Source organism: Eubalaena glacialis, chromosome 20 (assembly GCF_028564815.1).
Source record: "Eubalaena glacialis isolate mEubGla1 chromosome 20, mEubGla1.1.hap2.+ XY, whole genome shotgun sequence".
NCBI lineage: Eukaryota > Metazoa > Chordata > Mammalia > Artiodactyla > Balaenidae > Eubalaena > Eubalaena glacialis.
The window spans coordinates 6557495-6611935 of record NC_083735.1 but is presented as its reverse complement, the minus strand read 5'-3'; the positions used below and the strand labels follow the sequence as shown (position 1 = coordinate 6611935).

General features: G+C 47.1%; 4 protein-coding genes across 4 annotated transcripts; all 4 read right to left on the bottom strand.

Annotated features, from left to right (window-relative positions):
• Window positions 1–246: 246 nt before the first annotated feature.
• On the bottom strand, window positions 247–22570 carry XKR5 (XK related 5). Its single transcript, XM_061177405.1, has 7 exons — window positions 22513–22570; window positions 20330–20513; window positions 13028–13212; window positions 12164–12373; window positions 10450–10619; window positions 5757–5868; window positions 247–1687 (listed from the first exon to the last, which is right to left on the bottom strand). Exons 1-7 carry the CDS (start codon window positions 22568–22570, stop codon window positions 558–560), a joined length of 2049 nt encoding a protein of 682 aa, XP_061033388.1. The 3' UTR covers window positions 247–557.
• Window positions 22571–27274: 4704 nt separating this feature from the next.
• Window positions 27275–29996, bottom strand: LOC133081480 (putative zinc finger protein 56). Its single transcript, XM_061177616.1, has 2 exons — window positions 29859–29996; window positions 27275–27832 (listed from the first exon to the last, which is right to left on the bottom strand). The coding sequence occupies exons 1-2, from the start codon at window positions 29994–29996 to the stop codon at window positions 27275–27277; spliced, it is 696 nt and encodes a 231-aa protein (XP_061033599.1).
• An 8609-nt stretch (window positions 29997–38605) lies between these two features.
• LOC133081479 (protein FAM90A1-like) lies at window positions 38606–41201 on the bottom strand. Its single transcript, XM_061177615.1, has 4 exons — window positions 41082–41201; window positions 40456–40655; window positions 39913–40018; window positions 38606–39313 (listed from the first exon to the last, which is right to left on the bottom strand). Exons 1-4 carry the CDS (start codon window positions 41199–41201, stop codon window positions 38606–38608), a joined length of 1134 nt encoding a protein of 377 aa, XP_061033598.1.
• An 8130-nt stretch (window positions 41202–49331) lies between these two features.
• On the bottom strand, window positions 49332–53804 carry LOC133081478 (zinc finger protein 705A-like). Its single transcript, XM_061177614.1, has 5 exons — window positions 53793–53804; window positions 52011–52137; window positions 51194–51289; window positions 50587–50666; window positions 49332–49964 (listed from the first exon to the last, which is right to left on the bottom strand). Exons 1-5 carry the CDS (start codon window positions 53802–53804, stop codon window positions 49332–49334), a joined length of 948 nt encoding a protein of 315 aa, XP_061033597.1.
• Between the last annotated feature and the right edge of the window lie 637 nt (window positions 53805–54441).

Here is a 54441-nt window from a genome sequence, read left to right as displayed (position 1 = left end):
GCAATAGCTCCTGAATAAAATCTGTTTTCACCACTTTAACTCTGTCCAGCTCTGGTTTTTCTCTGACTCTCCTTCCACTGGGCAGAGGCCTGAGATGTCCTGAAGTTTACCAAGGAATTTCATAAAATAATGCAGTTAAAATACATTTTAAAAAACTTGATTAAAAACCAGTGTCAGGAGCTAGCTGTATCATGAAAACCCAGAACAAAATAGGACTCTGGGTTTTACCTTTGAGTTTCCCAGGAACCACAGTGGGGACAAAAAAGGATCATAGAGTTTGTAAATGGAAGCAGTCAATTTTGATTGGAAGCCTTATCTCTACCACCTTCTACACTGTGTTAGAGAATGACTCCTATGTATACGTGTGGCATGTGGTGTTTGCAGGGGATCTTATCTAATCTAATCTGGTTCTCTCATTCTCTAGCTGTGTGGACAGAGGTCCAGAGGGGATGTGATGTACGCAAGGGTGTAGGTGTCAGAAGTGGGATTCCTCCTATCCCGACACCGATGACCAGCTTGATTCATTGGCCTGTTGCTTTATCCCACAGTGACTGTGGTCAGATGAAGAAGCTTGTCTCAGTCTTCAGCCTTTCCCTCCAGCTGCTGTCCCTGTGGGTGGACTCAGACTTGGGGGTGGACGTGAGGCAGGGCTCAACAGCGGGCCTTGGGCTCACCTTCGGCCATGACGTCTGCGTGCCAGCAGTGGCAGGACGGTTCTGGTCCCTCGTGGACTCCTGCCGCTCCCCATGCCCTGAGCCACCCAGGGCTCTGCCACTAGGGTGGAAGCTTCTACCTGGGCCGGTGCCTAAGATCGGGCTGATGTTGGCCATGGTGGCGGGAAAGGGCTTGGTGGCCGGCAAAGGTGAGGCAGGCCGGGCAGGGCTGCCCTCCCCCAATCTCCTCCCAGAGAGGGACATCGTCAGTGTTGTCCTCCCACCTTCTTGGTGTGAGGACGTGGCCCCTTCAGTGGTGGCACTGAAGTAGAGTGTGGAGCTCTCCTGCCCTTCCCCTCCACCCAGCCACCCACCTGCACCCCTCCCCTGCACCCCAGAAGCAGCCCCGTCTCCTTCCTTTGGGCTGCCCTCCTGCTGCATAGCTGATGGCTTCTGGGCAGGAGTTTTGTCATGATTATCGCTGGCAAAAGAGACATAATTTGAAGTTTCGTCAGCCTCTGCTCTGGGGACCACTCGAAGCTCAGAGCCTTCCTCTGAGGTTAGGGAGTTGTGGGGTGACGATGGGGGCTCTTGCTGGGAGGATGGGAGCTTCCTCTCCTGGTTGCAGTGTTGACTCAACCCCCATGGAGGGGAACAAAAGAAGCCAGGATTGTCTTCTCCAAAGAGTGCGTTGATCTTCGACACATTTCCCGTTTTCAGGGCAAGCTTCACCAATAGCCAGTGGTGATGGCTGAGGAAAGAGGCCTCCCCAGACATCTGGATTTCCATCCCAGCCTCTGGGGGACCCCACTGTGGGCTGGGGGGCTTCCCCAGGCTTGTTAGCACATCACTTTCCTCTTGGCAGGTCCCCAGGCTCTCCGGCCCCTCCCCAGCTGGACCCGAGGCCCGGGGAGGAGAGTCTCCCTCTGCTTTATCACCCCCTGCAATGCCACAGGACTTCCTTACAAAGCCCTGCCAGATGTCTGTGGATTTAGGATGTAGCAGGCTGTAATAAATGACCAGCGAGACACTGCCTGAAAAAGAAGAAGAAAAAGAACACACGGTTATCTTCTTTGAAGTCCTGCGTCCTCGCTGTGGTTTGCAGAATTCCAGGTTGTGGAATTTTGAGTGGAGTAATGTAATTTGGGATCCAAAACAGGACTCGTTGCAGCATCAGAACTGGATATTTGGGGGGAGTTTAAGTCTTCTCCAGCTCCCATAAGCTGCAAATGTGTCTACACTTGAAAATCTAGGAACAAAGTTTAAGTCCTGTGGATTCTACGACTTCTTCCTTGAGGGATGCTCCAACTGAGTCCTCTAGATGTGTGTGTGTATGTGTGAGAGAGAGACAGAGAGAGGTTTGGTAGAAATGATCATTTTACTTTCAGAAAACTGGGTCAGATACTCAGAGTTCAACCATCTGCTCACTGGTTGATGGATTCCAAAGCGAGGGGAGGGGGAGGTAAGGAATCATTTCAAAAACAAGACCCAAGCAGAGGTTAAACATACGCATCAAAAACCTCGTATCAAGGAATTTCCATGAACAGCAACAATACTTCCTTTGTGCATAAACATCTTAATCACATTGTTGTCAGGTTCATTTATTTTGATCAGAAGTGTTGGCTACGGCAATAATTCATTTAACAGAGCTTTCCAGTAATCCTCCCACGTTATTTCCAGCTTCCTGTTGTACTGGACCAAGCGCCTGGTTGCAGGGCACTCGTTATAAACAGCATGAAACATGACATAGGCGGGGGAGGAGGGGGGAGAGCATCCGAGGGGTCAGGAAATCGCAGCAAGGATGGAGCTAGAAGGAACCTAACAGACGTCCCCTTGCATCCTCTCAGAGTATCTTTGGGGGAATGGAGACAGAATTCCTATGGGATGTGACCGAGTGTTGTTTCTGCAGGGCGCACGGCTCCGGCCATTTCTATACATCGTTCCAAGTTCTCACAGTCAGCGTGAGGGAGGTATTGTCACTCTCCTTCTACAGTGAGCCACCCGAGGCCAAGAAATGGGGGCTGACCCCCTTCCCCTCCATCCTGCAAGTCCCAGGTACATGTGTTCAGCGAAGGTAGACTTTCCTTGAGGCTGCGTGCTTCACTGGGTTCTTGGTTGCAGCCCCAGGCTGGCATGCAGTAGGTGCTCAATAAATGCTTGTCAAGGGAGCTCAAGATGGCAGCCAGAGCTGCTGCTTTAAAGCCTGTGCTCTGCTGACTATAATTCACGTCCCATGTTCCCACTGAGGACTCCCTCCAGCACCACAGGGGAATCAGGAGTTCAGGCTGCCCCAGGAAGCCGGGGAGAAGGACCAATAAGCCTGGCTCTGTCTGAGCCCCTCAGGCCTTCTGAGCCCTGGGTGCCGAGCCTTGGACCTGGCTCCCGGCTCCCTGGGCCCTGGCTCAACACCCAGAGAATGAAAACATCTTCTCCTTGGAGAAACACTGGGTGGGCACCCAGCATGGCAGCTCCCAGGAGCCCCACACATGTTAGGAATGGTGTCAGACATCTCTTTTCCAACTGGAGCGTCAAGCAGATTGTGCGGGGGGGGGGGACCTTTTTACTACCGACCCCGCTGTGCTCACAGGACTCAGTGAGAACTGGAAAATCCGAATGAGTGCTGGGTTGCCCAGCTTCACCATCCCTTCACCCCAAGTGTCATGGTGCCCACGCCCCCAGGAAGGATTGCTTGAGCAGCAGTGCCATGTGAGAGAGCCCAGCCGCTTCATGCCTGGGCACCCTGGGCACTTACCTGCACCCTAGCGCCTGGCATATATATTATTATTTTAAAAAGGACCAACCAGCTGTCCTACAACAGGCAAATGGTTGGCACACTGAGCCTCATCCAAACCACGGACCAGTCCTCAGCAACAAAGGAAGGGATATTGATACACACGAGGGCCCAGAAGAATTGCTAGGGAATGGTGCTCAGTGAACCAAACCAATGCCCAAAGCCACACACTGTACAATTCCAGTTGCATAACATCGTTGCAGTGACCAAATTATAGAAACAGAGGACAGGTTAGCGGTCGCCGGGGGTTACAGAGGAGGTGGAGATAAGAGGAAGTGGATATGGTTTTGAAAGAGTAACAGAAGGGTCCTTATGGCCTCGGAAAAGTTCTCTCTGCATCTTGAATGTGTCACGTCAACATCCGGGTTCTGATGTTCTGCTTGTAGTTTTGCGGGAAGCCACCACTGGGGGGACTGGGCAGGGGTGCAGGGATCTCTCTGCGTTCTTTCTTTCCCCTCCCTCCCTCCCTCCCTGCTATACCCTTCCTTTCTTCCTTCTTTCCTTCCTTCCTTCTATTCTTTACTCTCTCTTTCAAACTCTCTCTTTCATGCACAATTTTGAAAATTTTCCCTGTTCTTTACCATAATACCTTCCATCCATCCTCCTAGATCCGACTCTCAAGTTATCTTCTCGGTGAATTATTTTCATGCATCTCCAGTCACATTAGCCGTCCTTGCGTCATTTCTCACTTTACCCTCTTTAAAATGTTTTTTAAAAAACATTTATTGATGTGGAGATCTCTGTATTATTTCTGACAACTTCGATTATCTCAAAGGTAAAAGTTTAATTTGAAAAAGAAGGGCTGACTTGGCCACCGGAATCTCTAACGAGCCTTGGTTCCTGACAACGGAGGGGTCGAGCTTAAAGGTCACCGCTGGTTCGTGGCCCTCGAATACTTGTTTTACGGCCACGTTTATGAATCTGCTCCGTCCCTGTAAGAGTCTCTTCATGTCTCCAAACGCTGGAAGCTCTGGGGCGTTTCCTCTCCCTGGTCAGTGCTACCCTGACGGGCCAGTCCAAGCCCCGGCTGCTGGCCAGTAAAAGGACCCTACTCCCCGCCACCCATCCTCCTGCGTCAGGGGCCAGGGCTGCCCGGCGGTGCCTCGACTCCCACGCGCTCCCCCCGGGACGTGGGTGGCCAGAGACAAGGCCTTGGGGGGGCGCACGGGAGCTCAGCCCCGAGTTGTTGCGAACAGCGGGAGAAGCCTCTGCCCTGGACCATGTTTCAGAAGCGCAAGGCCCCGCGTGGAACATTCGGGTGCCGTCCTGGAAGCTCTGGCGAAGGCCGCAGAATGAGGGCACCGCCATCGCCGGGCCAGCGCGTGCTGGGGGAGGAGTGCGGGGAGGAGGCCGGCCGCAGGGCTGCGACTTCTTTTTTTTTTTTTTTTTAATTGAACCCAGTGTTTATATTTAATTAATTAATTTATTTTTATTTATGGCTGTGTTGGGTCTTCGTTTCTTTGCGAGGGCTTTCTCTAGTTGCGGCGAGCGGGGGCCACTCTTCATCGCGGTGCGCGGGCCTCTCACTATCGCAGCCTCTCTTGTTGCGGAGCACAGGCTCCAGACGCGCAGGCTCAGTAGTTGTGGCTCACGGGCCCAGTTGCTCCGCGGCATGTGGGATCCTCCCAGACCAGGGCTCGAACCCGCGTCCCCTGCATTGGCAGGCGGGTTCTCAACCACTGCGCCACCAGGGAAGCCCCGGGCTGCGACTTCTGTTATTTTCCAAGTGCAGGAGAGGAGCTCACACCCGATCCGCTAAGCCGGGGCAGCGCGGTGGGCACAGCGTGGACCTTGGAGCCGTTCCCTCATCACGAGACGTAACCGATCATCTTAAACCGCCAGGCCCTGTGGCTCTGCCCCTCCCAGACCGCCTGACCTCGCGGCATCGCTCGACCTCCCCGGTGCCTCACCGCAGGCTGGGGGGAGCTCAGCCGCTCTTGTCGCGATGCCGCACGTGTGGGGGGGTCAGGAAGGTCCCTGCTCTGCCCGCTCCGCACCCAGTGCCTCGATGCTGGGAAAAGAGCGGGAGCTTGCGTCCTTGACCCCTGCCAGCGCGCCAGAGAGGGTGCCACCCCCGAGGCAGCCCCTGCCTCACCAGCAGTTCCTCTGAGCGCAGCCAAGCAAGGCAGACGGAGGCTGATCCGGTTTCTCGTGCCCCATGGGAGCGGCCTTGCCGCCCGCAGGGCAGGGAGCTCCCCTGGTCTCCATCCAGCTGCTTCTGAGCGCCGTGTCCTACCCTTGGAGGGAGCTTACTGTAAAGAAGCAAGTTGGGGTAGGGAGGGGGGGGCTAGGAAGGAGACGCGGGGTCTTACCGATCAGAAATCCAGACAAGACTCCGGCTACAGCCCACAGGCTGGTCCACGACGCTCCCTGGAGAAAATCCGTGGCCAGCAGCACGAGGATGGTGTTCTCAAGCAGCATAACCTAGGGCACCAGAAGGAGAGTCAGCACGCTTGGCCGGGTGCAGGCGGCCTCGGGACGCCCCCGTCCTGCGATCTGCTGCAGCTCCCTTCAGGGCTGGGGGCTCTGTCCTCGTGCCCCCGGGGGCTCCCACTGCTGACCGGGCCCCCCTGGAAGCGGGCTCAGGGTCGAGTGAGCCTCTCTAGCAACGGGGGATTCTCCCTGTTCTCAGTGCCGCTCATTAAAATGTCTGCAGAATCATAAACGCACAGGAAATGTAAGGGCACAGCTCAGAAGGCTGGGGGGTTCCCTTTGGTGAGTCAGGTGGGGCTGACAGAGACTTTTATTTCCTACTTTATATGTTCCATATTCTCATGTTAACTGTATGCGCCTGTTAGCTTTACCATGCAATAATTAAAAGTATCTGCAGAGCTCACAGTGACACTGAATTCCAGTACGCCAGAGTCAACACACTTTTCATTAACAACTTCAGAATTTTTTTTTCAAATATTTACCTCTTTAAAGGTAAATCTGGCCCCTGGCCACCAGGTGGCAGCAGGGGAGGTACTCTTGCCGGCTGAACAGGGAGCCTTCCTCCCTGGCCTGAAATAAGGGCAGCTCTTACAGAAGGCTCTCCGTATCTCCCGTCCAGGCGGGCTTATTAGCTAAGGTTTCCAAAGCTAATAATTTAAAATATAAATATAAATTAATATAAAAATATTTTAATATAAAATATTTCAATATAATACAAAATATATTTCTTAAAATCAGTAAATAAACGGGATGTAATTCAAAGATGATGTATTTAAACACTGTGTAGGAGACATTTTTTAAAAACCCTGAATTGTAATACTATTATGCTAAAAGTCTTCCAAGGTTTGCCATAGCCATTCACTGGCATCATTTTAACTCTAGAAAGGTCAAATAAGGAGAGAATAAAAAATGATATTAGGGGCTGCTTAAAAATCCTAAGAATAGGGGCTTCCCTGGTGGCGCAGTGGTTGAGAATCTGCCTGCTAATGCAGGGGACACGGGTTCGAGCCCTGGTCTGGGAAGATCCCACATGCCGCGGAGCAACTAGGCCCGTGAGCCACAATTACTGAGCCTGCGCGTCTGGAGCCTGTGCTCCGCAACAAGAGAGGCCACGATAGTGAGAGGCCCGTGCACCGCGATGAAGAGTGGCCCCCGCTTGCCGCAGCTAGAGAAAGCCCTCGCACAGAAACGAAGACCCAACACAGCCAAAAATAAATAAATAAAAATAAATTAAAAAAAAAAAATCCTAAGAATACCCACCTCCCCGTGCCTTAGGCTCTGGACAGCTGTGTTTCAAGGGTCCAGCAGGTGTTATTTCGGTTCTAAATGGCACTGCCCAGCAGCCCAGCCTGCAAAACTTGGAGGTGCTCTCTCTCTACTCCTTAAATCAACCACATCTCATCAGCTGTCTGGCCCTCTTGACATATACAAACTCTTAAGTTTGTATATGTCAAAACAAAACAAAACAAAAAAACTGCTAGTGCAGACTGTGAAAAAAAAGAAAATCCATCCCCTTTTTCCTGTCCTTACTGCCATTTCACAGTTCTGAACTTGCTACTTCCTGTCAGGGCTCTACTGCAATCTCTCCTCCACATCATTGTCGGGGTGACCCGTTTCACCTGCAGATCAGGCCTTGGCATCCTCCCTAACACACCTGGAAACAGCCCCACCTCCACCCAGGGCCGAGTGTCCACTCCTTGACAACGCAGCGGTCCTCTTGACAGTGTGTCCTGACTCTCCGGTCCAGGGTCATCTTCCTACAGGCTGCCCCCTAAAGGGCTGTGACTACTGGTGTTATGTGTCTACTTGACTGGGTTAAGGGATGCTCAGATGCTGGTAACGCGTTACTTCTGGGTGTGTCCGTGAGGGTGTTTCGGGAAGAGATTAGCATTTGAATCAGTAGTCTGAGTAAAGATCACCTTCACCCATGCAGGTGGGCTCCATCCAATCTGTTGAAGGTCTGAATAGAACAAAAAAGAGGAAGAGAGAATTCTCTTTCTCTTCTTGAGCTGAGACATCCATCTTCTCCTGTCCTTGGACACCGACCTCCTGGTTCTTGGTCTTCTGGACTTGGACTAAATTACCACGGGCTTCCCTGGTTCTCCAGCTTTCGGATGGCAGACCGTGGGACTTCTCAGCTTCCATAATTGCATGAGCGAATTCCTATAATAAATCTGCTCTTACGCATCCATACATATCCCATTGGTTCTGTTTGTCTGGAGAACGCTGACAAACGCAATGACTTTCCACTGACGAAGACCCTCTTCTTGACCAAACGACTCAGACAGGCTCCCCTAAGCCCTCTTCTGGACGAGGCCTCAGCCTTGGCCTATAAAAACTGCAGACTCATAGCGGAAATGATTTTGCCCACCTCTGCACATTAAGAGACCCGAACCAACACTACCATAGTTTCTAACAGCTCAAGGCTGCACCCCTAGCATGATGACCCCAGCCACAGTTAAGTCCCTGCCTAAGAAAGCTCAGTGCTGCCAGGAGAATTTACTGTTCATTCCAGCCCAAATCTGGTGATAGGCAGATAGGCCCTGAACTTCCTCTTGGGGGGCGTTACCTTAGAAAGTCTGTGATTATAAATCCTTTCTCTGTCCCTTTGAAATGTACATCTTTTACCACCCAGAGCCGTCTTCTCCAGGACCTGAGGACCATCTCTCTGAAATACACACATCCCAGGAGACGACTCTCCCAGCCTGTGAGCTCCTTGCCCTAAGGTGTGTGAACACTGCCTCCTGTCGTGAAGAGACGGGAAGTGTGTTTCTCACCCCGAAAGTGCCCACTAACACCCCAGATGGTGAGGTCACATTGACCACACCCCTTCACTCCCCGACTCTAGTGGAGCCCACGCTGTCCCAGGCCATTCTCCCTTTAAAATATGCAGTCCCTCTGCACAAATTGAGGTCGGGGTCAGTCCACGCTGGACCCCTTTCCTTGTTGCAACTGACTTAATAGAATCTGTTTTCATCGCCGTCAACTGGCGTCCGGGTGTGTTTAACTCGGTACCGTCCACACTGGCTTTCCTACGGCCTCCCCCGCACCCCGTGGCCTTCACTGTGCTTCTGCATCTTTGCCCCTCCACGCTCGAAACTTCCGTAGCGTCTAAGTTCTGTCTTTTCCTATTCAATCACTCTGAACTCAGTGGTCCGGTGACTAAGACACCTGCAAAGAATTAAGCATTTGTTTCCCTTCCTTATGTAACAGCCCCTAGAACTCCTGGGACAAGGGTGTGAACGTGACAAAAACAAACAAAGAAAAGCAGCAACTGTGAAACGTCTCCTTACGTAGTCCTGCTTCTCAGGGCGCCCATGGGCATCGGCACGTGAACACGCTGCTCCGGCAAACGGACGACGCAAAAGTGACCCTCAGCTTTATTCACGGTGCGTGGGGGCGGGGCCCTGCCACACACTCAGCCCTCACCCCCCGCAGTGAGATGGGCCTTGTTACTCCTGGTTTCCAGATGTGGAAACTGAGGCTTGGCGGGGCTCTGTGACTCGTTCAGCATCACAGGTCCTCTTTGGTCTGTGGGACCCGTGGCCTATGGGGTCACCAAGCTCTACGGCGCTCTCCTAAAACCAGGGGGTGACCACGCCGCCCACCTGCTGCCGGACAGGAGCTGCACCTCCGGGCTCTTCTCTTTGTTCCCACCTCCATCCTGGAGCATCTGCACCCGTGAAAGTCTCTTCAAATTTTTGTATTAGTAATAGCCACTATTTGTTGGTTATTTCAGCCCAAGTTGTTTATTATTTAATCTTCCCAGGGACCCTGAAAAGCAGGTAGGTCTTACATCATTGTCACAGGGACACCGAGAGGTGGGTGGCTATGTCCTGATGTGCTGATGAAAAAATAGGTCCAGAGAGTTTAAATTCTTGGCCATGTCATTTGGTGACAGTTAATGGCAGAGCCAGGGTCCCACGTAAGCCCGTCTGATTCCAAAGCCCGTGCTCTCTGGCTGGTCCTCTCTCCTTTGCCGTTTGCAATGCAGTTCAACTTCCCCCTTCTCATCAAAAGTGTCCCTGGTCATCCCAGTGGGAAGTGACACTCCTGTGAGATTCAGACACTGCTTTCTCTGCCAGCATTTGTCCACATTCTGCCTCTTTTTAAAAACTGGATAGAAGCTTATCTCCTCCATGGGACCAGAAGCAGCCTGCAGACAGGCATTACGTCATCTTTGTGTTTTTCACGCTATCTAGGACCACAGCTGTAACTCAGTGATTGAGCTGATAACAAGGGCATCGCGTATATGACACAGAATAGAACTGTGATTATATTTATCAGATGGGCTGACATAGAGAGTGGCTGAAAAACATCGCCAAAGGCGCCACAATCCTTGCCACGGTAACTACGTGGAAACGACTGGACGTCAGGTTACTATTTTCAGAGCCCATCATCTCTGTTCAAGACTATACTTCCTTCTAGAATTTTTCCTAAAATTAAGCTATTCCTTCTTAATAGATACGTGTGCACAAGTGCACACATGCACACACACACACACGCATGCACGCACACGGTCTGCATATACAGTAAAAGCTGGGATTAAACAAAACCGTCATCACCACTTGCCGTGTAGAACGTGGCCATCCGGCTTCGGGAAGGGCTGTCCCAGACGTTGAGGTAGCAGAGGATGTACGTGGCACCCATGAGCAGGTTGAACAGCCTCCAGTGGCAGGTGCTGTCCACGATGTCACTCTGCTGAGCCACGAGCCAGAAAGTCATCACCAGCCAGTGGGCACCTGCAGAGAGCGGCCTCGGAAGTCAGGGTCCTCGGGGTGGGGGGTGGGGGGGCGCTGAGGGAGGAGACGGGGAGCGGGTAGGGCAGGAACTCGGAAACCAGGGCCTGTAGCCCTCCTCTCTGTTCTGACTGCATCTGACCCGGCATCCAAGAAAACAAATGAAAACCCAGAAGAGATTCAAGGGGCACAGAAAACCCACACTTTCTATTTTTGCAAGTATTATCTCACTTGATCCTCATAAAGGGTAGCTGACCTAATTTGGGGATAAGCAAACAAAAACTGGCTTCAGTAACACTCACCAAATATTGCCTACTTAGGCCTTTTTAGTTCCAGAAAGTGTTTAAAGAGCCAGTGACAAAACTGATTGCTCACTGTTTTTTAATCCCTGCTCGAAGGGCTTAAAAACCTCCACATCCAAAGGAAAGATCTGTACTCAGTCCAGCTGTAGTATTGGTTCCTATAGTTTAGGAGGAATAATGTCATACTGGAGTTTGAACTGAAATTTTTTTAAAAAACGAATTAAAAACAGCTAATGTCTCTCCAGGAACACAATTTCTTTCAAAGATGTCTGCTTTCTGCCAATAAATGTATCCACGCTTGTTCTAGGCTCAAGTGTAAATATCTCTCAGTGCTTCTTGTTCCTTCTTGTAGAGGGTGTTCCCTGATGACCGGAAGAGATTCCTCTCTGGGCAGGGACACACAGGCCCCCGGCAGGCATCCTGCATCGTCAGGCAGACCCCAATCTGGTGCGGCTAGACTGAGGGCTGAGGGGGGGCTTTGGATTCAGTGGAGATGTCCTGTTTGAAACAGAGAAGGTGGCTAAAACTCAGCATTTGAATAACAGGGAGGGCTTTTGGAGGCTAGGAGCCACAGCACAGTATGTACTGCGCATTTCTGTACTGCGTCAGGGCACGTGGGACCCTGTGCCTCCCTCCTGTTTAAGTGTCAGTTTTACCAGGGATTTTCAGCCCATGATATGGAATGTGGAGCCCTCACAGCAGCTAAAGCTGTGCTCTGGAGTTGGCTGGTCCTTTGAGGGCTGGGCTCTCTGAGCTGTGGGCGCGTTTCTCCAGAGAGACCCTCCATGCGTTCCTCCTCTCCCTGGACGCTCGTGGGCTGAGTCTATTCCTCCACATTCTTGAACTTGGGCTGGCCGAGACCGCTTTGCCAGGCAGAATACAGCAGAAGCCACGCTGATTCAGTTCCGGGCCAGTTTTAAGAGGACTGGCGGTTTCCACCCCCTTTCTCTTGGGATGTTCAGCTGACATGTCCGAATCCAGAGGACTTTGCTGAAGAGAAAGGGTGGAGGAGCCCTGGGTGCCAGACGTCTGTACAGCCAGCCCAGGGGAGCCTCCCTGTGAATCCAGACACCTGCTAACCTACTGCGATGGTGTGAGGACGCCCTGGCCCAGGCAAGAACCCCCAGCGGAGCCCAGTCAGCCCTCAGAACCGGGGCTGTTGATCATGAATGGTTCTTTTAAGGCATTAAGTTTGGGGTGGTGTGTCATGCAGCAACAGATAGTCGGAACGTATGCTCAACTCACCTGCAACAACCAGAACCCAGACGCGGTAAACTTGGAAGAACAGAACCAGACTGAGAACGCGGGCTCCCACCATGCCCATCCTCCAGAGCAGCTGGCAGCCGAGGGCCGTCCACGGCATGGAGAGGTGACCCGGCTTCATGGAGCCCATGGCACGAGCATAGCACACCAGGGCCCAGGACAGCATAGACCAGGAGCACAGAGCACTCATCCCTGGAAGCCAAGCGGACAGGACAACCTAGGGTTTACAGGACGTCTAACCTCCTAACAACACCTGACTTCTCCGAGGGCGTCGTCACCTCCGTGCAAACACGCACGTCCTTCTCCGCTCTGAAGAAATGAGGACGTGCAGGAGAGCTTTCCTCGGCTGAACACGTGGGTGCTTGCCCCTCAGGTGGGCTGGGCTCTCCGTGTGTTCACCCTTTAAGAAAAGCACCCAGTCACTGCTCCTCGAGCACCTCCGGTTTGTGACGAAGCAGATCCTAACGGCCCTGAACGTGGCATTTCATCCCAAATGCACTTTGCCCTTCAATCCACAGGAAGGAGGTTTAATCCGAGAAATAAGACCAGGACATCAAATGGCTCCAGGCCCGTAGGAGAGAGCCTGAGCACGTGGCACCTTCCCAAGGTGCTTTCAGGCTCATCTGACTCTCTGCAATTTCTGTCCCATGGACTGAGCGCCACGAGGGAAGCCAGCCCCCGGGAACTCATCGCCCCAAACAAAAGCCAGTATTAACCATTCCCTTGGGCTGCCCTAATTCTCCCAAACAGGAAATCTTAGGTTGCCGGGTTTTGCTAAATAAGGCGTTTCCTTCTGTCCCCCTTGAGAAGTCGGACGGTCTGAGGTCAGTGGTAGGAGACACTCACCCGGCACGACACCAGTGAAGTCCGAGGCGAGAAAGACGTATGTTTGAAGCAGCAGGTGGGGCCCGACCTGCAGCAGGGCTTCCAGGAGGCGCAGGGCCGACAGGTCAGCCTCCTGCATCCGCAGCGGGCCCCAGGGGGAGGCCTCCCCTTCCCTCCGGAGAACAGGGGCCACGGCGTCCCAGTGCCTGAGGAAGAGGAGAGCCCAGGACTCAGAACCACACCGTGATAGCTTACACAGGAACCCCCTTCTCTGGCTTATCGTGTAGAGGCCGATAGCTTTCCAGGGGTTAACCGATCGCATCTACACCCCAAGTGCCTGAGCTCTGACCCCAGAGTGAAGGTGGCACGTCTGACCCAAGCGCTGCAGCAGGTGACCTTGCCCAGCAAGGCCCGGCCCGCGGAACACACTCTGCCCACACGTGGAAGGGGTGGTAGGTCGTGGAGCCTGGACCACACAGGTTTGCTGCGGGCTCTCTCTGAGCCCTGCAAAGTTTGGAGCTAACCCTGAACTACCTCCCCGGCCCCAGGGCCTCTCGGGATGGGAATTAATCCGCTTCCGCTGGACAGCAGGAAGGGCAGGGCGCCATCGTGGGGTGTGCAAGGGCGGGCCGCCCTGGCTGCAGGGACACACATCCAGGAAAAGGAGTCAGTGCAACAGAAGAAAAAGGAGGAAACGTGCCTGTTTCATTCTGCTTCCCCCAAAACCCACCCTAGAAACCTTTCTGATGCTTCCATCTTATGAAAGCCGTCTGGAGGTGCCATGGGTCGCTGTTCCGCGCCCCCAGGAGGGTCGTGCACATATAAAAACGACACCGTTACCCAGGCACGTGTGGGCTCTGGGGACTTCAGGTTTTCACAGCGGTTTCCCACTCACGCGCCCAGAAGCAGGAACACCGTGATCCCTACACCTGCCTGCAGCAGGGGCAGGCGTGCCTGCCAAGTCCATGTGCAACTGCGAACTTCTGTCCTGTCCGAGTTCAGAAAAACTGGGAATCATTTTAATTTACCGACTCCTGAAAGAGAGCTGGGTGCGCCTTTCAAGTTACCCCGAACGCCCCCTCCCTCTGATCTCCGGCCAACATTTCTACGGCCAGAGCAGAAGGGGGTCCTCTTTGAAATGGCTTTGTTCAGGGTACAGAGGGCCCAGGAAAGACACTTAAGAAAGACAGCTTTCCTCTTTCATGATTTGGATCCTGGAGTGAACTGATTTCTTACTGAGTCTTTGAAGCCGTGATCTCTGACCCAAATATAATGTTAAGAAAAAGCATATGGGGCTTCCCTGGTGGTGCAGTGGTTAAGAATCCGCCTGCCAATGCAGGGGACACGGGTTCGAGCCCTGGTCCCGGAGGATCCCACATGCCGCGGAGCAGCTAAGCCCGTGCGTCACAACTACTGAGCCTGAGCTCTAGAGCCCGTGAGCCACAACTACTGAGCCCGCATGCCACAACTACTGAAGCCTGTGCTCTGCAACGAGAGAAGCCACGGCAATGAGAAGCCCGTGCACCGCAACGAAGAGTAGCCCCCACTCGCCGCAACTAGAGAAAGCCCGCGCGCAGCAACGAAGACCCAACGCAGCCAAAAATAAATAAATTTATTAAAAAAAAAAAAGCATATGCAGCTGAATATGGTAGCTTCCCTTTCAGTCCTGAATCCTCCATTGTGGGGACGTGCCAATCTCCCTTCCTACCCTCCCAGCCGCCTCCATTCATTCCACGTGCATCCTAACTGGGCTGCTCCCACCTGCTGGAGACTCAAAGGGTGCAAACGAAATTGAAGACCTTCTCCAGGAGCCCAAGATTCCGTTGTGGAAAGAAAGCCATACACACGCGAAAGGTTTTAAGCAGGAAGAAAGACGTGTGAAAATGAGAGGGGCAGAAGGGGTCCCGGGGAGAGAGGAAAACATGTTCAGGGAAAGGAGGCACGGGCATACTCAGGACAGGGACAAAGCCTGAGGGAGCACGGTGGCGTCAGGGGGGCGGGAGGAGGGCCACTGAAACGGCGGTCCGCCCTGGGGCTGGACAGCGGAGGCCTCTTCTGGCCCAGCTGAGGAGTTGGGTGTCCCTTCTGGACCAGTGGGAAATGGAGAACCAGTGCGAATGCGATTCACCTGGTTTTCTGAATCGCGCTTCTGGAACCTGCTGCGGGGGGAGGGACTCAGGCTGAGATCACTGGGTAGGGGGGTTCGGGGGGCCCAGGTGAAAGCGGAGGTACGGGGCGGGCAGTGGGGGGAGGAGGGCGGAGGTGGGAGTGGATGGTCTCCTTCCAGGTCCTCGCCAGCTCCTGCCCGGATTTCTGGCCGCCTGCCTGGCCCCTGGACTCCCCCTTCTCAGTTCCTTTCCTGTGCTGTCTCTAAGGGCCTTGCCTGACCAGGTTATTCCTTTACTTCAACCTTTGCAGTGGCTCTCAAACCCCTTACCTGGCGGACAAGTTCCTTCACGGTCCAGCCCACTCTGTCTCCGTGCACACTGCTCTTGTCCAGAAAATCCTTACCCTGCACTCACAGCACAGCAGACTTCTAGTTTCCCAAAACCACCACTGGCAGCGCTTCTTTCTGCATCAGCTTTGCTGTTTCCTGGGTCAGAAGTGCCTCCCCCTCCCACGCGCATCAAAGTCCGCCTCATCCTTCAGCCCTCACACGACGGCTCCTGTGACCGGACGGCGGTTCCAAACGTGAGCGGCATCAGAGTCACCAGGTGGGCTGTTTAAAGACAGTTTGCCCGGCCCCAGGCCTAGAATTTCTGATTAAACAGACGCGTTGGGAGAATTATGAGGAGTTTGCCGCGATGCCATGTGGGTCCCGGTGAAGCTCGAGAATTTGCATTTTTAACGAGTTTCGGGTGATGAAGACGTCGCTGGTCCAGGGATGCACCTTGGCAAACCCTGGGGCTCCCAGCATCCTGCGAACATCTCTCTCTTCTTCTAATTCACTGTTCCAGCTTTGTTCCCAATTTGGCCTCAGACTGTGTCTTAATCACGTGTCTCCAGCCCCTTGGGTCACACAAGGTTAGTAAACATGAATGAATAAATACCGAGCATACTGAGCTGTGTTGATGATGGTCTAAGATTTCTAGTTGCACTGAGAAAAACATACACTAAAAATTGACGTTTGTTAACACGTTTAATTAAACTAACTTGGTCTTTGGAATGATGTTTCTCAGCAGGCTCCACTGAACAGCTTAAATAAAAAACCAAACTTATCCGCTTCACCCGGAATAGTCTATCGTAGCCCCACAAGGTGAAGAATTAGTGACACCTCTCTCCATCTTAACACTTTATGGTGACGTGAAAGCTGAGACAGTGAACAGTTGAGGTTTCCGCTAGGCCTGTACATTTTTTTCAACTTTTTAAAATTGCGGTAAAATGCACGTAACATAAAATGTACCATCTTTACCGTTTTATGAGTACAGTTCAGTGATATTAATAATTTAAATTTCATAATTTAATAGATTATTGACAATTTGCAATAATTTATAATGGTGTGCAACCACCACCACCATCGTCCTCTGTAACTCTTTTCATCTTGTAAAACTGAAACTCTGTCCCCATTAAACAATAAGTCCCTGTTCCCTCCTCCCCCGGCCCCTGGCACCCCCCATCCTACTTTCTGTCTCTATGAACTTGACTCTATGAACTTGACTACTCTAGGTGCCGCATGTAAGTGGAATTATATATTTGTCTTATTGCATGGCTTACTGCATCATGTCCTCCAGATTCATCCACGTTGTAGCATATTACAGAATTTCATTCTTTTTTTCCATTGTATGTACAGACCACATTTTGCTTATCCATTCATCTGTTAATAGACACTTGGGTTGCTTCATGTTTTGGCTACTGTGAGTAATGCTGCTAGGAACATGGGTGTACAAAGATCTCTTCCAGATCCTGCTTTCAACTTGTTTGGATATATACCCAGAAGTGGAATTGCTGGATTATATGGTACTTCCATGTTTAATTTTTTTGAGGAACTACCATTCTGTTTTCCACAGTGGCTGCATCATTTTACATTTCCACCAACAGTGTGTAAGGGTTCCAATTTCTCTACATCCTTGCCAACACTTGTTTCCTGGGTTTTTTTTTTTTTTTTTTTAAATTTATTTATTTTTGGCTGTGTTGGGTCTTCGTTGCTGCCCAGGGGCTTTCTCTAGTTGCGGCAAGTGGGGGCTGCTCTTCCTTGCGGTGCGCGGGCTTCTCATTGCAGTGGCTTCTCTTGTTGTGGAGCACGGGCTCTAGGCGTGCGGGCTTCAGTAGTTGTGGCTCGCGGGCTCTAGAGCGCAGGCTCAGTAGTTGTGGCGCACGGGCTTAGTTGCACCACAGCATGTGGGATCTTCCCGGACCAGGGCTCCAACCCCTGTCCCCTGCATTGGCAGGCGGATTCTTAACCACTGCGCCACCAGGGAAGCCCTACGTTTATGTTTTAAGTCCTTGCATTTTTTACAAGCCACTTCATGAGGTTTGTGTTTAATTGGTTTTTTTGTTGTTAGTAGATTCTTCTGCATTATGTTATGATCCCTTTTTAAATGCTATTTGCATAGGATTGTGCAAACAGAATTGTTTTGGCTCCTCCTACAGGTGCTTTAGCTGAACTGCAGTTTTCTGAGCGGCTTCTTTGCTGGCCCTGATTGGGAATCAGTCTTGCAAAATTCCGTGTGGATGTGCTGAAAGACACTCCATTACCCAGTGTCTTCTTTGTGAAAGCCCAATAAGCTGGTTGCAGGATAAGGAATAGATCTCTTGTTTTCTACTTTAACTTTCAAAGTTTTCTTCTAAGGAAGTAGATTTCCATTTGTTTGGTTTATTTTCTATCACAGAAGCATTGCAAACCATGTAGCTTCTTATGCTTGTTGCAAAACTGAGAGACAAATTTGTGGTTCATCGTGAGCAAGAGTAATTGTGCTTTTTTTTTCTTAACATCTTTATTGGAGTAATTGTGCATTCTGCCATTATCTTCTTTCCCAACATTCCCTTCTGTTTCCTGACTTTTCTCACTTCTTTTCTTTTTTCTTGCCTTTTCTTTTTGTCCTTTTAAATTACACGTATATATTTTTAGTCGCCTTAACTTTTTTTTTTTTTTTTTTTTTGGCCGCACTGAGCAGCATATGGGATCTTAGTTCCCTGACCAGGGATCGAACCTGTGTCCCCTGCAGTGGGAGCGCAGTCTTAAACGCTGGACTGCCAGGGAAGTCCCATTAACTTCTTTTTTTAAATAAGAAGAGATATAGATGACTAGCTGTTTTTCCCAATTTCTAATTTTCCTGTCTCTCTTCATTTACCCATTTCAGTTTTTTAAAAAAATATATTTAGTATTCATGGCATCATCTGAGAAACTTGGGGAAGATGAGCGGGGGTCAGTGTTGGACACCAGCATGGAAGTGGATACATGCGAGCCTGACGCTGCCCCATCTCTGAAGAAGGCACTGGATCAAAGGGGACCAAGGGTCCCCACGGAGCCCCAGAAGACAGATTTATCTGACAGTTATTCAGGAGGCTTCTCTCAAGTGACTGGCCCTGACTTCAATCTTCTTTTGAGCTATGACATGTTTGCTTAGGGGAGAGTTGATTCATTTCTTTTCAATAGGTGCTCTGTCCTTGAGGTCGCACGCTTGATGACTATAACGTACCACGTGGTCCCTGGAAGGACCTGAGCCCTTAATGGTTTTCGTACCAAGTTGGGCACACAGAAGGGTCAGCACATGTGGGTAGCGCCCAGTACAGGCTCCGATCCTCCCTGAGTCCAACGGGAAAGCCACCTCTGCTCTCTCCCCACTGGTCAGAGTCCTATCGTGTCAGAGGAGCCACATGGCTTGAACACAAAGGCTCAGCTTTAGGCAAAATTGCTGTAGCTGAAAATGCTTCTGGTGCCTTTGGAGATGCAGGGTTCCAGCTCCGAGGGGCCCAGAGAAATTCTGGTGGTTGGGCGATGTCTTTATCAGAAGTACCCTCTGCCTGCAAGCTGAGATTCATTCCCTCCTCAGAGGCAGCTGGGAAATCAGAAAACTCACTTCAGCGCCTCCAAAGAAAGCCTTAGGCGTGGCTTGAAGGCATAAACCACCCAGAACAGCCAGCAGCACAGCCCGAGGTCCGAGACTTGGCCTTGACTCCTGGAGAGCCTTCCTGTCCTCAGCGTCTACAAGTTCCTGTGCTCTTGAGCCGGAGGGCTTCACCGATCTGATCTCCCAATTTTCTCCCTTTTAAAATTCCTGGCAACTCTATGGGATTATGAGGCAGCTGAGAGCTGAAATGTGCCCCAGTGTAAGCTCACTGCCGCATCTGCCCTGACCCTCCAGGAATCCAGGTATCCCAGGGAAAATAACACCTTACCGGCACTGGTGGACCAAAGGTGAGCCTGCTGAGCGCTGGGCCTGTCCAGGATGCCTTTTTTTTTTTTTTTTTAATTAATTTATTTATTATTTCTTTTTTTTTTTGGCTGCACGGGGTCTTTGTTGCTGTGCGCGGGCTTTCTCTAGTTGCGGCAAGCGGGGGCTACTCTTCGTCGTGGTGCACGGGCTTCTCATTGCGGTGGCCTCTCCTGCTGCGGAGCTTGGGCTCTAGGCGTGCGGGCTTCAGTAGTTGTGGCACGTGGGCTCAGTAGTTGTGGCTCGCGGGCTCTAGAGCACAGGCTCAGTAGTTGTGGCACGCGGGCTTCAGTAGTTGTGGCACGTGGGCTTCAGTAGTTGCGGCTCGTGGGCCCTAGAGCACAGGCTCAGTAGCTGTGGCACACGGGCTTAGTTGCTCCGCAGCATGTGGGATCCTCCCGGACCAGGGCTCAAACCTGTGTCCCCCTGCATTGGCAGGTGGACTCTTCACCACTGCGCCACCAGGGAAGCCCCCAGGATGCCTTTTTATGGAAAAATTTGGCCCTGGCACCCAAATGGCTTCTCCTTGCAATAAAAGCTTAATGCAAATGTTACCAGGCCGACCCCACTGCTGAGTCTGCTTAAATCTGTGTCACCCTCCTGGAGTAAGGGAGTAGGGGTTTACATGGACCGGCCCTAACTGAGTCACTTTCCATGGCTCTAAAGGCAAGGCCAACTGAATTAAACAAGAGCACATAGGATTTGGCCCAAGTCAAGAAAAAGCTTTTGAAGGGTCGCGGCTCCTTCTGCTAGGAGCCCCTTGAGGATGCTCAAGGAAGTTCAGGCTGGGCGAGGTGACCAATATCAGAGCAAATGTTCAAAGAGGTGGCTTCGAACATTCTCCCAAGCCTGCACTCTTGTGACCCTAACGACGGAATACGTATGCACAGAAGAACCCTCCTATCGCACGTGTGAAATCACGCTTCAGGGTTGAAAGGGGCTGCCTTACCGCTTCCACACGCCCAGCTGGAGGAGGTGTAGCACCACCAACGAGCAGTGACTTTGATGTCCATCTTCTCGGAACCAAAGGTAGCTCAGGCCCTGGACCAAGAAGCCAGGCAGTAGCACAGAGAGGGCCAGCCACCCCCAGAGGAGCCGGCCTGTGGTGAAGTAGTAAACCACGGTGCAGAGGCCTGGGGACCAGAGGAAGGACCAGAGGGTTAGTGGAAGGCAGGAGGGAGCCTGGGCAACCAGCCAACACTGTGTCCCTACAGCCAGCAGTGCTGCCTGCTACACCTAGCCTGGAGTGGGCAGAGCCCGCGGGCACTCCAGACCGGAATGAGGTTGAACGAAAGCGCCAGAGCTTCCCAAAGGATCCCAAAGGCCCAGACACCATGGCTGTATAAAGGGACTGTTGGATCGCATAGGACAGCATGCAAAAAAAACACCTGGCACTTAGTATGCGCTCAAAAATGTAAACCCTCCTCTCTGGGGACGGCTTCATTTATTTTATTTTTGAGGGTTGTAGGATAGGGTCAGGGAATGGAAAGAGCTTGATAAATCTAGGTTAGGATCTGCCCTCCCTGATGAATGACAATAGAGGTGGGTGCTTACCTCTGTCCAGTACTAGTAGGTGCTCGGGGCTCACAGTAATTGTTTTACAGGACTATTGCTTGCGTTTCCCAGTGTTAGAGTTTAACATGGATTTATGGGCACATAAAGCTGTGAACTGCAGCGGTAAGAGAGCACTGCCCCAGGTACAGACGGGAACCCTCCCAGAGAAGCCAGGGCTTGGGCAGCCATTCCTTGGTGCCCAGGCTCTGTCTCTTGTTCTAATCACCTGGCACACAAGGCAAACCAGGAGCCCCAAGCACAAGAAGCCTCTGGGGGAGTCACGCCCTGCCCAGTCTGAGGAACGCTGAGGCCCAGGTGTTCCTAGCTGGGAGGGAAGGAGGAGTCCACGTCCGCGGGGCCACCTGGGGTGGGTGCTGAGACCCGGGGTCCTGTCTCATCTTAGCCCTGCTCGGTGGCGGCGCTGGACCCCGGAGCTTTGGAGCCGGTCTCAACCTGGGACCTCCTCTGGGCGCGTTTGAAACCTCATGGCGGGGACTACCCCGGGGGACCTTCGCGGACCGCGGTTCAAACAAGGGACCCGCCGACACGGCGCGGGGGCAACTCCCTCCCAGGATAAAGTGCAGAGCCAGCGCCCGCCGGGGTCCCCAACTGCCTGCGAGCTGGGGAGTGGCGAGGAACGCTGGGGGGTCTGGATGCTGAAGCCCCATTAATTCCACTCCCCCCAACCCCTCCCCCATCTGCGGGGGCCCCGCGAGGAAGAAGCGGCTGCAGGGAGCCAGGCGGCAGCGGGCGGAGGCCTCCGCTCCGGCACCGAAGGAGTTACAAGTTCAAACTAGAAAGGCGCTGAACCGCGCCGCCGTCTCGCCCCGCCTCGGCCGGCGGACCGCGCTCCCCACGCGCCCAGGGCGCCCCGCGCCGGCCGCCTCCGGCACAGCTGTAGACCGTCCTCCCTCCAGAGCTCCGCGGAAGCCGAGCCCAGTCCCACCACAACCTGGCCCCAAGCGGCTTCCCCCGCCGCCCAGAACCCCCAGGCCGGCCGGGTAGTGGGGAGAGCAGGGCGCACCCAGGCCCGCGTGCAGCGCCTCGGGCACCTGCAGCACTTTGCCGCGTCCTGGAGGCCTTTCTGGAGGGAAGGGGGGGGGGCACGTGTGCTGAGACTCCTGCAGGGGATCACGCACCCGCTGGAGGGGGAGGGGGGAGTATCGTGCATCCGCCGCGGAGGGACCTCAGATGCAGGGGGACCATGCCTGTAAGGGGGAGGGGGGAGGATCGTGCACCCGCTGCGGAGGGACCTCAGATGCAGGGGGACCATGCATGCAAAGGGGAGCGGGGAGGATCGTGCATCCGCCGCGGAGGGGCCTCAGATGCAGGGAGACCATGCATGCGGGGGCAGAGGGGGCGCGGCATTCATCCTCGGGGGCAATCACGCATCCCCGGGAGGGTCGTGCATTCGCGGGGATCTACTAGGGGCCGGGCGGGTGGGGTGCCACCGTGCGTGCACTGGCGCGCAGTGCTGGGCGCAGGCGGGGACAGGCCGCCGCCGTGGCCGGGGTGGCGTGTGGGTCCCCGGGCGTCAGGGTGGGTCGGAGGGGTGAGCATGGCCTGCCCCGCACTCACGCGCGCTCTGCTCGGCCGCCAGCAGCAGGGCGGAGAGGCCCAGGACCCCCGCGTGCATCCTCCGCGCCCGCCGCGCCGCTGGCCTACCTCCCGGGCCCCCGCCCCTTCCCCTCCGGCCGCCCCGAGTCGGGGAGGGTTCCGGCCGGAGACCCGACTGCAGGATGCATTTCGGCTGAGCCTTTAGGCGCGGAGTGTCTCGTTCTGGGTTTTCCCGAGTAACTGGATGGGTCGGAGGGAGGCAGGGAGGGGGGCAGAGTTGAGTTGTCTGCTTCCTAAGCGGGGAAAGTACCGATTACACCCGGCCTCTAGATGTGCGCAGAAGCGGTTCCTCTGCCGTCCCCCAACCTTATAACGGGCCCTGGAAGAGTACAAGGTGAACCTTAGGACCGCAGGTCGGTGGTCGGCAGGAAGTGAAACTGGCCACCGCCTCCGGAGCCGCTGAAAGGCAGTCTGGTCAACCAGTAGGCAGAGAGCACATGTAGGTCTATGGAAGGAGTTGAGTTAGAACCGTTAATTAGTCTTTTCAAAATCTTAGAGGGCATGTAAACTGGTATCTTCTCCTGTATCTCACTATCAACTCCATCCCGATCTCTGGCCTCACAAAAGGTTTTTTTCCACATGGGCTTGAGGGTTAATCAAGATTCCCATGCGCAAGAAGTAAAACTGCCCACTGGAAAACCTCCCAGGACATCTATCTATCTATCTATCCATCTATCTATCTAACTATGGTGTAAAGGAGAAGTGGTATTTAGTCATGGTGATGCTGAGATGAAGTTGGGGTCTTTAACTTTTAAAGCAGGCAATTATCCAAACTATTCCTCCTTTTTATTTGGGGGGAGTTTTCCACCTCCATCAAGGATTTGCCACGTCCAAACAATCTTGCTGCGCTGATCCCACTGGTTTAATGAGATGGAGTACCCCCTCCTTCCCTACAAAAGCCCTGCAGTAGAAGGAGCCACAGTTGAAGAACTTACATCTTGAAGGAAAAATATAGAGTTGGGTGACCCTATAAATCAAGTGAAGCTACAAAACTCATGATTATTTTCCATTTACCAAAGTAAAACCTCAGAGTCAGACACCTTTGGCTCTTCCCTGCATTTTCGATGTGATTCTTACAAAATGCTTTATTTCATTGAAGGGAATGTTTATTTATCCTAAGAGGCTTCCTTCCCTCCCTTCCCCACGACCAATTTTCCACTCACTTTTCAATGCATTTCTGGTTTTCTGGTCAGAACTTTGAATTCTGATCTTCTATGTCTCTCCCCATTTCAGAGTCTCAGTTCTGTGATACAGATGATCAAACCCCCTGTAAACCTTTTGAGTCTCTTCCCTCTAAATCAATACAAGGGAGCAGGTTTAAGGTCTGGGTTTCCATACCTTCAGCTTCATACCTCATTGTTAAGAGGCCCACTCCCTCTGGTGTACTACGGCCTCCATTCTTATTGACTTCCAGTCTCCAGATGCTCTTTTCCTGGTTGTCCTGCAAAGGGAGTATGTCATAATGTGGACACACTGGGAGAAGGACCCTCCTCCACTAGTAAAGGAATAGAAAATTGAAGTCACGTACAGAAATTGTGATTGAGAGTAAAGGGCGAATCGTTGTGGTATTCCATACTTGGCTCAAAGTTTCAAGTTTTAGAAAAAAATGTTTCCTGAATTCCTAGGTATTTTTGAAGAATAAACATGTATCCCATTTTCATATGTTAAAAAAGAACCCAGTGATTTAAAGGTTAGGAGGAGGGTCTTTCTCCTGGGACAGCAGCAGTTTGAATAGGAGCTACAGTCAATGTCTTCTGCCTCGAAGCTATGGGAGGGTTTTTGGAAGGAAAGGTAGAAAATAGAAAACTTCACGGAGAAAGGGGTTTATACTGTCCCAGGAGAATAGCCTCAGCTCAGAAAATAGTGGTTCCCACTCTACATCACAGCCATGGGATGAAAGAGATCGTGATGCAGTGTGAGGGGGTGAGGGGGAGGATTCTGCAGAAATCTTGGAAACTAGAGAATCATGTATGACTAAAGTGTAAACACCTAACCCCATATCTAAGCCTTTTGAGTTAGATTGAAACAAATCACCACAGATTCCTTCCACCTTCTCGGGCCCACGGCTCTGCTGTGTGACTTTGCCGCTTCTCTCATTAAGGGCTGGACCTTCTTCTTCATCTCCGGAATTTGGCCAGCCTGCAATTTGCTCTGAGCAACAGAATGTGGGAGAAGTTATGTGGTAGGAGTTCTAAGCCGAGCCCAGTGGCCCTGCAACTGCTTCTCTGTCTCTGTCTCTCTCTCTCTCTGGGAGCTTCTCTCTTTGTTTCTCTGACTCTGACTCTCACTTTGTCTCTGTGGGCCTGTCACTCTCAGCACCCGAGCCTGTGAAGAAGCCTGGGTCAGCCCGACCAAGAGAGCCCTGAGTTCCCCCCAGGGACTAAGCTTCAGAGAGGTTTCTTCCTGACTCCAGGCCCCTCCGCCACTCAGACAAGCTGCCAAGCTGCCCCCCAAACACACCTCCTTGTGAGATGCTGCCCCCCTGAGGTCACCATTGTAGGGGAACAGCTCTGAAATCCCTTGTCTAGCTAGGAATGCCCAGCACAGGCACATGCGTAGGTCAGTGTAGATAAATCCCAGCGGGACGTGCACTCCTCTGGGAAGGGAGTGTGCACATCACCATTCCTGGGGGTCCCAGCACCTGCACAGGCCTCACCCCCAGCAGCACCGGGCCCTTCCCTCCTGGAGACACATTGGGGCAGAAGAGGGCATTCCTGGCTAAGCCACCACATAGGTCGCAGATAAGGTGGTTGCCCATAAGTACAGCTAAATTCGAGTACAGCTTGTGGGTAAAACATGTTTTTTCTTAGGCCGACAATAGAATTGTTTGCTCATCCTCTTCACACAGGATGTGTTTTTCCACCCTGACTGTCCCCCAGAATCCCTTGTGGAGAATTTCAAAAGTAATGATGGATCAATATCATCCTTGTATGTGTTCCTGTAAGGGGACTCAGGCCTGTGGTTTGGGAATCGTGCTACTTTGTGCTACAAGAACACAAGTCATCCCAGTGGTATCCTGGAAGAATTTCCCTCGAGATTTAGGTTCAATATTGATGTGTGTCAAAGGATAACACTCCAAGTCCTGCACAAAGTGGGGAGATCCGCTTTGTGAGAACTTTCATCTTTTCTTGGTGAAAAGTATATTGCACTAATTATTTTAAAAACTGGAATGTGTTATCACTGATAGTTTCATTCCTGGAGATTTATTCCATGAGCTTATGCAGGGGTATGTGTACCTCTTTAGTGAGACTGCTGGGTGCATAATTCAGGAATCAGCTGAATAAGATAGTACGATTATGGAAGGAACTCTTCATCCACTTAGCTCAATTCAGAGGTTTTGGGACAAAATAACAAGAGATTTCTGAGGTCTAGGAGGGCAGAGATGCCTGTCTCTTTAGGCCCCAGTGGTTTCCATCTGCAGAAATATGTTGAGGGGCCTCAAAAAGTGTAGGACTAGATGTCTTTGAGACTTTCCCATAACCTTGCCTGACCAGGGTCGTGACATTTTGGGAAACATGACCAGTGGAGCTGAAGATCAGAGCTGTGTCACCGCCAGGGCCTGAAAGGGTAGATGGGGTTAGGGGGACGTTGGAATGAGTGGAGCTGATTTGTGTGGAAAGAGCTGTGGAGAAAGGGGACACTCAGAGAGTGGGGCTGAGTCTCTGCCCACTTTCTGAGGGTGTAGACCTGAATCCCTGTGTTTACAGGGGCACAAAGAAAACCAGACACCAATACTTAGCTCCTTTAGCCACAGACTTTATTGTTTGAATATTTGCAACTATTATTCTATACACAAATTTTAATTTCTTCCAAACTCTCCATTCTATATTGCTAGGTCACTTCACTCTCCATTTTATGCCACATTTTCATGAAGAGGTATTTCCGCAAATCACAATTTGCCTGAATGTGTCTTTTAGAGGCTCCCCCTACCACTCAGAGGGTCAGTTTTTTCTGATATGAAATCTAGCTGTAGCTCCACTTTGATTTTTAGGATTGTTACATCCTCAGTGTGAGAATTTAATGTTGACTAAGAAATAAGTGATCACTGAAGACTTCCCTTCCTTCACGACACTGAGGGTGTGTTGTACAGTCAGAGCACACGTGTTCCAGAGAGGTTGCTCTATGAAGAAAGAATTTCTCATGACTTTACATTGATTCACTTCTCCAGGATGAATTATTTATAAGTATGCTTTGGTGTTGCTCAACATACTTGGGTATTTCTCGAGAGTTTACATCTTTGTTCTTGTTTTAGTGTTTATTTTTTTCGCTGAGTTTCTCATTCACATCAAGCCTGGTGATCAGCTGAATGTTTGTTAACAGTCATTACAGTCTTAGTGGTTCTCCACCTGGAGTTGGCTCGTGTTGAACAATAATTATCAAAGAAGAACTAGGGGTTGGTTATCCTCTGCTCAAGTCCTCTAGGGTCTTTAGAGTTGGGAGCTGTTGCTAAAAATACCCATATTGTATTTACAGAGTGAGTTCTGCTAAGTTACCTGAGGTCAGGCCAATGACTAAAGCCTTTGCCACAGAGACAGGGCACGTATGGATCCACATCCACAGGTGATGCTTTTCGGGACTGAGGAGTGTGATGCCTGAAGGAGCGTCCATATTGATTACAGACAGAGTTTCTTTAGTGGGTGTGAACCTTGGTGTGGTTAAATGCTAAAGCTATGCTGGTGTTCCATCCATATTCTTCACATGTATGACGCCATGTCATCTCAGGTCAGGACGTCTCCTGAGGGCCCTCCTGACTTTCTCTCCAGTGCTGAGTTGCCTCATGTCGTCTAAGGGAAGAGCCTCGACTGAAGCATTTCCCACACCGCTGACATTCATAGGGCCTCTCTCCAGTGTGGGTTCTCTCATGTTCTCTCAGTTTAGCATGTTCACTGAAGGCCTTCCCACACAGAAGGCATACATGTGGTTTCTCTCCAGTGTGGATTCTCATGTGTGAACTAAGCCCTGAACTGTGACTGAAGGCCTTCCCACACTCAAGACATATGTGTGGTTTCTCTCCAGTGTGGATTTTCTTGTGTGAACTAAGGCCAGAGCTTTGAAGAAAGGCTTTCCCACACTGATGACATTCATAGCACTTCTCTCCTGTGTGAGTTTTCTCATGTTGTTTCAAGGAGGAACTTTGATTGAAGACTTTCCCACACAGATGACATTTATATGGTTTCTCTCCAGTGTGAATCCTCTTGTGTCTGCTGAGTGTAGAGCATCTACTAAAGACTTTCCCACATAGAGGACATTCATACGATTTAGCTCTAGTGTGAATGTGATCCTGTCCGTCAAGGAATGACCCTTGACTAAGTGATTTTCCACACTGTTTCCTGACAGTACTTTTCCTTCTTAAGGGAATTGGTGAATGTTGAGGTGAAGATCTAGGAGTAAATTCATCACTCAAATCAGTCCATCCAACAGGATCCCCTTGTGTGTGAGAAACCTGCTTTGGGAAAGAGATAGGAGGCTGTTCCTGGTTCGCCCACGTCTATGCAGACACTCATTCCTCTACATTTACACCCTACAGGATCAGTCAGTTATAGTCTCCTGTTAAAATGTTTCCTGTGTCAGTTGCATACACATGTTGTGTTACTCCCCTGCAGGCACAAACATTCTCTTTTATAGTTTCCCAACCCAGATATCAGATTAATTTTGAAGACTTCAGTTTGTTCTAAAGACTAAGAGATGAGCAATGTTTGTGCAACTGACTTTTTCTTAGGTCTCATGTTGTGGTTTTGAGCTCATATTAATTTTTTAACTGATTTCAGCCTACCCAAAAATATTCCCAGAAAGAGCTCAATCTCAACTTAATTACATACAAGCAATTGTGCTCAATTACCAACTTATCCCACTGCCAGGTCTTTCGTTTGGATGACTGGTGTTCCACCCATGAAACTTACCATTGGCATGGTGAGAGATATGTACTTCCTGTAGACTTGTTGCATGAATATCATTTCTTGTTGTCTAAGTGGACTTTCACTGCCTAAAGAAATGGAAAAAATATAGATTTTAGAATGAAATTAGGGAAATAAAAATGTAAACAAACACCAAGGTCCATGTGAGTATCTTTCAAAAATTGGCACTCTGATGGAGAGACCGTGTATAATAAAGAAATACTCAAGGTCGTAGAAATACTTTAAAAGTCATTGTCTATTAGAAAAAAACAGGATTAAAATATAAAAATGTAATGTGGTGGAGAGACATTGGGTCAGCAAATGATGGAAAACACATTAAATGGGACGATCAGGACAAGAATCACTATGTGAAAGTTTAACTGCAGTAAGTCCACAAGCACCCTTTTCCCTAAAGAATAGAAAATGGCAGGAAGTAATATGAATTTTCATTGCTAGATGCAAAGAATGATAACAAAATGAAGAATTTCAGCCCAATGTCTTCACTTCCAGTTTAGAATATATCGCTCACTTCATAAAACTTTCATTTGGTGTTTTCAAGGACTTAACACACTGACTGAAACTTTCTTGCAGTGAAGCACAGGCCCCTGATTCTTACCTGGACTCGGGCCTTGGAGGCATCCTGTTGCTTCACTCCACAGCTCTTTTCCTTGTTCGAGCTGGGAAATCACATCTGATTTGCTGATCTGATACCCTGTTTGATTTGAAAAAGAAAAAAAAGTGTTGGATTTTGAGGCTGGGCTAATTATCCTTTGCTGTGCTCAAGTCCAGGGTAAGGGAAAGAGGAAAATAAAGAGATAATTGAAGGTCAGTGCAAGCAACAACATCTTCAACAGACAAAAGAGTGAAGGTCCTTCAGCAGACCAGGAGGAAATCCAGAGCAGCAGCAAACACAGCGAGGCCCTCTAGCGGCTGATGCTTGTGCACAAGTTCAAAGAGAGATTACAGAATCCTCAGTGTTTTCCAAATGGGAAAGATTAAAAGACTCTACAGTGGGCTGAATATTACTTTCAAACAGGAGCCAGTAAGGATATATCTTACAGGAATCATCAAAATTATGTCATATACACGACTCTGGTCTCAAGCCTTCATGGAATGACTAGAACAGAAAAATCATTTTTAAAATACTTGATCTATTTACTTATGCATTAAAATATCCATTGAATCCCCAGTTCTGTTCTGAGTGTAAACACTGAGTAGCAACAGAGATATGAAATGTGGCCAAGATTACCTTCCAGTGTGGTAATGAAAAGTGCCATGAAAAGAAACGTCTTCCTCTTAAGTAGTTATGAGGGCTTTCAAAGAATCAGGAAGGACTTGGAGTGGGACACAAGGAAGCTGATCTAAATGCCTGTTCAGTGAGTGAATGAATGGATTGGATACAGGTGAACGTACATCCGTGTTGACAGACTCACCTATGGAGACCAGATGACTGACGTTCTCCAGCATCACATTTCTGAACAGGTTTCTCTGGGATGTGTCCAGCAGGGCCCACTCTTCCTCGGTGAAGTTGATCACTACATCTTCAAACATCACTGATTCCTAAAACATCAGGGATGTTCTGGTTTAGACAGAGCAGTCCCTACCACTGTCCAGAGTGGGAGGGTTGAGATGAGGAGGTGATGGGGTCCGGGTGGATAAAGGATCACCCTCTGTGCGGGGTTCCCCTCAGTTCTCTGTCAGCGCTGAGCTGGTGTCTGCCTTTCAGGTACATTCACGGACACCTACACACTCTGACGTCATGAAGCTTTATTTTACAGAAATATCACTTGAAGTGTGTTATAATACACTGTGGAAGTTTTTCAATAACCTGGAAATTAGGACTTCCAGACAGTTGATAGTAAAATATTCACTTGCATATTCATAACTCAGTATGAATAACTCAATCTCTCTTCCCTATTAATTTCAAGGAATTCTACAGATTCATGACAAGACAAACAATAATCATAATGGGCTACTTTGAAAACATGACTATTGGTTTAAATTATGTCCCTAGAGGAATCTTTGATTCTCCAAAAAGAAACTACTTTCTTTACTTGTTATGAGTGTTGAAATCATCAAATATATAATTGTATGAAGTGTTTCCATTCTAGCAAACCTACGCTAAATACAAAACACTATTCTACTAATCATGCAATTGTCAGAGGATCATGAAGAAATGCCTAGCATTCCTCAGAACTGAGCAAGGTTCATACAGAACTTGGTACCAGGAGGTGTTCTCTCTCTTAACACTACAGGACTCAGGTGTTCATAACAAACTCTGAGGTCAGATGGTTCAGCAGAATAAGCCAGGGACTCGGGTGGCTGGAGTGAAGGACAGACCTAGCCTGACCATCGCTGCGCAGCGTGAGGACTCCCATTCTTGACCTTCTCAGGGACCTTGACCTTAGTTATCACTGTTTCTCTTGTAATCTAATCTCATCTCCAAGCTGAGGGATGAAAGAAGCCTAGGGATTGGTTTTGTTTTCTCCAATTTTTCAAAAATCTATGAGAGAACCTAATTTTTTTCTACCTACTGTACTGTTTCTCCTTTCTGTGCAGCACAGTTAAGAAAATACTCCTCCCTACACATTCCTCTCAGTTATCGAATATGAATAAAAGCTTAATTACTAAGAGGTGGAATGTGTGAATGAGGGAACGATTGTTAATGGCACTCGGGGTGTAGCTTCAGGAGAAGGAGGCGTCGCTACTCACCAGAGGCTCCATTGTCAACAACTCAGTCGCCGGGAGTCTTTCTCGGGATTTCACTCACAGCCAATCCAAGCACTGAGCAGGCAAATCTGAGGATGGAAAAGAAGCCGTGAGACTCCAGTCCTGTGCACAAGTTCCAGAAGAAGCCATGAGACTCCAGTCCTGTGCACAACTTCCAGAAGAAACCATGAGACTCCAGTCCTGTGCACAACTTCCAGACCCACCTGAATTGGAGCCCCCCACCTCCACCTGGGTGTGACCCCAGCCCAGCAAACGGAAACCAGTGGTGCATCCTAAGAACACGGTGCAGTCTCTCCTCTCCCAGATCCCATGTAAGAAGCTAGAGCTGTGGTTGCTAATACAGAAAGTCAAAGTCCAGAGAGTTTGCAAATAAGAATGTGCTAAGCATTGATTTTGTGTGTTCAGCAGCCTAGGGCATCCAGAAGCATTCAATGTCCTCCTTGATTCAAACCCTCGGGAACCCTGACTCATGCCAGAGTAGAGTTTGGTTTCCTCCTGTAGGAAACCCTGGAAATCCCCAGATCATTCTCTTCCCTTATGCACTCACAATGGTCCTCCAACACCCCTGGCAGCCCTCTGGAACCTCACTGCCTTCCAGCTCTCCCTCAACCCTGACTTTTAGTTCTGTCCCCCATCTACATGGATATTAATCAGCCAAGGACCTATTTCAGGATGCAGTTAAACCAAGGCCTTATTCCACTTGGAGGGACCGTGGCACCCACCCTGCCAGCCTAGTCCTTAACATCCCCTGCTCCAGAAGGTAGCAGGAGCACACGAGTCATAGTGTTACAGTCATGGACTGTCCAACCCTCTCGGTCAAGGATGCTCAGAAATATGGAATGGCTAAGGTTTAGCAGGAAATTGGTTTATTTACCAATGACATGCAGAGGTTCCAAAAACTTTAATACATGACACAGTTACACATCTAGAAGAAGGATCAACTGTCATTTAATTTTGTTCAGTCTGTGTCCTGTGTTCAAATTCCTTTAGGGTAACAAAGATCACCTAGGTTTTACCTGTAATATGACCGCTAACATTAACAATCAGAAGAAGCTCCCTGTTATTTATGTCTTCATTTTTATCTCTCAGTTTTGGGGGAAACCTCTCCGTATGATGCACAATCGATCCCCTCATTACATCCTGTCTATCTTAAAACAGAAATATCTTCTAAAGGTATTTGCTCTCAAGTTCCTTCTCTCCTGAACTCCCTCCACCATCAAAGTGAAAGTGCAGTGATCATTTTCTATCAGAAATAAAGAGAAGCCTTGGGTTAATGCCAGCATCTTCTTATTGTGGATAGGAATCAAGTATCCAGGACAATTCACAAAGCCCAAAACACACTCAAGAAAAAGTTTAGTGTTTGGATTATCCAGATCACCTGGGAAAATCCAAGGTGGGAGGGACTACCTAGGAAAACCATTCAAGAGTTGACCATGAATTACCTTTGGTTTTGCCTTCAAGGCAAATTTGAAGGTGAAATGAAATGTCTTTTTTTACATTTAGAATTTTTCTTCTATTGATAATCGGAATATGTAAATCCCTATGATATCCAGGGAAACCCCAGGCATATGCAAAAGAGCAGCCTTACAAGTAGAAAGAAGATGGAACCTAGGCAACCCTGCCTATGTCCAGATTACAAGTCAGAGGAATCAAAGGGCGTTAATATATATTAATTTGGGGGAAGAATTAAAATAAATATCTCAAGAGATTTATTTTACCTTGAGATAATTATTTCAACATAAAAATCTATCTCAAGACACGTAAGAAATGAAGAAAATCACTTGATGAAACCCATAAAAGAAAATTAATTCAGAGAGGCAGAAAATGAAGTATTTAGAAACAAATTAGTAAAAACATCAGATATAGATCAACAGGCAATAGAACTTTCCAAGACGAAGAACATGCTCTACATATGCAATGTATGATACAGAAACTGCCACAAACATGTGGTGACAGAACACTTGAAATCTGGCTGGCACTACCAAGGATGTGAAGTTTAGCTATTTAATTTCATTAATTTAAATGTTCTAGCCACATGCAGCTGGTCGTCACTGTATTGGGAGAGCACAAGGCTACAATCTTAGGTTAGGCAGATAAAATAACTAAATAGACTCAAGACAACAGTGCTGGAGTTGAAAAAAGGGACATGTACAGTCAAGAGTAGGAAATGATGGTGGCAAAGTAAATGTTGACACAATATGATTCAGAGACTGTAAGAGGCTGCTTTGATAGGGCAAAAGTGTAAAGACAGATAGGACTTACAACATTTTCATGGAATGAAGCCAAGGCACATCTCACAGTTTGGAGGACTTACCAAAACCCCAAATTGGAGGAGCTGGTGAAGCCAAATGGATTCTGAGGCAAGTACCAGAGCAAGCAGCCAATTTCTCTTCCTCCAAAGCCTCAAACTGTCCAGCTTCTTCTTCTCTGGACAAATGCATCCCTTTGCCTGTCTGACTTTCCTTTATACCTGGATAACAGTTTATAACCCAATCTGGGCTACATTCCGGGATCCACCCTCTCAGAAGGTTACTGACCCTAATAGGGTTTCAGTCTGTGAGCCACACCCTGTTCAATTGGATTGGATTTTCCAGACTAATAGGAAACTGTAACTCTCACACAGTGTTGGAGAGCAAAGATGTAAGGTCATTGTCCAGGGATAGTGAGAAGATCCATTCATTCCCTTCTTCATCTGTAAATACTGTTGAGTGCATTCTCTATACTGGGAACCATTCTATGTCTTCAGAATAACAGGGTATCAGACACATGGGGATTCTGTGGAAATGAAGCTGGGATTCCCTGGGAGAAATCCAGAATTAAAAATAAAATGCAAGATGAGGAACTATGAAAACGTGAAATATAAATAATGAGGTGACAAAATAAGATATATTGCTGGGATGCAGAACATGACTCTTAAAGCACTGGCCACGTAGTACTTTCAAGAACATGTTAAGAATCTATTAACTATGCAAAGAAAATGGGAAGACAATTTTATACTTTATTTCTTGGTTAGTGGGGAAATCCATACAAATGTTCCTACATAGTAAACTATTGTAGATAATTTTTCTTCCATGTCATTCACAATTGATTTATACCTTTGAGTGGCAATCTTATGGGTGTGGAGATGGCTGTTTAAGTTTAAAATTCCTGGTTCCCAAATGGAAAAAATTAAACCAGGGGACATGGTGAGTATTTCATTGTATCTGAGGACATTTTGCTTGTACCTCATACAATGCCTGGCAATCCTATTATCTCGTGCATTTCAATTCCATCTCCCATACACATTAAAGAATATTTCACCTGAAGTTAGTATAGTAAGGTAAATCAACTATACTTCACTTTTTAAAAAAAAAAAAAAGAGTATTTCAAACCTCTCCGTTACCCCTCAATCTCCAAGGACTCATCCTTTTCTCTTACATCCCTCAGATTATATATAAACTATTTCCCAAATGAAATAGATATTTTTGGATGTAGGTACTTTCCACCATAAGATTTAAAGAACTCTGTACTGTCATTCATTACTCATGCCATCTCCTGTATAAAAGGAAAGAAATAAAGATGTTAAAAAAATAAAATAAAATAATATAAATACATTAAAAAAAAAAAAAAAGGAAAGGAATTGCCTTTCCTCTCAGCTCAGGAATTTATTTCTAGATTTGTGCTCTTTCCTATTCTTTCCTGCCACGTCAGAATGTATGTTATAATTTAAATCAAATACACTTTATTTTATTTTCATTTAAGTTTTAAAGTATAGTTGATGTACAATATTATATTCGTTTCAGATATACAACATAGTGATACAGTATTTTTTATAGATTATACTCCACTTAAAGTTATTATAAAATATAATTTGGATTCCCTGTGTTGTACCATATATCCTGTAGCTTATTTACTTATTTTATACATGGCAGTTTGTATCAATACCTCTTTTTTAAAAAATTTATTTATTTTTGGCTGCATTGGGTCTTTGTTGTTGTGTGCGGGCTTCCTCTAGTTGTGGCAAGCAGGAGCTACTCTTCGTTGCAGTGCGTGGGCTTCTCATTGCGGTGGCTTCTCTTGTGGCGGAGCACGGGCTCTAGGATGTGGGCTTCAGTAGTTGGGGCAAGAGGGCTCAGTAGTTGTGGTTTGCGGGCTCGAGAGCGCAGGCTCAGTAGTTGTGGCGCATGCATGCTACGCAGCATGTGGGATCTTCCCGGACCAGGGCTCAAACCCGTGCCCCCTGCGTTGGCAGGCAGATTCTTAACCACTGTGCCACCAGGGAAGCCCCTGTATCAATACCTCTTAATCCCCAACCCCTATCTTGCCCCTCCCACTTCCCCTTCCCCAATGGTAACCAGTAGTTGTATTTTATATCTGTGAGTCTGTTTCTGTTCTGGTTTTTTTTTAGATTATACATATAAGTGTTATCATACAGTATTTGTCTTTCTCTGTCTGACTTATCTCACTAAACATAATACCCTCCAGGTCCATCCACGTTGTTGCAAATGGCAAGATTTCATTCATTCTTATGGATGAGTAGTTGCATTGTGTATATGTATCACATCTTCTTTATCCATTCATCTCTGGATGGACACTATGGCTGCTTCCATATCTTGGCTCTTGTAATAATACTTCTGTGAATACGGGAGGTGCATGTATCTTTTGCAATTAGTGTTTTCCTTTTCTCGAGATATATACCCAGGAGTAGAATTATCTTTTTTCCTTGAGACAGTTGACAGATGAATTTCGTCTGAAAATATTACATAGTTTAACGAGTTTCCCCTTTCTTTTTCTGAATATTTTCTGTCAAGTATGTATAATGAACTTTGTGTTCCTGCCCAAGTTCACATGTTGAAGCTCAAACGTTTAGTGCATCAGAATGTGACTTTACACGGAGAGCTAGCAGTAAGAGCTGTGATTACCTTAATCTGGTGGCCTTATGGTGAGGCCCTAATTCAACCTGACCTGTACCCTTAGAAGTAGGAGAAGAGACCAGGGGTCTGAGCAAGAGGAGAGGCCATGTGAGGACAGCAAGTCAGCTCCTGTCAGCTCGACATGGACGGAGGCCTTGGGGAGAAACAAACCCATCTACACCTGGATCTGGGAAATTCTGGCTCCAGGACTGTGCTACTTCCAGCAATTAGAAACCTTTGTTTAGATGGAAACTAAAGGGAAACTCCTTCTCGGCCTGGAAGGAATGCACTGTTTCACACTAAAGATTTCAGAACATATTTTTCATGTCTTTTGTCCATTCCCTCAGGAGGCAGAGACTCCACACAGGGCTCAGCTCCGGGGACCTCACGGGGCCAGGATGTGGTCAGTGAGGCTGGAGGGCTTAGGAATTCCTTGAAAAGAACACGTGCTACTGTGTATATCTAATATCTATACTATGTTACCTGTATACATTCTTTCTCATTCTTTATTTGTCACGTGTTCTATTTCACACATCTTGAGATGAGTTATAAATTCAAATACCTTTTTAAAGATGTGGATGGCATCTCATACTTTTTCACTTTTTCTACATATATTGTCATTTCACATTTTTCATTATCTTTCTTCCCTGGGCTATTTGAAAGATTGTTTTTATTTTTGAAAGTAGGAGATTATTGAATCCGTTTTTGCTTATCTGAATATTTTGGGTCGAGTATGGATAATGAGCTGTGTGCCATCACCTGGGTAGATGGAAGGTACACCACCATCTCAAAACTGACATGTGTTTCGATTGAGCCCCAGATCAATGCTGTCTCACTAAATCCATCCTGTGTCCTGAAACCCTGTCCCCTGTATTCGCAGGTCCAGGAATACGGAGCCCATCCCTCACAGTTCCAACCCCAGATGGCTACTGTGGCAGGCTCCTCTTCTTTAATCCTGTGATGCTCAGAGGATTCCATAACATAGAACATTTGTCAGGGCCTATTCAGACCCTTTGAAATGCCAGAAGTAAGGATCAATGGTGTTTTGTTTTGTGAGAATCTGCAAGAAAGTACTGGGACAGGATTGAGGTCATGAGATAAGGGAGTATAAGGAATAGGCTCAGACCCAGGTCACAAAGAGAAAGGTCATTTCAGAAGTTCCAGTAGGTCTGGGCATGGCCCCGAGTGTGCCAGCTCTGTTTTCCCCGTATTTTAACAACCTTGTGCCTTCAACCAGCAGCTCGCTGCCCTTGAGGTGCAGGCTTCTACGGAATGAAGATGCTCTCCCCAAACAGTTGTTCTGTGTGGAGGTAGGAACGTGGTTTGCTCTTCCCGGGAAGCCCTCTCTACACAGCTCGGTGCATTTTCTTGGACCTGCTCAGGTCTCTTCCTGTTAGAGAACAGAGGCAGCATGTGACGTAGGTGATTTCACTGCCACCACCTCCAGTGGTTCTCAAACCACATGATGTAATCATCTCCAGAGCAGCTGCAATCCCAATGCCCGGGTCTCAAAACAGACAACATAAACTCGTACCTTTTGAAGTAGGATTCAGGCTTATGCACCTCTTAAGATTCATCAACAGAGTCCAGTGTGGCCCAGTGTGTGAATAAGGCAGCCTACACGTTATCACATCGTCCATGCAGGGGACTGACACGGTGCGTTGTTAATGTGCAAATGCTGACCCGTGGACCTGGGAGGGCCGGAGATTCTGTATTTTTAATAAGCCTTAGGTCCTCCCAAGCTCCCCTTTCCCCTCAGTTACAAAATCCATCTTACTTTTTCTTTTTTTGTTTTGTTTTTTGGCCGCACAGCATGTGGGATCTTACTTCCCTGATCAGGGCTTGAACCCGCGCCCCCTGCCTTGGAAACAGGGAGTCTTAACCACTGGCCTACCAGGGAAGTCTCCACAAAATCTATCTTGAGTAAAAATAAATGTTAAGATGATCTACAAGGCTTAGAGATAAAAACCACGTACAACATGTCTTATACGGTAGAACTTTATTAAAATTGAAAGAAATTTTGAAAACAAAGCTTTATAGTAACATTCAATGAAACATAAGAAGCAGAGCCGTGGGAGTGTCCCCACCATGATTTACAGTGAAAGACTCCACAGAGTCCACGAGTCTCATCTCAGGACAGGGCACTACTGACCTTGTGCAGAGCAGAGTTGGGCCCTTTAGCCAGGTTCCAAAAGTTCAGACGTTTGCACCAAATGCAGATTACTACCATAGCTTCCTATTTACACAATAGTTAAGAGTTACTCCTAGAATTTGCCTCAATTACTTAAAATAGATTCAGGCTGACAAACAACTTGCCATTCCAGTGTGATAAGCACCATCTGACAGATGACTCTAGTTCCATCAGGAGAAAGTGCAGTGCATGCACGTGTGTGTCCCTGGGGGTTGTCTGGGTTTCCACCATCTTTTTGCCCACCAGGGGTGGGGAATTGCTGCTTCGCCAGGAACAGCTGCTCCTTGTGACTCCCCCTCCTCAGGTGCACAGTCAGCTCCAGGGCACCTGGGGCTGGAGGACAAGTCTTAGTTGCCATAGGCGTGTCCCTCCCAGTCACTGTCTTCAGAGGAAGAAGACACCTGAAGGTCATCGTAGAGGACACTCCGGGGGCCAGGGGCCCAGTGCCCCTCAGGCTTCTTGCCAGTGGGAGGGTTCTGAGCAGGAGGGGCTGACTGCTCAGGACGAGGCAAGGCGGGAGGCGCCACGTACCTGCAGCTCCACCAGCCTTTGTCTACTCTCACGAAGAGCATCCTGAGAGGCTGGCCTGGAACATGGCTGATGGGTGGAGGATGGTCCCTGGTGCAGGCTTGGACACTATTGGGATGAGATCTGTCCAGTGGAGGCTGGAGGGCAAGGCTTTGCCCCTGGGCAGGTGTCTTCCTGCTGACTCGGGGGGTCACTGTGGGTCCATGTCCAGTTGTACTGGGTGGAGGAGGGAGATTCTGGAAAGCCCCCAGATCTGCTGTCAGAGTGCTCTTCTGGGGAGTCTGGATGGGGCTGAGTCTAGGTTTCTTTGGGGGGTTCAGACATGTCTGGGTGGGGATCTGGGCAGATCTCTTGCCTGGGGCCTTGATGCTGCTTTTGGAGTCCTGGACCAAACTCCTGCTGATGAGAGACACTGCAGGGTGGGTGGATTTCCCGTCATCTTTCCTGACAGGTGACCTACTTGGGAGATCTGGATCCTGGAGGGGTTTCCTCTTGGATGCCTGGATGAGCGTGGGCATGTTTGGATGCTGTAGGAGAAGACCAAACAGAAAGGCCAGACGTGAGAATCTTCTCTCCATCCAGGAAAAATTAAAATTAACCAAAAACCATCTCATAGGAATTAATTGTATGTGATGAGATACTCAACCTCAGTGGTGCTCATGAAAAAGAAAGTTACAATAGCACCTTGAGACATTTATACATCAAATAGGCACATAGAAAGAGTTTAACAATGTCTCCTGTTAAGTAAGTGGAAACAAGCTTTTTGTATACCCCCTTCCGAGGACTGCACACAACTCGGTGTTTTGCAGGCACTTTGATGGCAAAATAAGTTTTGATGGCCAGTTTTGGAGGATGAATCACAATGTACAGATTCGTGTTCTAACTTAAAGGATTCTGCTTATGGAATGTGGCTGATAAAATCACTTCCATTTACCAAGCAGCATATTCTTGCCAGCCATGCAAGTAAGAATGCAAAATCAAAGAAACCGAGGAAAATGGCATCTGAAAAGAACTCTAAATGATCACATTGGTTGGAAAAGAACGTGACCCGCTCCCTGCCACAGAAGGGGACTGAGGCCAATTGGGTTACCCCAGAAGGAGAAAGCGCGGGAACCAGGAGACTGACCCTCAGGTAGTGGCAGGACTCTGTCCCCTCCTTCCAGTACCGCTGCCGCCACCCTTGGGGTTTCCTGGGGAACCTCTGGAGCAGCTTCCTCTGCTGCTCTTCTTTCCTGCAAAACAAACCACGTTAAGGGGCAGAAACCCAATTTCCTTGTCACAGTTGGGACCAACGGTGCTGTGGCCCAGCCCCTTTCCAAGTTCTGGGGTGACACCGGACCTGAATCCCTGTGCTTGGTGCAGACTCCTGCCCCGCTCATATCCTTCCCCCAACTCCAGGGTTCCCTCCTGGGTTTCCCAGGAAGTCCTGTCTATTTGTCCCTATGGTTTTGGGGCTTGTCAGGTGCAAAACTGCATGTGTTCTCCACACCCCTCAGTGACTTCAAGGCATATTCTGAGCTCCTGAGTGTGGTCCCTCAGGACATGGTTCCTGTTTCCCCATTTTCCCTGTCATGTCTAGAGATGGCTCAGCACCCAGTGTAGAGAAGGAGACGAACCGTCTCCAGCGATTTCAGCCCGAAGCTTGGGTACCACCTACCCCACTGCTCACCTTTGCCTTTCACCCTCCTCTCTCTCAGCCGTGTTGGGGGTCCCGGGGGTCTGCAGGTCCTGCAGCTTCCGTGGTTCCAGGTTCTCCTTGCCGAGTTTGGAGCCCAAGGGCTGGGGGGCCAGGGCCCCATGCCAGTGCTTCATGGGGCACCTGAGGCTCCTCGCTTTGTGCCCAAAGGCTCCGCAGTCCCTACACTTCACCTGTGGGTGGAGGAGAACAAGGTCAGTGAGTCAGCAGAACTCACAGGCACATGTCCAAAGTGAACACAAGGACAGATTGAGAGGGATGAACACTGGTTCTGGAGAAAGGACAGAAGCACACGGCCCCTTAGGTGCCAGGATATTTGTGATACTGTGGTGCTTCCCAAAGCCTTTGCCAGGGAGCATCAAAGGAGGAAGGGCTGGTGCTCCAAGTGTGCACAGCAAGACCCCGATTGAAGGATTTGGATAAAAGCAGGCCAGACATCACACTAAGGAGGGGTCAGGTGGCCCCCGTCTCTGAACGGCCCGGTCTCCCTGGGGATGAGGTCCCAAGGCAGCTCTCTTTGGATGCGGCTGGACAAGGGAGTTATGGACCCAGGTATTCCAGGCCCAAACCCTGTTTCCGGAGCCCATGTCTCCACTTACCCTGGGGTCTTCGTCCTTTGGCGGGGGAGTCACCTGCCTCCCTGTGCCCGGGTTTTGCTTCCTCACTTGCTGGGCTTGAGAGAGTTTGCAGGAACCCAGCTGTCTGTAACGACCGGCCATGTTCCCCACCTCCTCGGTGCTTCTCACCAATCTTAATTTTTGGATTTCCTCTGTAAAAAGAAAGAGAAAACCGTCATATTCATACAAGTCACTCCTGCCCCCTCTACACAAATGGGGTCATGAAACCTCACGACCACTAAGGAAATCCAGGTTTCTGATACTTTGACTTCTCTGCCCAGATATTTCTCCATTCTCTCCAGAGACCTACCCACAGATGAGGGCCCTGACTTGGTTATAAGTTTTAGGCAGACTGAATTTGGATTTGCATCCTTGAGAGACTGAAGTTAGAGACTTTGGTTACATGTATCACAGTCTAATAGATAAGAGTGAGAAAAGATTTCCCCACACGTACAGAAATACTTATGCTATGGAAAGGCCACATTTAATATTGACGCCCAGGCATTTGAAAATCAAACATAAGTTTGATAACTCCTTGAGAATTGGGCTCTCCCATCTGACATCAGAGAAGGCAATTCTCAAATACAAATTCACGTAACACAATAATTTTCTCCTCTGCTAGCTTAGACGGGGCACAACGCAGGGTCTGAACTGTTTTCTGAATCCTTCACCCTCAGTGTCTCACTTTTACTTAGTTAATAAAATGTGAAATACATGTTTCAACTGAGGATGAATGAATAATTTTTTAGGGTTTCAATGCCTACAGACAATCCCACCAAGTTTTCATAACTGCTCATCCAGTGCCCCACATCAATCAGAATGCTAGGATGCTAAATTCCTTAGAATTTGAATCTTCACATAATAAGAGCATTCAGAAGGATATATTTTTTCAGCCTCTGTTCTCAAAACTGCTACTGAAATTAAATGATCTAGATCATTATCTGGCACCATACTTAAAACTCAACTCAAAATCGATGAAAGATTTGAAGATAAGACCTGAAATTGTAAAACTCCTAGAAGAAAACAAAAGATATATGCTCCTTGACATAGTTCCCAATCAACGGAAAAAGGGATAAGGAAACAATAGTATGGATATTCGATGGAAATCTATTCAGCCGTAAAAAAAAGTTGAAATCTCGTTATTTTCCAGAACATGGATAGAACTTATTGTTATGATGCTAAAGAAGAAAGCCAGAGGCTGAAGGTGAATACCAAAGGACTTCACTCATGCATAGGATAGTAAGAACAAACAGAAAGGAAATAAACCAACAAATTGGTGAACAAACCAAATGACAAAAGCAAACATATAGATTCACAGAACAGAGTAGTGGATACCAGGGAGGAAATGTCAGGGGCCAAGGCACAATGGTAAATGTGGTCAAATGTGTAGTGACAGTGGGAGAGGAAAATTTTGGTGGTGAGCCTGTGTTAAGGTTTACAAAATTTGAAATGTAATACTGTACAAATGAAACATCTATTATTGACACCCACTGTTAACGCAATTTAAAAAATAAAATTATAAAAATAAAGACACCTTGGGACTTCCCTGGTGACGTAGTGGTTAAGAATCCACCTGCCAGTGCAGGGGACATGGGTTCGAGCCCTGGTCTGGGAAGATCCCACATGCTGCGGAGCAAGTAAGCCCATGTGCCACAACTACTGAAGCCCACGAGCCTAGAGCCAGTGCTCTGCAACAAGAGAAGCCACTGCAATGAGAAGCCCGTGCACCGCAACGAAGAGTATCCCCCACTCGCCGCAGCTAGAGAAAAGCCCACACGCAGCAACAAAGACCCAACACAACCAAAAATAAATAAATTAATTAAAAAAAGAAAAAAAGACACCTTACCCTATTGCCAGGCCAAATCACTACATATCTTCACTATGGACTTCTTGTTCTGAGGGATATGCTGAACACAAATTTAAAGCAAACTATCCTGAAGTCCAGCTGTGCTCCTCCTCTCTGTCAGGAGAGTATCAGGGAGGTGCGTGGAGGAATGCAGCTTTGAAGGGGGCTGAGAACCGGTCAAGGGGGAACTTCCTTTCCTAGCTGACCTGATACTGCTCCAAGGTCGCATGACCTTGTTAAGGGTTGCTTAACCAATCAACGTCATCTGTCACCTTTGGTCTAACCACGTCTGAAGACATGTTAAGAGAAAGAAATAATTCGTGATTTCACTCATGTGTGGAACACAAAAAACTAACAAACAAAAAGAAAATAAGTAAAAACAACTTTAAGGAAGAAACAAATTGACACGATAACAAATACAAAGATACACAGACCCGAGTAGTGGAAATCAGAGGAGAAGCCACGGGCAGAGGCAAAATGGACAAAATGGGGCAGCTAGATGGTGACAGAGGAAAACTGCATTTTTGGTGCTGAGAAGGTGTATGGTACACAGAAACTGAAATGTATTGCTGTGCACATAAAACTTACTAATATTATAATGGAATGATACCTAAGTTAAAAATTTTTTTAAATTAAATTAAAAAGAAATTAAAGAATCGATACTCAACTGCCTAAAGCCACATCACTACGTAATTTTATTCTTGTCCTGTTTCCTTGAGGGACTAGCTGAACACCAAATTTAAATCACACAACATGAAACTCAGCTGGATACCTCTTCTCTGTCAGTAGATGCTCAGAATGGTGGGTGCTGGACACTCTCCACCTGAGGAGATGCAGCTTTGTGGGTGGCTGAGGAAGGAATTTCCCTTTCCTGCTGACTTTATACTACTCTAAGGTCACATGACCTTGATGAGGTTTTTTTTTAACCAATCAGCATTATGTATCACCTTGTATTTATCAATGTCTTGAAGACACATTTAGAAAAGAGAAATATCTTATGAATTCACTTATATGTAGAACACTAAACACAAATACAAAAAGCAAATAAGTAAAAAAAGATTAAAGAGGAAAACAAATGACACAAAAACAAACACATATATTCACAGAACAGAGCAGTGGATATCAGAGGATAGGTTCAGGGGGGTGGCCAATGAGTAAAATGGGTCCACAGGATGGTAACGAAAAAACTTAAGTTTTTGGTGCTAAGCAATTTAATGGTATACTGGGGTTGAAATATATTTTTGTGCACATAAGACTTATCTAACATTTTGACCGAATGATACCCTACAAATATAATTAAATTAAAAGATTAAAGCATGTGCACCCCATTGCTTAAACCACGTCAGTACATATTTTGTCTACTGTCGGATTTCTCTGACAGACAAGCTGAACACCAAATTTAAATCAAACAACCTGAATCTCAGCTGTGTACCTCTTATCTGTCAGTAGATGCTCAGAATGGTGGGTGCTGGATACTCTGTGCACCTTTGAAGGGGACTGAGGACAGGTCAGTGGGGGAATTTCACTTTCACTCTGCCTTTGAGTCTGCTCCCAGGTCACATGACCTTGATGAGGTTTTTCTTAACCAATCAAGGTTACGTATCACCTTTACTCTAATAATGTCTTGAAGACACATTTAGAAAAGACAAATACCTTATGACTTCACTCATATGTGGAACACTGTATACAAAGAAAAAGCAAATAAGTAAAAAAAATTAAAGAAGAAAGTAAATGACACAAAAACAAACACATATATTCACACAACAGGGTAGTGGATATCAGAGGGTAGCAGCAGGGGGATGGCCAATGAGTAAAATGGGTCCACAGTATGGCAAAAGAAAAAACCTAACTTTTTGGTGCTGATCAGTTTTATGGCATACTGGAGTTGAAATATATTTTTATACATATAAAACATGTAATATCATAACCCAATGATACTGTAGAAACATAAATAATTACATTAAAAATTAAATTATCCATGACTCATTGCATAAAGCCACATCTATACATATTTTGTCTAGAGTCCTGTTTCTCTAGGGGATATGCTGAACACCAAATAAAATCAAACAACCTGAAATCCAGCCTGGTACAGGACTTGAAATATATTGTCATACACATAAAACTTATCTAATATTATAACCAAAAAATACCTCATTAAAAAAGTCTACTGAACAATAAATTGAAAAGAAATTAAAGAATCCATATCCTTTGCCCATAGCCACATCATTATTTTTACCACTGCCCTGTTACCTGAGGAACAAGATGAACACCAAATATACAGCAAATCAACCTGAAATCCAGCTGGGTACTTCCTGTTGGTAGATCATCAGAAATATGTGTGCTGGACAAACTCCACTGGACACAGTGTGGATTCCAAGGTGCCTGAGGAAGGGTCCATGGGAGAAGGGTCCTTTTCTTGCTTACTGTTATACTACTCCAGGTCACAGGACCCTGTTAAGACATTTGTAGCCAAGGAAAGATATCAATCCCCTTTTTTCTTACCCTGTCTCTAAGGAAGGTTTATACATTGTGATTTATTGTTATCATGCATTTTAAAACTAGAGGGACACCTGTACATACTTTTAAGAATAATTATGATCTGAAAGAAAATTAAACATTTTTGCATATGCTTATTTTGTCCACGAATCACAATTTTTACTGTGGTAAAACATGCATGACAGAAAATTTACTATTTAATCACAATGAGGTGTCAAGTCCTGTGACATCAGTACGCTCATGTTATCCTGCAGCCACCAGCATCATCCATGTCCTGATTAAAAATAGACAGGAAAAAGAAAGACAACATTTCCCCACATGGAACAAATAATTATGTGATGAGAAAGCTGCATTTAATATTGTGGTACATGCATTTGAAAATCAAAGGAAACTATGCTTACTTCTTGAAAATTCGACTTTCCCATCGGACATCAGAGCAGGCCATTTTCAAGTACAAATTCACTCAGGAAAAACATTTTCTCCTCTATTAAACTAGAAGCTTCACAGCTGAGCTTTAAATCTTTTCTCTTCAGTGTTTCTTTTTTATCTAGTTTCTGTTAATGGAAGACAAAGAGGTTTCAGCTAAGAATGAACAGATCCATTATTTAGGCTTTCAATGCCTATAGAAAATCCCACCTTGTTTTGATAACTGCTGTTTCAGTTCCCCACATAAATCAGAATGCTGATTTACATGCCCTCTGAATTTTCATCTTCTTGTAATAAATGGTGTGAAGAACGATGTATTGTATCAGTTTCTGTTTTCAGAATTACCCTTAAAAATAAAGAATCAAGGTCATGAACTCACGCCATACACAAACCTGAACTCAAAACGCATGAAATACTTGAATATAAGACCTGAAACTGTAAAAATGCTAGAAGAAAACAGCGACAGTACACTCCTTGAGATAGGTGGTCATCAATGGAAAAACAGATAAAGAAGAGGTAGTAGGTATTTAATGGAACACTATTCGGTCATAAAACACATGAAATTTGCCATTTTCCACAACATGGTGGGACCTGGAGGGTATCATGCTAACAACGTAAGACAGGCAGAAAAGACAAACACGTTATGGCTTTACCCATGTGTGGAATACAAAAAAATTACAAGAAAAAATAAAGAAAGAAAAACATTAATGATGAAACCAAAGGGCACCAAAACAAACACATAGGTGCACAAGACAGAATACTGGAAACCAGAGGGGAAATGGCAGGTGGAAGGCCCAATTTGTAAAATGTCACAAGATGGTAAAAGACAGAAACTAAGTTTTTGGTCCTGAGCAGGTGCATGGTATACAGGAGTTGAAATATATTGTTGTAAACATAAAACTTATCTAATATTATAACTGAATGATACCTCAGTTAAAAAAAAAAAGAAATGTAAATTTTAAAAAATTAAACAGTCTTTACCCCATTGCCGAGAGCCATATCACTACATATTTTGACCACTGTCCTATTTCTCTGGGGGATTAACTGAACACCAAATTTACTTCAAACCAACCTGAAATCCAGCTGTGCTCCTCCTATCTGTCAGTAGAATCTCAGAAAAGTGGGTGCTGGACAAACCCCACTGGACGAGATGCAGCTTCCAAGGTGGCTGAGGAAGGGTCCATGGGGAAAGTTTTCTTTCCGAGCTGACTTTTATGCTGTTTCAAGCTCACAGGACCTTGTTAAGCCTTTCGTACCCAAGGAAAGAAATCTGTCACAATAGATAGACAATAGAATTGGTTGCTCATCCTCCTCACACAAGATTGTTTTCCACCCTGACTGTTCCCCAGAATCCCTTGTGGAGATTTGAGAAGTAATGATGGATCAGTATCATCCTTGTATGTGCTCCTGCAAGTGAACTCAGGCCTGTGGTTTGGGAATTGTGCTACTTTGTGCTACAAGAACACAAGTCATCCCAGTGGATATCCTGGAAGAATTTCCCTTGAGATTTACATTCAATATTGGTTTGTGTTGAAGGATAAATTCCAAGTCCTGCAGACAAAGTGGGGAGATCTGCTTTGTGAGAACATTCATTTTTTTCTTGGGGAAAAGTACATTGCACTAATTATTTTAAAAACTGGCTTGCATGATGGCTGATAGTTTTAGGCATTTTATGTTCCTGGAGGTTTATTCCATGAGTTTATGTGGGGGTAACAAGGCTGGGTTCATCTTTAGTGAGACTGCTGGGTGCATAATTCAGGAATCAGCTGAATAAGATAGAGAGTACGATCCTGGAAGGAACTCTTTGTCCACTTAGCTCAATTCAGAGGTTTTGGGACAAAATAACAAAAGAGATTTCTGAGGTCTGGGAGGGAAGAGATGCCTGTCTCTTTAGCCCCAGGTGGTTTCCATCTGCAGAAATATGTTGAGGGGCCTCAAAAAGTGTAGGACTAGATAGATGTCTTTGAGACTTCCTCATGACCTTGCCTGACCAGGTTGGTGACATTCTGGGAAACCTGGCCAGTGGAGCTGAAGATCAGAGCTGTGTCACCACCAGGGCCTGAAAGGGTAGACGGGGTTGAGGGACGTTGAAATGAGTGGAGCTGAGTTGTGTGGAAAGAGCTGTGGAGAAAGGGGACACTCAGAGAGTGGGGCTGAGTCTCTGCCCACTTCCCAGGAGTACAGACCTGAATCCCTGTGTTTACAGGGGCACAAAGAAAACCAGACACCGACACTTGGCTCCTTTAGCCACAGACTTTATTGTTTGAATATTTGCAACTATTATTCTATACACAAATTTTAATTTCTTCCAAACTCTACATTCTATATTGCTAGATCACTTCACTCTCCATTTTATGCCACATTTTCATGAAGAGGTATTTCCGCAAATCACAATTTGCCTGAATGCGTGTTAAAGGATTCTTTTAGAGGCTCCCCCTCCCACTCAGAGGGTCAGTTTTTTCTGATATGAAATCTAGCTGTAGCTCCACTTTGATTTTTAGGATTGCTGAATGCTCAGTGCAAGAATTTAATGTTGACTGAGAAATAAGTGATCACTGAAGACTTCCCTTCCTTCACGACACTGAGGGTGTGTTGTACAGTCAGAGCACACGTGTTCCAGAGAGGTTGCTCTATGAAGAAAGAATTTCTCACGACTTTACATTGATTCACTTCTCCAGGATGAATTATTTATAAGTATGCTTTGGTGTTGCTCAACATACATGGGTAATTCTCGAGAGTTTACATCTTAGTTCTTGTTTTAGTGTTTATTTTTTGGAGGAGTTTCTTGTGCGCATCAAGCCTGGTGATCAGCTGAATGTTTGTTAACAGTGATTACAGTCTTAGTGGTTCTCCACCTGGAGTTGGCTCATGTTGAACAATAATTATCAAAAAAGAACTAGGGCCTGGTTATCCTCTGCTCAAGTCTCTAGGGCAGGGGTCCCCAACACCTGGTCCACGGCCTGTCAGGTACCCGGCCGCACAGCAGGAGGTGAGTGGCAGGAGAGCGAGACAAGCTTCATCTGCTGCCCCCCATCACTCGCATTACCGCCTGAGCCATCCCCCATGCCACCCCACACCCCCCCTGCCCGTGGAAAAATTGTCTTCCACGAAACCAGTCCCTGGTGCCAAAAATGTTGGGGACCACTGCTCTAGGGTCTTTAGAGTGGGGAGCTGTTGCTGAAAACACCCATATTGTATTTATAAAGTGAGTTCTGCTAAATTACTTAAAATTAGGCCAATGATTAAAGGCTTTGCCACAGAGACAGGGCACGTATGGATCCACATCCACAGGTGATGCCTGTCTGGACTGAGGAGTGTGATGCCTGAACGAGTGTCCATATTGATTACAGACAGAGTTTCTTTAGTGGGTGTGAACCTTGGTGTGGTTAAATGCTAAAGCTATGGCTGGTGTTCCATCCACATTCCTCACATGTATGATGCCATGTCATCTCAGGTCAGAACGTCTACTGAGGGCCCTCCTGACTTTCTCTCCAGTGCTGGGTTCCCTCATGTCGTCTCAGGGAAGAGCCACGACTGAAGCATTTCCCACACCACTGGCATTCATAGGGCCTCTCTCCTGTGTGGGTTCTCTCATGGTGTCTCAGGTTTGCATGCTGACTGAAGGCATTCCCACATCGCTGACATTCATAGGGTTTCTCTCCTGTGTGGGTCCTTTTGTGCCGAGTCAGTTCAGAAATTTGATTGAAGGCCTTCCCACACAGAAGACATACGTGTGGTTTCTCTCCAGCGTGGGTTTTCTTGTGCGTGCGAAGTCCAGAACTTTGACTAAAGGTTTTCCCACACAGATGACATTCATAGGGCTTCTCTCTGGGATGGATTTTCTCATGTTTTCTAAGGTAAGAGATTTGACTGAAAGTTTTCTTACATAGACAGCATTTATATGGCTTCTCTCCTGTGTGAGTTTTCTCATGTCGTTTCACGTGGGAACTTTGATTGAAGACTTTCCCACACACATGACATTTATATGGTTTCTCTCCAGTGTGAATCATCTTGTGTTGTCTGAGCCTAAAGCAAGTACTAAAGGCTTTCCCACATAGAGGACATTCATACGATTTAGCTCTAGTGTGAATGTGATCCTGTCCGTCAAGGAATGACCCTTGACTAAGTGATTTTCCACGCTGTTTGCTGACATTACTTTTCCTTCTTAAGGGAATTGGTGAATGTTGAGGTGAAGATCTAGGAGTAAATTCATCACTCAAATCAGTCCATTCAACAGGATCCCCTGGTGTGTGAGAAACCTGCTTTGGGAAGGAGATATGAGGCTGTTACTGGTTCGCCCACGTCTATGCAGACACTCATTCCTCTACATTTACACCCTAGAGCATCAGTCAGTTGTAGTCTCCTGTTAAAATGTTTCCAGTGTCAGTTGCATACACATGTTGTGTTACTCCCTTGCAGGCACAAACAGTTCTCTTTTATAGTTTCCTAACCCAGATATCAGATTAATTTTGAAGACTTCAGTCTGCTGTAAAGACTATGAGATGAGCAATGTTTGTGCAACTGCCTTTTTTTCTTAGGTCTCATGTTGTCGTTTTGAGCTCATATTAATTTCTTAACTGATTTCAGCCTATCCAAAAATATTCCCAGAAAGAGGTCAATCTCCACTTAATTACATACCAGCAATTGTGCTCAATTGCCAACTTATCTCACTGCCAGGTCCTTCATTTGGATGACTGTTGTTCTACCCATGAAACTTACCATTGGCATGGTGGCAGATATGTGCTTCCTGTAGACACTTTGCGTGAATATCATTTCTTGTCTAAGTGGACTTTCACTGTCTAAAGAAATGGAAAAAATATAGATTTTAGAATGGCATTAGGGAAATAGAAATGTAAAGAAACACCAAGGTCCATGTCAGTATCTTTCAAAAGTTGGCACCTAGTTGGAGAAACAATGTATAATAAAGAAATACTCAAGGTAGTAGAAATACTTTAAAAGTCATTGTCTATTAGAAAAAAACAGGATTAAAATATAAAAATGTAATGTGGTGGAGAGACATTGGGTCAGCAAATGATGGAAAACACATTAAATGGGACGATCAGGACAAGAATCACTATGTGAAAGTTTAACTGCAGTAAGGGCACAAGCACCCTTTTCCTTAAAGAATAGAAAATGGCAGGAAGTAATATGAATTTTCATTGCTAGATGCAAAGAATGATAACAACATGAAGAATTTCAGCCCAATGTCTTCACCTCCAGTTTAGAATATATCGCTCACTTCATAAAACTTTCATTTGGTGTTTCCAAGGACTTAACACACTGACTGAAACTTTCTTGCAGTGAAGCACAGGCCCCTGATTCTTACCTGGACTCGGGCCTTGGAGGCATCCTGTTGCTTCACTCCACAGCTCTTTTCCTTGTTCGAGCTGGGAAATCACATCTGATTTGCTGATCTGATACCCTGTTTGATTTGAAAAAGAAAAAAAAGTGTTGGATTTTGAGGCTGGGCTAATTATCCTTTGCTGTGCTCAAGTCCAGGGTAAGGGAAAGAGGAAAATAAAGAGATAATTGAAGGTCAGTGCAAGCAACAACATCTTCAACAGACAAAAGAGTGAAGGTCCTTCAGCAGACCAGGAGGAAATCCAGAGCAGCAGCAAACACAGCGAGGCCCTCTAGCGGCTGACGCCTGTGCACAAGTTCAAAGAGAGATTACAGAATCCTCAGTGTTTTCCAAATGGGAAAGATTAAAAGACTCTACAGTGGGCTGAATATTACTTTCAAACAGGAGCCAGTAAGGATATATCTTACAGGAATCATCAAAATTATGTCATATACACGACTCTGGTCTCAAGCCTTCATGGAATGACTAGAACAGAAGAATCATTTTTAAAATATTTGATCCATTTACTTATGCATTAAAATATCCATTGAATCCCCAGTTCTGTTCTGAGTGTAAACACTGAGTGGCAACAGAGATATGAAATGTGGCCAAGATTACCTTCCAGTGTGGTAATGAAAAGTGCCATGGAAAGAAACGTCTTCCTCTTAAGTAGTTATGAGGACTTTCAAAGAATCAGAAAGGACTTGGAGTGGGACACAGGGAAGCTGATCTAAATGCCTGTTCAGTGAGTGAATGAATGAATTGGATACAGGTGAACGTACATCCGTGTTGACAGACTCACCTACGGAGACCAGATGACTGATGTTCTCCAGCATCACATTTCTGAACAGGTTTCTCTGGGATGTGTCCAGCAGGGCCCACTCTTCCTGGGTGAAGTTGATCGCTACATCTTCAAATGTCACTGATTCCTAAAACATCAGGGATGTTCTGGTTTAGACAGAGCAGTCCCTACCACTGTCCAGAGTGGGAGGGTTGAGATGAGGAAGTGATGGGGTCCGGGTGGATAAATGATCACACTCTGTGTGGGGTTCTCCTTGGTTCTCTGCCAGCGCTGAGCTGGTGTCTGCCTTTCAGGTACATTCACGGACACCTACACACTCTGACGTCATGAACCTTTATTTTACAGAAATATCACTTGAAGTGTGTTATAATACGAAATGGACATTTTTCAATAACCTGGAAATTAGGACTTCCAGACAGGTGATTATAAAATATTCACTTGCAAATTCATAACTCAATTTCTGTTCCCTAATAATTTCAAGGAACTGTGCAGATTCATGACAAGACAAACAATAACCATGATGGGCTACTTTGAAAACATGACTTTTGTTTTAAGTTATTTCCCTAGAGAAACCTTTCATTTCCCAAATATGAACTGCTTTAATAACTTGTTATGAGCTTTAAAACATCCAATGTATTTTTCTATTAAGTGGTTCCTGTCTAGCAAACCTACAAGAAATACATTATTCTATCAATCAAGACCCATGAAGGAATGCCTAGCATTCCTCAGAAGTGAAAAAATTCATACAGAACTTGGTACCAGGAGGCGTTTCCTCTTAACACTACAGGACACAGGTGTTCATAACAAACTCTGAGGTCAGATGCTTCAGCAGCATAAGCCGGGGACTCAGGTGGCTGGAGTGAAGGACAGACCCAGCCTGACCATCGCTGTGACAGGAGGACTCCCACTATCTACATTCTCTGGGACCTAGACCTTAGTTATCACAGTTTCTCTTGTAATCTAATCTTGTCTCCATGCTGAGAGATGAAAGAAGCCTAGTTATTGGCTTTGTTTTCTCCAGTTTTAAAAAAATCTATAAAAGAACCTAATTTTATTCTACCTACTCTAGTCTTTCTCCTTTCTTTTTAGAACAATTAAGAAAATGCTCCTCCCTACATATTCCTTCCAGTTATCAAATATGAATAAAAGGTTAATTACTAACAGGTATATAAAATGTGTGATTTGGGGAAAGAATGCTAATGATAGTTTGGTGACTTTTTCAGAAATCTTCAGTAGTGCATATATACTGAATAATTGTGAGACGTTTCAAATGGAGAAAAAGTAAAATGATTCCCCTTTAGTTCTAAACCTGTGTTCTGCTCTTGTCAACACTGAACAGCCTCACACCAGGTGGTGTAACACTGGATTCGTTACATCACAGGCTGTAACCTCTGAGTCTCCAGGGACTGGAAGATCTGCTCCTCCCTCAGCTCTGCTACCTGCCATCACCGACTCCTAAGCCCAGCACATCCAAAAACGGTCAACAAGTTAATCTTTGTTTGCCAATCAGGACAAGGGTTGAACAAGTTAAAAGAAATTTTCTTATCTCTTCTGTAAATACATATGATTAGTGCCGGCTCTCATAAGTTTAATTAAAGAATGAGATTAGTTTCTGATTAGTCCTGACCCATGATAACTATCCCAGAGTCCTATAGCAAAGTAATTTGAGCTCAGATGACTGAACACTGCCTGAGTAAACTTAGAACATAGAAGTCAGTTTGAAAATCTCATCCATCTAATGGCACTCAGGGTGTAGCTTCAGGAGGAGGCGTTGCTACTCACCAGAGGCTCCATCGTCAACAACTCAGTCGCCAGGAGTCTTTCTCGGGATTTCACTCACAGCCAATCTGAGCACTGAGCAGGCAAATCTGAGGATGGAGAAAAAGCCATGAGACTACAGTCCTGTGCAGAATTTCCAGACCCACCTGAAATGGAGCTCCAAACTGTCACCTGGGTGTGACCCCCAGCCCCTCAAACCAAAATAATTGATGCACTCTAAGAATCTTCTCTGCAGGGTAACATGTTAGAAGGCTACAGACGTGGGTGCTAATAAAGAAGGTCAAACTACAGACCTCTTACAAATAAGCCATGATAAGCCTTGAGTTTTGTGTGTTCAGCAGCCTAGGGCATCCAGAATGATTCAATGTCCACCTTGATTCAAACTCTTGGGAATCGTGACTCATGCCACGTGTAGACTGTGGTTTCCTCCTGTAGGGAAACACTCTGCAACTGCTCAGATCATTCTCTTGCCTCATGCACCCACAGATAAACTACATATTATGACGTAGTAACTCATTTACCCAGGACAATTCACTATGCCTAAGGGACCCCCAGGAAATACTGTGTAGGATTGGATTAGCCAGAGAACATGGGAGTGTTCAAGGAGGGAAGGAAGATCTAGGAAAACTAATTCAGACTTGGCCGTGGATTA

Bases quoted from the DNA above. Each gene is read 5' to 3' on its own strand.
- XKR5 (XM_061177405.1), bottom strand. From the start codon at position 22,570: ATGCACGCGGGGGTCCTGGGCCTCTCCGCCCTGCTGCTGGCGGCCGAG. The intron at 13,213-20,329 runs GTAAGGCAGCCC...CCTCTTCCTCAG, and splicing joins CAGCTGGGCGTGTGGAAGCG to GCACTGGGACGCCGTGGCCC. The intron at 12,374-13,027 runs GTGAGTGTCTCC...CTTGGCTTCCAG, and splicing joins CTTCACTGGTGTCGTGCCGG to GGATGAGTGCTCTGTGCTCC.
- LOC133081480 (XM_061177616.1), bottom strand. From the start codon at position 29,996: ATGTTTGAAGATGTAGTGATCAACTTCACCGAGGAAGAGTGGGCCCTG. The intron at 27,833-29,858 runs GTACGTTCACCT...CTTGACGGACAG, and splicing joins GTGAGTCTGTCAACACGGAT to GATCACATTCACACTAGAGC.
- LOC133081479 (XM_061177615.1), bottom strand. From the start codon at position 41,201: ATGGCCGGTCGTTACAGACAGCTGGGTTCCTGCAAACTCTCTCAAGCC. The intron at 40,656-41,081 runs GTAAGTGGAGAC...CTCCACCCACAG, and splicing joins CAAAGGACGAAGACCCCAGG to GTGAAGTGTAGGGACTGCGG. The intron at 40,019-40,455 runs GTGAGCAGTGGG...TTTGTTTTGCAG, and splicing joins GAGGAGGGTGAAAGGCAAAG to GAAAGAAGAGCAGCAGAGGA.
- LOC133081478 (XM_061177614.1), bottom strand. The intron at 50,667-51,193 runs GTAAGAATCAGG...CCATTTCTTTAG, and splicing joins CCTCCAAGGCCCGAGTCCAG to ACAGTGAAAGTCCACTTAGA. The intron at 49,965-50,586 runs GTAAGTTTCATG...CTTGACGGACAG, and splicing joins TATCTGCCACCATGCCAATG to GATCACATTCACACTAGAGC.